The sequence below is a fragment of the Erinaceus europaeus genome, chromosome 3, assembly GCF_950295315.1.
Source record: "Erinaceus europaeus chromosome 3, mEriEur2.1, whole genome shotgun sequence".
Classification (NCBI taxonomy): domain Eukaryota; kingdom Metazoa; phylum Chordata; class Mammalia; order Eulipotyphla; family Erinaceidae; genus Erinaceus; species Erinaceus europaeus.
In genome coordinates this window covers 4,674,842-4,746,367 of record NC_080164.1, presented here as the reverse complement: position 1 = coordinate 4,746,367, position 71,526 = coordinate 4,674,842, and the positions used below count along the sequence as shown (strand labels likewise).

At 50.4% G+C, this 71,526-nt stretch overlaps 1 protein-coding gene across 1 annotated transcript; it reads right to left on the bottom strand.

The window, feature by feature from the left end:
- Positions 1 to 25,109: 25,109 nt before the first annotated feature.
- On the bottom strand, positions 25,110 to 59,654 carry DDX1 (DEAD-box helicase 1). The gene is made up of 26 exons (XM_060186580.1): positions 59,624 to 59,654; positions 52,865 to 52,916; positions 52,488 to 52,551; positions 50,871 to 50,900; positions 49,751 to 49,847; positions 49,552 to 49,599; positions 48,705 to 48,788; positions 48,297 to 48,380; positions 47,383 to 47,459; positions 46,757 to 46,829; positions 44,820 to 44,896; positions 44,592 to 44,706; positions 42,206 to 42,344; positions 39,940 to 40,000; positions 37,348 to 37,446; positions 35,863 to 35,952; positions 33,860 to 34,048; positions 33,176 to 33,227; positions 31,754 to 31,900; positions 29,718 to 29,809; positions 28,774 to 28,846; positions 28,535 to 28,607; positions 28,402 to 28,444; positions 27,086 to 27,181; positions 26,814 to 26,934; positions 25,110 to 25,382 (listed from the first exon to the last, which is right to left on the bottom strand). Exons 1-26 carry the CDS (start codon positions 59,637 to 59,639, stop codon positions 25,252 to 25,254), a joined length of 2,223 nt encoding a protein of 740 aa, XP_060042563.1. The 5' UTR covers positions 59,640 to 59,654; the 3' UTR covers positions 25,110 to 25,251.
- Positions 59,655 to 71,526: the final 11,872 nt, after the last annotated feature.

Below are 71,526 nucleotides of genomic sequence, written 5' to 3'. Positions count from 1 at the left end.
GCTCACTGCCTGTCCTGGAGGAGATGAGAAGCAGGCCTGGGGGAGGGACGCAGGCTCCACGGGGACCCCCAGCTTCCTGGGGGCAGAGGCCCAGCTCCGGTTCCCAGAGAGCTCGCTGGGCTGGTGGGAAGGTGTGAAGGGGGGGCTGCTATCTGTGTGTCACCTCAGGACCCCTCAGAAGAGCCAGCGCTCCCTGCAGCCCTGCCAGGAGCTCCTCACACAGCATCTGGCTTCTCAGCCTAGTGGCTGTTGGCTGAGGGGGGCACCAGTGCTCTTGAAGGGGTCCCCTCACCGAGGCTCAGGGTGTCCAGAGCCATTTGGTCTGCAGTCTCTCAGAGCCTCATGGGGGTCTGGGGTGTTAGATAACACCGCTACTGAAGGGACTGCTGGGGTGGGGGCACTGCTCCCGGTTTCTGAGCAGTTTGGAGCGGGGTTTTTTTGGGTTTTTTTTTTTTTGATCCCTCAGAGCCAAGACCTGAGAGTCGGTACAGCGGCTGAAACACTGGACTCTCAAGCGTGAGGGCCTGAGTTCCATCCCCAGCCATGCTGGTGTCACTACTTCCTCTCCCTCACCATAAATAAATAAAGCTTTTTTTTTTCCTCCAGGGTTATTGCTGGGGCTCGGTGCCTGCACCATGAATCCACTGCTCCTGGAGGCCATTTTTTCCCCTTTTGTTGCCCTTGTTGTTGTAGCCTTGTTACGGTTATTATTGTTGCTGTTGATGTCGTCGTTGTTGGATAGGACAGAGAGAAATGGAGAGAGGAGGGGAAGACAGAGAGGGGGAGAGAAAGACGGACACCTGCAGATCTGCTTTACCGCTTGTGAAGTGACTCCCCTGCAAGTGGGGAGCCGGGAGCTCGAACCAGGATCCTTACACCGGTCCTTGCACTTTGCACCACGTGCACTTAACCCATTGCGCTACCGCCCGACCCCCATAAATAAAGCTTTTTTAAAAGAAAAAAAAGTAAGATACGTGATGAACCCACTCATAGACAGAAGCTGAAAGCAGAATGTGGACTGCACCAAAATCAAGGCCTCTGGGGTGGGGGGAGGGTTCAGGTGCTGGAACACGATGGCAGAGGAGGACCTAGTGGGGGTCAGAGTGTGATGTGGGGAGCTGAGAAGTGTCACACGTGGACCGACGACTGTCAACTGTAAACCATTCACCTCCCCCCCCCCAATAAAGAAACAAAAAGTAAAATAAGCATCTCCTAGTCAAGATAGCCATGAAGCAGGAAGAGGAGAAGTCAGAGGTCAGGAAGTGCCAGGTTTGAATCCCCAAGCGGGTGCGTCCCCTCCCCGTGACCTCTGTTTAACCAGAGGGCTTTGGCAGTGCCCCTTAGGACGGTGACCTTCAGGCTCTTTGTCAGGTCCCCATGAGACTGGTTGGCATAGGTGGCAACTGGAGCTGGGAAGGACACCCTCCGAGTGCCTAGCCACCCAGCAGTGACTTCTGGACAGACATGCCAGAGAAGCTCCCACCAGCAGCAGCCACACACACACACACTCACACTCACAAACACACACATTCACACCCTAACAAACCCACACACTCACACACCCACACTCACCCACACATTCACACACACTCTCACACACACACACACTCACACACACAATCACATACTCACACTCACTCACAAACACACACTCACTCACAGTCACACTCACTCATACACACACACACACTCTCACACACACTCACACACACTCTCACACACACTCTCACACACACACTCACACACACATTCACACACACATTCATGAACACTTACACACTCACTCACACACATTCACACACACACTCACACAGACACACACACACACTCACAGTCACACACACACTCGTACACTCACTCATACACACATTCACACACTCTCACACACACACATTCACACACACATACACTCACAAACACACATACATTCACACACACAGTCACACTCACACACACATTCACACTCATACACTCACATGCACACACACTCACATGCACATACACACTCACACACTCACAGTCACACACACACGCTCACACACACACCCTCACACACTCATTCACACACACACTCACAAACACTCACAGGCACACACTCACACACAGTCACACACACACAGTCACTCACACACTCACACACACACACACTCTCACACACACACTCACACACTCTCACATACACTCACACACACATTCATGAACACTTACACACTCACTCACACACATACACACACTCACAAACACATGTGCACACACACTCACACACACATTCATACACACACACAGACACACACACACTCACAGTCACACACACTCATACACTCATACACACATTCACACACTCTCACACACACATTCACACACACATACACTCACAAACACACACGCATTCACACTCACAGTCACACTCACACACACATTCACACTCACACACACACTCACACAGACACACACTCACACACACGCACACACTCACATGCACACACACATGCACACACACACTCACATACACATTCAGACACACACACGCTCACACACACACACACACTCATACACACTCACACACACTCACATACACTCATACACATACTCACACTCACAGGTACACACTCACACTCACACACACTCTCACACACACATTCACACTCACACACTCACATGCACACACACACTCACATGCACACACACACAGTCACACACACATTCACACTCACACACACACTCACACAGACACACACTCACACACTCACTTGCACACACTCACTCACACTCACACACACATTCACACACACACACTCACACACTCATACACACTCACACACACACTCACACTCACAGGCACATACTCTCACACACAGTCACACACACTCACTCACACACTCACACACACACACTCACACACTCGCACACACACACACACTCGCACACACTCACACACACACACTCACACACACTCTCACACACACACTTTCACACACTCACACACAGTCACTCACACACTCACACACAGTCACTCACACACTCACACACACTCACAAACACACTCACACACACTTACACACACAGTCACACACACTCACACACAGTCACTCACACACACTCACAGACACACTCACTCACACACACACTCACACACACACACTCTCACACACACACACTCTCACACACTCACACACAGTCACTCACACACATACGTCCCTCTCGGCAGTGAGCGCACAGCTGCCATCACCCACCAGCTCCAAGGGAAACCCAGGAGAAGCCAGTCCTCCCGTGTCGGTGTTGGCCGCAGCCGCTGTCCCCCCCCCCCCCAACACCACCCTTGTCATCACAGGACGGCAGGGCCCAAGGCCGTTACCAGATGATGATTTTGCTGCTTGTCAACTGAGGAAGCGGCTCCCAGGGGCAATCTTCAGTCCTGTCACACCCTCAGGCCAGGAAGGCTGTTACTCCGCCACGGCTGTCTACAGACAGTGCGTGTTTGTGGCCGCTGTGTGGGAGGGGGCACAGTGGATACGGCCCTGAGTTCAGTTCCTGGCACTTCACATGCCACAGTGAGGATTCTGTTGGCCTCCTCCTCCTCCTCCTCTTCTCCTTCACCTCTTTCCCTCCCCCATCTTTCTTTCTCTCATAAATAAATATATCTTTGAGAGGGGGGAGGCGGGCAGTGGTGAAACCACTTGAGTGCACACATTACAATATGCCAGGACCCAGGTTCGAGTCTGTAGTTCTGACTTGCAGGAAGAAAGGTTTGCAAGTGGTGAAGCAGTGATGCGGGTGTCTCTCCTTCTCGCTCCCTATTTCCTCTTTCCTTCTCTTTCTCTGTTTCTATCACATAAAGAAAATGTCAGAGAGAGAGAGAGGAGGGAGAGAGCCCCTGTGACGGCCTGGTGTCCGGGTGCTGTTGGGTGTCCTGGAGTTCCCTGGCCCCTTGAACGTTTGTCTAGGGGAGTGATTTCCCCAGACTCAGCCCTGCTGCGGGCCCTTTGATCGCAAGCAAGTCTGAGGGCCGAGAGCAGTGGTGCAGCCACCCACCCCATCCACCCCCTGGGCTCCCACTCCCAGCCTGGCCTGGAGAGAGGGGGACGTGGTGGGCAGAGGAGGGGACAATGCTAGAGGCCGACAGAATAAGAGCTTCCGATTCTGAGACCAAGCTTCCAGCCCCACGTCCCTACTTTCCAGCTGTTGTAACTCCTCTGGGTCTCCACTTCCTGTGAAAAGGTGTCGGCTTCCTAGAGAGAGAGTCCCGAGCCACACAAATAGAGGGTGAGCAGTTAGAGAAGACACTCACTACAGGTCCCTGTCACTTGCTCACCGTACAGTCAGGGAAGCTGACACGACCACACTTAGCTGAGCGCACATGTTACAGGGCACAAGGACCGGGGTTCAAGCCCACAGTCCCCACCTGCAGGGGGGAAGAAGCTTCAGGAGTGGTGAAGCAGGGCTGCAGGTGTCTCTCTGTCTCTCTCTCTATCTGTCTATCTCCCCATTTCCTCTCAAGAGAAAGCTCTTTCTCGGAGGAAGCTCTGTCTCTATGCAAAATAAATTAAATAATTTAAAAAGGAGGAGGAGCAGGAGAAAGAGAGAAAGAAGAAGAAGAAGAAGAAGGAGGAGGAGGAGGAGGAGGAGGAGGAGAAGGAGAAGAAGAAATAGCCTAAAACATGGACAGAAGATTCTAGTTTGCATGCGTTAAAGGGAGACAGAGATTCAAGGGCTTTTCTTCAAAGGGAAAGGCAGCACAGAAGCCCCCAAAGCCCAGACTGGTAACTGAGTATTGGCTCTGTCCTTCTGCCTGTTTGTTTGTTTGTTTGTTTGTTTGGTTTGGTTTGGTTGGCACTAGGGTAATTGCTGGAGCTCAGTGCTGGCATGACACATCCACTGATCCTGGTAGCCATTTTTCCCTTCTTTTTCTATTTTATTTGACAGAGAGAAGGCAAGAAGTGAAGAGAGAGAAAGAAGGGGAGAGAAAGAGAGACACCTGCAGACCTGCTTCACCGCTCATGAAGATCCCCCTCAGTACATGGGGAGGCCTTTCCTTCTCTCGCCTAAAGTTTATGGGCTGCATACACAGTGTAGCGGTTCGGCAAAATGACTTTTACATTTTTGAGGTTTTTTTTTTTTTAATTTATTAAGGGATAGAAACAGAGAAACACTGAGAGGGAAGGGAGAGACAGAGAGACACCTGCAGCCCTGCATCACTGCTTGTGAAGTCTTCCCCTGCAGGTGGGGACTGGAGCCTTGAACCCAGGTCCTTGCTCACTGCAATATAGGCATTAAACCAGGTGCACCACCTGGCTTGCAAAATGACTTTTATGCCAGAGGCTATGAGTTCCCAGGTTCAACCCCCGCCCCCCCCCCCAGGATCACCCTAAGCTAAAGCTGAGTAGTGCTCTGGTTAAAATTTAAAAGAAAATAATAATAATATTTGGGGCCAGGCAGTGGCACACCTGGTTAAGTGCACAAGGAACCAGGTTCAAGCCCCCAGCTCCTCGATACAGGGAGAAAGCTTCACAAGTGGTGAAGCAGGGCTGGAGGTGTGTGTCTCTCTGTCTCTCTCCATCTTTATCTCTCCCTCCCCTTAATTTCTCTCTGTCTCTATCCAAAAATAATTATTAAAAAATAAAAGATCTAATTTATTTATTACTGAATAAGAGGGAGGAGAGAGAGAAAGAGAGAGAACACCAGGACTTCACCCTGGCACATGCAATGCTCGGGATCAAACTCAGGACTTCATGCGGGAGAGCTCAGTGCTTCATCCACTGGGCCAGGTCCCGGGCTGTGAAGGGTGTTGTTAAAATTCGGTGGCCTCTAGCTGGCCGGGCTGGCTTCACGGGCGGGTAACAGAGACGCGGAGACAACGGCTGGGCAGGGAAGCTGTATTTCTTTATTCAGGAACAACGATTCATAAACTAAACCAAACTAATCACCAAACAGAACTCTGCTGTCTCTTTGCGGCGGCGCAAGCACTCTCTCTTACTCTGCAACTCTGGAACTCAGGAACCCTCTCACTCCCCAACTCTTGAACTCTGAAACTCTGGCACTCAGGAACGCTGGAACTCTGGCGGGGTTCCTAGGGGCGGGGCCAAGCGGGCCCGCGAAAACTAACTGGACTGATCCAATTCTCTTGGTGGGGGAGAACTAGAACAACCCAATGTAAAGCATACAACAGAAGGGCTCTGTGAGGCACAGCGATGCATCTGGGGTGGGGAGGCGATGAGAGACTGCAGAGTAGTGGGGAGGGTTTCAGGAGGCCACACTTGAGCCAGTGGCACGGCCCAGCTGGGAAAGCCTGGCCCCACAAGGGATGGCCGTCCCAGCCGTGGAGCATGTTACAGAGATGAACTGAGGCTACGTAGAACGCTAGAAGTTTCGTGCTCACCGGGCTGTTGGGGCCTCAGTCTCTCTCTCTCTCTCTCTCTCTCTCTCTCTCTCTCTCGGTCTTCATCAGAGACCAGAGACAAGAGACAAGCGTCATGGGCCACCTGGCTTCCTCCAGCAGAGAAGCCCAGGGACCACACTATCCAGATGCAGAAATGCAGTAGGCTCCGGGTCTGAGGTCCCTACGGGAGAAATGCCAGACCCCTGCCCACAGCTTGCCAGGTCACTGAGCTGTCCCTGCAGCAGGAAGAAGCATTTCCTGGTCTCCTGTCAGGGTCCCCGCCTGGCCGGGTTTCCTGCTTCTGGTCCCGCAGGCCATCCTGTGATGGGTCAGGGAGCCTCACCGGGTGGAGGGTGGGGCCAGCAAAGCCTTGATGCTAGACACACACATCACATCCTGAGTCCTCCAGAAATCTGAGGACGATCCCACCTGGAGGAAGCTGGGCCTGGGACCCAGAAAGGGCCCCTCTGCCATTCTGTCACGGCCCTCCTACTCTGACAGAAACCCTTTCCCAGCATTTCTGTGTGGCCCAGCCTCACAAAGGCTGCCCACAGCTGCCTGCAGAGAGCTTGGGGGAGGCAGGTGGATGGGCCGACCTCACAGGACCCTGCTCTGGGGGCTGGGGGCTGGAGGATGGAGGATGGGGACTGGGGGCTGGGGACTGGGGACTGGAGGCTGGGGACTGGGGATTCAGGGCTGGGGGCTGGGGACTGGAGGCTGGACACTGGAGACTGGGGGCTGGAGGCTGAGGACTGGGGACTAGGGACTGGAGGCTGGGGGCTGGGGACTGGGGACTGGAGGCTAGGGACTGGGGGCTGGGGACTGGACACTGGGCCTGGGAACTGGGGACTGGAGGCTGAGGATGGACACTGGACACTGAACACTGGGGGCTGGGGACTGGGGACTGGATGCTGGAGGCTAGGGACTGGGGGCTGGGGGCTAGAGACTGGAGGCTGGGGACTGGGGACTGGGGGCTGGGGACTGGGGACTGGACACTGGGGACTGGGGGCTGGGGGCTGGGGGCTGGGGACTGGGGACTGGGGGCAGGGGGCTGGGGACTGGACACTGGAGGCTGGAGGCTGGGGACTGGACACTGGGGACTGGGGGCTGGGGACTAGGGACTGGGGACTGGACACTGGGGGCTGGAGGCTGGGGACTAGGGACTGGAGGATAGGGACTGGGGACTGGACATTGGGGACTGAGGGCTGGGGACTGGAGGCTGGGGACTGGGGACTTAAGATGGGGTCTGGGGGTTGGGGGCTTAAGGATGGGGCTTGGGGGCTGAAGGATTGTGTCTGGGGCTGGAGGGTGGGGACTGTGGTCTGGGGCCTGAAGGATGGGGTCTGGGGTCTGGGGACTGAAGGATGGGGCCTGGGGGCTGAAGGATGGGGGCTGTGGGCTGGGGACTGAAGGATGGGGTCTGGGGGCTGAAGGATGGGGGCTGGGGGCTGAAGGATGGGGGCTGGGGGCTGAAGGATGGGGGCTGGGGGCTGGGGACTGAAGGATGGGGGCTGGAGACTGAAGGATGGGGTCTGGGGACAGAAGGATTGTATCTGGGGCTGGAGGCTGGAGGATGCGGGCTGGGGACTGGAGGATGGGGTCTGGGGCTAAAGGATGGATTCTGAGGGCTGGGGACTGGAGGATGGGGTCTGGGGCTAAAGGATGGAGGATTCTGAGGGCTGGGGACTGGAGGATGGGGTCTGGGGCTAAAGGATGGATTCTGAGGGCTGGGGACTGGAGGATGGGGTCTGGGGCTAAAGGATGGATTCTGAGGGCTGGGGACTGGAGGATGGGGTCTGGGGCTAAAGGATGGATTCTGAGGGCTGGGGACTGGAGGATGGGGTCTGGGGCTAAAGGATGGATTCTGAGGGCTGGGGACTGGAGGATGGGGTCTGGGGCTAAAGGATGGATTCTGAGGGCTGGGGACTGGAGGATGGGGTCTGGGGGCTAAAGGATGGATTCTGAGGGCTGGGGACTGGAGGATGGGGTCTGGGGGCTAAAGGATGGATTCTGAGGGCTGGGGACTGGAGGATGGGGTCTGGGGCTAAAGGATGGATTCTGAGGGCTGGGGACTGGAGGATGGGGTCTGGGGCTAAAGGATGGATTCTGAGGGCTGGGGACTGGAGGATGGGGTCTGGGGGCTAAAGGATGGATTCTGAGGGCTGGGGACTGGAGGATGGGGTCTGGGGGCTGGGGACTGGAAGATGGGGTCTGGGGGCTGGGGGCTGAAGGATGGGGGCTGGGGGTTGGGGGCTGAAGGATGGGGGCTGGGGGCTGAAGGATGGGGCCTGGGGGACTGAAGGATGGGGGCTGGGGGCTGGAGGCTGGAGGATGGGGGCTGGGGACTGAAAAATGGGGTCTGGGGGCTGAAGGATGGGGGCTGAAGGATGGGGTCTGGGGCTGGGGGCTGGGGACTGAAGGATGGAGGCTGGAGACTGCGGACTGAAGGATTGGGGGCTTGGGGCTAGGGGCTGGGGACTGGAGGCTGGGGGCTGGGGATTGGGGAGCCGAGCCTGGGGCTGCCAGGGGCCTCTGTGTGCAGGCCCAGCAAGAAGCCAGCCCGGAGGACAGGGCAGAGGGGAGCAGAGAAACCAGTGCCCAGTGCCCAGTGCTGACTCCTCCTCAGATCAGTTTCCACGGGGAAGGGGGGTGCTGGCAGCAGGGGGCTTATTCTCGGAGACGCAACTGGTTCGTCCCCTTTCTTGCTGAAGGCAATATCACTACGATTTTCTTTTTTTCTTTTCTTTTCTTTCTTTTTTCCTGATTTCCTTTCTTCCCCTTCTTTGTTTTTATTTTCTTTCTTTGTTAAGATTTCCTTATTTTCAGATTAAGATTAAAAGAGAAACTGGGAAGGGCGGTAGAGAGACAGCTGCAGCCCTGCTGCCCTGCTCATGAAGCTTCCCCTGCAGGTGGGGACCAGGGGCTTGAACTGGGTCCTTGTGCCTGGTGACATGTGAGCACAGTGGGACGTGTCACCCATCAGCCCATCTTTTCTTTCTTTCTTTCTTCTTTTCCTCTCTGTGGAGCTGGGGCCTGGCACATGAGTGAGGTCACAGCTCAAGATCACTTTTTCACTCAGGTTGAGAGAGAGAGAGGGAGAAACCACAGCACCAGAGCTTCCTCTAGTTCCGTGGGGCCTCTCACATGGTGTTGGGGCTGGAGCCTAGGCTGTGCATGAGACAAGGCAGACTTCTTTCTCCTCAGTGAGTGTTCTCTCGGGCTCTTTTTTCCGTCACCTGCAATCTGAGAGACCCTGAGAGTGCAAAGTTAAGCCTCTCGTTTCTCTCCAAATCATCTTAGTCGAGCAGGGATTACCCAGAGAGCAATTCCAAGGACTGTGGTGGTGGTGATGGTGATGGTGGTGATGGTGGTGGTGGTGGTGGTGATGGTGGTGGTGGTAGTGGTGGTGGTGGTGGTGGTGATGGTGGTGGTGGTGGTGGTGATGGTGGTGGTGGTGGTGGTGGTGGTGGTGGTGGTGGTGGTGGTGGTGGTGATGGTGGTGATGGTGGTGGTGATGGTGGTGGCGGTGGTGGTGGTGGTGGTGGTGGTGATGGTGGTAGTGATGGTGATGGTGGTTGTGGTGGTGGTGATGGTGGTGGTGGTGGTGGTGGTGGTGGTGGTGGTGATGGTGGTGATGGTGGTGGTGGTGGTGATGGTGGTGGTGATGGTGGTGGTGGTGGTGGTGATGGTGGTGGTGGTAGTGGTGGTGGTGGTGGTGGTGGTGGTGGTGGTGGTGGTGGTGGTGATGGTGGTGATGGTGGTGGTGATGGTGGTGATGGTGGTGGCGGTGGTGGCGGTGGTGGTGGTGGTGGTGGTGGTGGTGATGGTGGTGATGGTGGTGGTGATGGTGGTGATGGTGATGGTGGTGATGGTGGTGGCGGTGGTGGTGGTGGTGGTGGTGGTGGTGGTGATGGTGGTAGTGATGGTGATGGTGGTTGTGGTGGTGGTGATGGTGGTGGTGGTGGTGGTGGTGGCGGTGGTGATGGTGGTGATGGTGGTGGTGATGGTGGTGGTGGTGGTGATGGTGGTGATGATGGTGGTGGTGGTGATGGTGGTGATGATGGTGGTGGTGATGGTGGTGGTGATGGTGGTGGTGGTGGTGATGGTGGTGGTGATGGTGGTGGTGGTGATGATGGTGGTGTTGATGGTGGTGGTGGTGATGATGGTGGTGATGGTGGTGGTGGTGATGGTGGTGATGATGGTGGTGGTGATGGTGGTGGTGATGGTGGTGGTGGTGGTGATGGTGGTGGTGGTGGTGGTGATGGTGGTGATGGTGGTGGTGATGGTGGTGGTGGTGGTGATGGTGGTGATGGTGGTGGTGGTGGTGATGATGGTGATGGTGGTGGTGGTGTGCGTGCACATTGGCAAGGCAGACGAGGTGACAAAAGCCCGTTTCCAAGTCAAATCCCATGTGAAAACACCAGCTCCTACTCAACCTTCAAAACTCACCAGGGGAGCTGGGTGGTGGCGCACCTGGTTGAGCGACATGTTACAGTGTGAAAGGACCTGGGTTCGAGCCCCTGGCCCCCACCTGTAGGGGGAAAGCTTTGCGAGTGGTGAAGCAGGGCTGCAGGTGTCTATCTGTCTCTCTCCTTCCCTCTTGATTTCTGACTGTTTCTATCCAATAAATAAAGATAATTTAAAATTTTTTTTAATTTAAAAAAAACTCACCAGGGTCCCTCTACCTAGAAGCCTTCCCTGATCGCCCCACCCCAGGCTGAGCCTGGCACTCTGTGCCCCCTGCAGCTGGTGTCACTCTTGTCTCCCACACTCGAGGAGGAGGTCTGGGCAATATTTATGTGCGTAATATCCAGTCCACTGCCAGTGAGCAAAGTCTCTATGATTGATGAACAAGCCAGACTGAGAAAAATCCACAGGTGAGTGTTGTTAAAATTCGGAGGCTCCAGCTGGCCGGGCTAGCTTCACGGGTGGGTAACAGAGACAACCAGAGACATACAGCTGGGCAGGGAAGCTGTATTTCTTTATTCAGGAACAGCGATTCATAAACTAAACCAAACTAATCACCAAACAGAACTCTGCTGCCTCTTTCCCCCGCGGCGGCACCAAGAACTCTCGAACTCTGGAACTCTGGAACCCTCTCGGGGTTCCTAGGGGCGGGGCCAAGCGGGCTGGCAAAACTAGCAGGACTGATCCAATTTTCTTGGCGGGGGAGAGCTAGAACAACCCAACGTAAAGCATACAACAGGTGAGGACCGGGTGGGCGCAGAGGCTGTTAGTCACCTCCTCAGCATCTGACTTTCCATTCTGACTTAGACACAGACCCCAATATGTCCAGATCTAAGGAAGGAAGGAGAGGAGGGAGAGAGGGAAGGAGAGAAGAAGCGAGGGGAGGGAAAAAGCTGTGTGTTCTGGCTCCCTAAAACCTCTACACGCGTAGGTGAGCCAAATGCTAACTGACGCAAGACATCACCACGTTTGTACTGCAGGATCCGTTGATAACAGGCACTTCCTTTATTCTGAGTGTGCCGGGCTAGCTTCACAGGCGGGAGACAGAGACGACCAGGGACTCATGGCTGAGTGGTATGCAGTTCAGTCTTTATTCATGTGGAAAGCAGTGCAATCTAAGCTATCTCTAATAATAATCCTGTCCTTATATATACTCACCAAGTAGGGTGGAAACAGGATGTGACATAGAGAGGGTGGAGCAAAAAGAAATTGGTGGAAATCAGGGTGTAACTAGGAGAGGGGGCAGAGAGTATGAAACAGTGGGATTAAACCAATGCCCTGCAGGCAGGGTGGTGCTTAGTTAACTGGTTATGTAAATAGAATACAGTGTTAAGCAGGGGGATTAAACCAATGAAACAGAAGGGGTTTTAGAAGCAGAATTAGAAGCATACCAACATGAGTGTGTGTGTGTGTGTGTGTGTGTGTGTGTGTGTGTGTGTGTGTGTGTGTGTGTGTGTGTGTGTGCGCGCGCGCACGCGCGCACGCGTGGTGTTGGGCTTCACTGCTCCAGGTCAATTTCTCAGAAAAACAGAGAAGAGAAAGACAGAGGACACGAAAGCTTTTTTTTCTTTCTTTCTTTTTATTTATTTATTTTTTTTTTATTTTGCCTCAGGGTTATTGCTGGGGCTTAGTGCCTGCACTATGAATCCACTGCTCCTGGAGGCCATTTTTTCCATTTGATTGGATAGGACAGAAAGAAATTGAGAGAGGATAGGAAGATAGGGGGGAAAGAGAGAGGGGGGGGCACCTGCAGACCTGCTTCATCACTTGTGAAGCTTCACTCCTGAATGTGGGCAGCCGGGGAGCTCGAACCCAGATCTTTGCACGGGTCCTTGTGCTTAGTACTGTGTGCACTTGACCAGGTGCACCACTACCAGGCCTCTGAGGACCAAAGCTTTCTCTCCTGTGTAGTGGAGGCCATGCTTGAACCTGAGTTGTGCTCAGTAAAATGATTTTTTTTAGATCCATGCCCCAAATTCTGGAGCTAGCGTGATGCAGTGTGTCAGGCGGTGATCTGGTAGCATGAGAATAGGGGAAACAGAAAGGAGGCAGGAAAGGGGCTGGTTACCACTGACCGGAATGAGGGTGCTGGATCAGCCGTGCCTGGGAAGAGGCAGCCACGCACTCTGCTAATTTTGTGGTGTGGAAATGTGAGGTTGCGAATGTTAAAATTAGAACGAGATCTTTTGCATTCTTAAGTTGAATTCTCATCCTGTTCCACACACACACACACACACACACACTTATGCACACACACACTCACACACAGGCACACATACACACATGCAAGCACACACAGAGAGACACACACAGACACAGACACACACACAGAGACACACACAAGCACACACACACATGCAAACACAAGCACACACACACAAGCACACACACACAAGCACACACACACACAGAGGCACACACACAAGCACACACAGAGGCACACACACAAGCGCACACACAAGCACACACACAGGCACACACACACAAGCACACACACAGACACACAGAGAGGCACACACAAGCGCACACACAATCACACACAAGCACACACACAGGCGCACACACAAGCACACAGGCACACGCAAGTACACACAGCACACACAAGCACACACAGGCACACACACTCAAGCACACACACAGGCACACACACACAGGCACACATACACAGGCACACACACAGGCACACACACAAAGGCAAACACACAGGCACACACACACAGGCACACACACACAGGCACACACACAGGCACACACACAGGCACACACACACACAGGCACACCGCAAGCAGGTCCAGTCCACAGCAGGCAGGAGGGCAGCTCCTCCTCCTCGTCTTCCTGCCCCAGCCTGAGTAGATCAAGAGGCTAAAAGGATGAAGGGTCTTCTCTCCTCCAGAGCGGCTCCTTGGCCCTTGAAATGAAAGAGCAGCTTCTCTCACGGGCTGCCCCAGCCCAGCGGACATTCCCCATGGCTGGTGAGGCAGAAAATTCACAAGAACAAAGCTCGCGCCCTAAAAAGACCCTCCTTTTAACTCAGGGTCAGTTCCACATTGGGGACTCCCAGAGAAGTCACCTTTAAGGAAAGGGGCGAAAGGGGGGACGGGGCGGGGAGGCCTCGTCTCTAAGCCGGGAGCTCACACACATGAATGGGCACACACCCGCCCGCCTCCAGCCGCCACACACAGACGCCTCGTGGGAAACTCCTGGCAGAGTCCTCCTGGCAGGCTCCCGGGAGGAGGAGGAAGATCCCGGGGCCTGGATCCACTTCCCGGCCGCACTCCAAGGCCAGGGAGCTTCTAGGGGCCTCCTCTGACCCTTGGACAAACAGGGGCCGAGAGTCAGCATTTCTTACGGCGTCTGCGGCCGGCAGAATAGCTCACTGGGATAGTTCGCTGCTGGCCCTGTGAGCAGCTCAGGTTCAAGCCCTGCTCCCTCCCTGTCTCTACCTAAATAACAATAATAATGAAGGCATCTTGGGGGCCAGGCGATGGGGCACCTGGTTAAGCTCTCACACTACATTGTGCAAGGACCTAGGTTCAAGCCCCTGGTCTACATCTGCAGGGGGGAAGCTTCACGAGTGGTGAAGGAGGGCTGCAGGTGTCTCTCTGTCTCCCTTTACTCTCTCAATTTTCCTCTGTCTCTACCCAATAAAAAATAAAATAAACACACACACTTAAGAAAGAAGAACAAGGGAGACTGGGGGTAGCACAGTGGGTTAAGCGCACATGGCACAAAGCGCAAGGACTGGCGTCAGGATCCCGGTTCGAGCCCCCACCTCCCCACCTGCAGGGGAGTCGCTTCACAGGTGGTGAAGCAGGTCTGCAGGTGTCTGTCTTTCTCTCCCCCTCTCTGTCTTCCCTTCCTTCTCTCTGTCCTATCCAACAATGACAACATCAACAACAACAATAATAGCTACAACAATTAAAAAGCAAGGGCAACAAAAGGGAATAAATAAATGTTTAAAAGAACAAGAAGAACAAAAAGGCATTCTGTCTGCAGGGCAGGTAGACTTGTGACTGCAGTCAGCTGACCACCTGGGTCCTTGGGTGGGTTCATCTTCTCACCCAAGGCTCTCAGGACACACTGACTCAAGCCAGCCTGCTCTCCACGTGGCCCCCTGGAAGATGTCAGGGGGCTGGACTCTCCGTAGAGCCTTGGAGGCCTCAGCCAAGGTGCCGGGGGACAAGATCTACCCACCTGGGGACAAGACTCAGGCTCTCTGGGGCCAGCTGCTCCCCTGCCCAGGGTCTGAAGCAGGGGGAAGGCCCAGAAACTCCTCCTTCCAGGGACCAGGTCAAGACGATAGAGTTTCCCACTCTGGGTCAGAAACTCTGTCCTTCCACCACCCCCACCCCCACCCTCAGGTAATAAACTCGGTCTTGGGGCTTGAGCTGTTAACACGGTTCATTTCTGGGCCAACTCCCTGAAGCTGAAGGGTTTATTTTTAAGGACAAGCAGTTTGCTGTTTTCAGCGTTTCTCATCAGAAATAGTGCAATTCAGCCCGAGCTGCACTGGAAGCATAATTTATCATCTCACATCTCACACAGATGGTTGGGTAAGGGCGGGGAGGAGGGTTCATTTCCTTGTGAATTCAGCAAACATTTCCCCAGCCCTCACATGTGCCAGGCCCCGAGCAAAGCACTGAGGGGGTGGGGGTCTGCATGCATGTGAATGAGACAAGCTCCTGATCTCTGGGCCCCTCGCAACCTGGGAGGAGACCCCCAAACCCAGCTCTGGCATCAGGCAGCCCTGGCACAGAATGCTGGCTAGGCCTCTCACTGCTGGGATCATGCTGGGAAGCGACTTTATTTCACCTCTTCTAAGCTAACGTTCTTCAACTTGGTCTTCAAAAAAGAAAAGACAGTTCTAGCTTCTTCTAGACTTCCTCTCCAGTTTCTCTGCTTCTCTGATTTCCACTCTAATGGTGATTGCTTCCTCTTTCCCTCTGGTCTTGGGTTCGATTTGCCCACTGGTAGCCCAATACCATAAAGCAGGGGGTGAAGTTATTGGTCTGTGAGCTTTCTTTTTTTTATTTGTTTACTTATTTATTTTTAAGATTTTTTTTAATATTTATTTTTTCCCTTTTGTTGTCCTCATTTTTTTATTGTTGTAGTTTTATTATTGTTGTTGATGTCATCGTTGTTGGATAGGACAGAGAGAAATGGAGAGAGGAGGGGAAGACAGAGAGGGGGAGAGAAAGACAGACACCTGCAGACCTGCTTCACCACCTGTGAAGCAACTATCCCTGCAGATGGGGAGTCGGGGGCTCGAACCAGGATCCTGATGCCGGTCCTTGTGCTTTGCACCACGTGCACTTAACCCGCTGTGCTGCAGCCCGACTCCCTGGTCTGTGAGCTTTCTTTTGTGTTCATTTAGCTACTGCTATAGATTTCCCTCCAAGCATGGCTTTACCTAAATTCCATGAGGTTCTTTGATTTCTTTTATTATCTTTATTTTTTTATTGGATAGAGACAGTCAGAAATCTAGAGGGAAAGGGAGAGAGACAGAGAGACACCTGCAGACCTGCTTCACTACTTGCAAAGCTTTCCCCCCTGCAAGTGGGGAGCGGGGGCTCGAACCCGGGTCCTTGAGCAATGCAACGTGCGCTCAACCAGGTGCGCCACCTCCCGGCCCCAGTTCCGTGAGATTTCTCTCTGCTGTGTTTCCACTTCCGTTCATCTCAAAGCACTTTCTAATTTCCCTTTTGATTTCTTCGTGTGTTCATGGCGCAACGCACTGCTCAGTTCCCATGTATTTGTGAATGCCTCGACGCTTGTTGTTGGTTCGCTTTGGTTCCCTTGTGGTTGAAGAGCGTTCTGTCCTGAGGCTGGTTCTGTGGCCGAGCCTGCGGCGTGTTCTTGGAGATGTGTGTATCCCACTGCTGTTGAGTTCTGGAGCTGCCCGTGTGGTCTGGCCAGCTTATCACGTCGCTCACATCTTAGTGAACTTCCCGGTCCATCTCCTCTCTCCTTACTCTCTTGTGGAAAGTGGGTTGTTGAAGCTGCCAACCATGGTGGCTATCTCACCGCTCTGAAGCTGTTCCCTGAGAAGCACGTAATTGTCTCTGTCCTCCTCGGAGACCTCGAGATAAAGAGGCCAGAGCAGGGCGCACAGCCCACCAGAGTGGGAGCCAAGCAGGGCGGGCATCTGAGCAAACGCTGAGGTGGGGGAGGGTCTTCCCCCAGTGGGACCAGGTGTCGGTGGACTAAGCGCAACACCTGTCTGAAAAGCACCAGCCCTTCGTAAAGAGAAAGAGAGAGGGAGAAAGTGAGGGGGAGAGAGAGGGAGAGGGAGAGGAGGGGGAGAGGGAGGGGGAGGGGAGGGGGAGAGGGAGCGGGGGAGCAGCAAGAGGGAGAGGGAGGGGGAGGGGGAGGGGGAGGGGGAGGGGGAGGGAGGGGAGGGGGAGAGGGAGAAAGTGAGGGGGAGAGAGAGGGGGAGGGAGGGGGAGGGGAGGGGGAGGGAGGGGGAGGGGGAGGGAGGGGGAGGGAGGGGAGGGGGAGAAAGTGAGGGGGAGAGAGAGGAAGAGGGAGAGAGAGAGAGGGAGAGGGAGAGGAAGAAAGTGAGGGAGAGAGAGAGGGGAGAGGGAGAGGAAGAAAGTGAGGGGGAGAGAGAGGGAGAGGGAGGGGGAGAGAGAGGGAGAGGGAGAGGGAGGGGGAGGGGGAGGGGGAGGGGAGAGGGAGAGGGAGAGGGAGAGGGAGAGAGAAAGAGGAGGCTCAGGGTATAGATTTCACCTGTCCAAAAAGTAGACATTAAGGAACTATAGCAAATCCCAGCTTCTCACCCTCATTGTCCTAGTAAATAGCTAAAACTCCTTTATAGAAGTTTTCTGTAATCTGTCCTTTCCTTCCTTCCTTCCTTCCTTCCTTCCTTCCTTCCTTTGTCCCTCTCTTTCTCCTTCTTTCCAACTCGACATTTACCAAGTCACCTTCTCTAGACCAGACCTGCCCTGGAGCCCAAAGGTACTGAAATCAGCCCCACACCTTTGGGAAAGAGAGACCAGGGACAAGCAAAGGAAATGGTGTAGGCATACAGATGTCACAGGTTCAGGGTTCAGGTCCTGGAACGTGATGGCAGAGGAGGACCTAGTGGGGGCTGAATTGTTATGAGGAAAACTAGGACATGTTACGTACATACAGGCTATTGTATTTTACCGTCGACTGTAAACCATTGATCCCCCAATAAAGAAATTTTTTTTAAGTGGGGGCATAGGGAGGTTCCTGGGAGACATGAAGGCAACTTCCAAACACATGTCAGCACATCCAGAAAGGGGCCTGAGGTCCCTCTGCGCCCAGCCAGGCTCTCAGGGGAGGCCCCCTGGGAGGGAAGCCAGAAAAACAAGAGGATGTCACACCAAGTGAGTCACCGGCCTCACATAACCCAGCACCGCACAGGCAAAGCCAGGGGCCTGGCAGCCTGCCGGCTTCAGCGCCGCAGAAGTAACCGTGATGAATTCACAGATTTCTCAGCCAGCGTAGGTCCACCCCGGCGCTGGAGTCTCAGCCGTCGGAAATTGCAGCTTTGGGGCCCCATATGTTCAGAATCATACTCACCTCTTGGTCAAGAATTTCTTGGAGAGGCTGAAAGTTCTCTTTGCTTTGGGAGGGCGGGCTTGGTTTCTCCACCCTGTCTGGGCGGAGGTCACAGGTTCAGATGATAGACTCTCCCCCCTCACATCGTGAACGCTGAGCTAATGGGTATTTGTGTGCGTGCCTACTGTGTGCCCTGCAGAGAAAGAACCAGTGTTGCAAGCCAGGAGCCCTTCCCTGGAAGACTGCTGGGCCCACCTGAATTCAGAGTTCCAAGTAATCAAGAGTTGTCTAAGCCATAAGAGCAGGCAGGACAAGTGATAAGTCTGGAAGGCTTCCTGGAGGAGGAGCACAGCTTGGAAAAACATGGGACCTGACAGACTCCACCTACAGGGCTTGGACTTAACCTGTCTAGACCTTGGATTTTTTTATCTATGGGGAAAAAAAAAGAAAAAGAAAAAGAAAAAAAGAAATGACTGGCTCTTCTGTGAGGCAGAATAGAAAGCATTTGGCTCGTAGCTGGCATTTTAAAACACGGTGTTCACCTGCCCCCACCAAGCAGACAGAAGTGACCAGGCTCCCAGGATGGGAGGACTCGGGGGGAGAGCCAGCTGCCGTGGACACCACAATCCCAAGGACGAGAACCAACACGCAGGGCGGCCACACGTCTGGCTCAGTGGCTTACTGGCCACGGCATCTCCTGCCCACTGCCACCATCCCTGTGCCTCAGTTTCCTCCTCTGTAAGACGCTGAGCCAGCCAGCACCTGTCTTCCTCGGCTGTTTGAGGATTCAGTCACTGTCACCTGAGGTTCTTGGGGGGGCAGGGGGGGCGGGCAGGGTAGCCACAGGCAGAGGAGGGGATGCAGGGCCAATGTGGTTTGAGGAACAGAGAGACCAAAAACAGGAAAACTCTGCCCAGATCCCCAGTGGGTCCTGTGTCCCCAGGTCATTCTGGACATAAGGCAGCCAAGGCCCACTGAAGGGTTCGGAATGGAGGCTGGTCTACAGCCATACCACCCTGAACACGCCCGATCTCGTCTGGAATGGAGGCTGGCATGTGGTAACCACCGACTAAAAACAACAGAACGTGAGTTTTATTTGTTTTTTCCCAGAGCCCTGCTCAGCTCGGGCTTATGGTGGGGCTTCGGAGCCTCAGGCATGAGAGTCTGTTCGCAGAACCATGATGCTGTCCACACCCCCCTCTTCCCCTGTGAGGTTTTTGATGGTTTGTTTGTTTGTTTTTTGTTTTTATCTCCAGGGTTATTGCTGGGGCTCGGTGCCCACACTACGAATTCACTGCTCCTGGGGGCCATTTTTCCATTTTATTGGACAGGACAGAGAGAAATTAAGAGGGGAGAGGAAGGAAGAGAGACAGAGACACCTGCAGCCCTGCTTCACCACTTGGGAAGCATCCCCCCTGCAGGTGGGGAGCCGGGGACTCGAACCCAGATACTAGCACAGGTCTTTGCACTTAGTGCACTTAACAGGGTGACCGCCGCCCAGCCCCCTGGATGTGAGTTTCTATCCTAGCTTCACCCCACAGCAGGGAAAGCTGTTCTTTATTTTTTAATGTTTTATTTATTTATTTATTTATTTATTAATGAGAAAGATCGAAGGAGAGAGAGAAAGAACCAGACATCACTCTGGTACATGTGCTGCCGGGAATCAAACTCAGGACCTCGTGCTTGAGAGTCCAATGCCCTATCCACTGCGCCACCTCCCCGACCACAGGAAAGCTGTTCTGGAACAAGGACTCCTACGCTTTGCTACTTCCACCCTTCAAAAATAACCTTTTTGTTGGGGGGGGGGGGCGGGGAGTAATGAGCAAAGGAGAGTTCAGGTACTTGGCCATTTTGTTTTTTCCAGTCAGACGCCTCTCAGCTGTTGACCCCAAAAAACCACTTGGTCCTCAGGGAATCCAGTAGGACTGTCGTCACCTGGGCGTTGGGTCATTTTGATTCCTTCAGATGAGTAGCCCTGAGGACTGCCAGAGCCGTGAGCACCCACCCAGCCACCCACGGGCCGCCGGGATGACTCTGCAGGTCTCCGCCCTGGGCAGCCCCCACACCCCCTACAGCAATGCCTCCACTCCAGGACACCCCAGCTCCTTCCCCGTTCAGATCTGGCGTTTGGAGACCGGCCGGGAACGAAGGACACGACTGGAGGAGAAGCCCCTCACGTTCTGGGGATCTCAGATCAACACAAACGCCAAGGCTGGCTGGCGTGCAGAGACACAAGACCCGGGAGCAAGGGGCTGCAGCTGTCCCCTGGGGCTGGGAGACACGGAAAGAGACCACAGCCTGCGCAGAGGTAATGGGAAAGAATTTCTCTGACTCTGTGATTTGCCTAGCAGAAAAAGGGAAGTCAGTTAATCCTTAAGTGACCCCGAGTGGTAAAAAGACACCAGCCTGAGCACTCCCACCTGCCCTCTTAGTCACGAGCGTGACGTGGGCGCCCCCTCGTGCCCTCAGCTAGGAAGTGACGGCCCCAAACCTGCCTGCGTGGGTGCGGCTGGGATTCCATGCTCCCTAGAGAAGTTTCGTCTTGAGCCCCTGACGGACAAATGCAAAAAGGGATTTATGGACGGGAGCATATGAGAGGCCTTGTTGCTACAACTGAGAAATTAGCTTGCGTGTTCTGCGTGAGCGGTGCTGAATGACAGGGTGTGCCAGCCTCCTCCCGCCAAAGCCCCTCAAGCTTCCAGCCCTGAGACTGTTTGCTGAGCCTGATCCTGCCTGACCCTCACTGTCTCCTCTCTCAGCTTTCAGCTTTGGCCTGAGTGAGTGTTCAGAGGTCTTTTACTATGTTACAAGTAGGCAGGGATCTGACTCCCCTGGGCAGACGCCCTCACCCATGTGTCCTGGAACCTCCCCTCCCCAGAGCCCTGCCCCACTAGGGAAAGAGAGACACAGGCTGGGGGTGTGGATCCACCTGCCAACACCCTCGTCCAGAGGAGAAGCAGTGACAGAAACCAGAACTCCCACCTTCTGCACCCCAAAAAGAATTTTGGTCCATCCTCCCAGAGCAGGAGAAATGTCAGGGGAAGATGCCCAGAGGGCTCTGAACTCCAACTCCACCAGGACCCCAAAGAGAAGAGCAAAAAGGGAGGGACATTTGGGAGTCGTAACAGGTGTAGGTGTGACTTGGGAAGGAAGAGATGGGACCTTTAAAAAAAAAAAGAGCAAATAAGGGGTCAGGTGGTGGCGCACTTGGTTGAGCGTACGTTACAATGCACAAGGACCCAGGTTCAAGCCCCCAACCCCCACCTGCCAGGGGAAAGCTTTGCAAATGGTGAAGCTGGGCTGCAGGTGTCTCTCTGTCTCTCTCCCTATCACCCTTTTCCTCAGACAGTTTCTGGCTGTCTCTATTCAGTAAATGAATAAAAATAAATTTAAAAATCTTTAAAAAGAACAAATACATACAAACAGAGACAGACAGTTGTAGAAATTATACTTAACCCATATCTGCTGCCTTGGGAGAACTGCTGTCGATTTTTTTGATGTATTTATTTATTTATTATTAGATAGAGACAAAATGAGTGGGGAAGGGGAGATAGAGAGGGAGCGAGACAGAGACACTCACAGCCCTGCTTCACCACTCCTGAAACTTTCCCCCTGCAGGTGGGGGCTGGGGGCTTGAACCCGGGTCCTTGCGCACTCTAATGTGTGTGCTCAAGCAGGTGCGCCACCACCTGGCCTCAAACTGCTGTAGATTTCAGTGGAGGGGATGGGGATCCAGAACTCTGGCGGTGAGAACGGTGCGGAGTTGTGCCGCTGTTGACATGTCACTCTGCAAATCAGTATTAAATCACTAGTGTATATATGACAAGTAACTGGGGTTCTAAGCAACACTCAGACCCTCAGGCGCCCTTCCATCATTCACTGAACCCTCCTTTCCTCCTAGGTCCCACCAGCACATTGAGCTGTGGACACCAGGTGGCAGGCACTTGAAGGTTTCCAGGGAATTACAACAGAGCGAGGAGAACTGAAACACTTTTTTTGAAATAAAAAACTGCTCCTCTTTTTCAATTTCTTTTGATTTGTCAGAGAAGGGAGGGGAAGATAGATATGGAGAGAGACAGAGAGACACCTGCAGCCCTGCTTCACCACTCCTGAAGCTTGCCCCCTGCAGGTGGGGACCGGGGGCTTGAACCTGGGTCCCCAGGCACTGTAATGTGAGCACTTCACCAGGTGCGCCACCACCTGGCCCCCTGAACCTCCCGCTCATTCAGGAAGCCTGGCTTCCTCCTTCAGCTGAACCCAGCCTTGCTGACCGCCTCCGACTTCCATGGCTGCCTCAGCAGTTCCTAGTCCAATCAGAGTGGTCCACGCTAGACCCACCTCCAAGGCCCGCAGCCCACAGCACATGGATGGCCCTGCAGTGACCGTCCGTCTGCGGCCACTTCTTCCAAGTCCTCCTGGACCAGAAGCAAGTAATTCCCCCACTGGCTGGGAGTTGACTCAGGGAAACAGAGCGGGACCTTTCCCAGTGACAGGACAAGACTGCCACGCTGGAGAACGAGACGTGACATGCCACAGGGCCAGGCTGGACCCGGCACTTATTTCCATGGGTTCAGTCTAAAGCAGCGGGATGGCTTTCTGTTGAGGGCCTCAATTCTCACTTCCCATACACATCAAAAACCCTGCTCCCTTAGAAGGTGGACTTGGTTAAGACATTTCCTCAAAAAAAGTATGTATATAGGGCCAGGGCCATAGCATAATGGTTATGTAAAAGCCGTTCATGCCTGAGACGCTGGGGTCCCAGGTTCAACCCCCAGCAGCGCCATCAGCCAGAGCTGAGCAGGGCTCTGGGCTCTCTCTGTCCTGCCCATTAAAAATAATTTTCTTTAAAAAAAAATACTTAAATAACGATACTGAAGCGGCAATGATTACAATGAAAAGGCAGAAGGGGTTTGGAAAAGTTGAAATATCAGGGGCCCAGGTGGTGATTCAGCACATGCATTACAGGGCACAAGGACGCAGGTTCAAGCCCTTGGTCCCCACCTGCAGGAGGAAAGCTTCCCGAGTGGTGAGGCGGGGCTGCAGGTGTCTGTCTCTCTCCTTCTTTATCTCCTCCCCTCAATTTCTGTCTCTATCCAATAATATAAATATCAATAAGCCAAGTTGAAACCTCTTTAGATGTCTGAATCCCAAAGTGATTACTTTGAATGCAAGTAAACATATCTATTAAACAATAACCTTCCTAGTTTCTCAAAAGTGACACCATTTTTTAAATCCGTTTGTCTACAATAACCTCCAGCGCCTAAGCTGACAGGAGGCCAAACTGGAGCCACCCGGGACAGAAGGCTCACACTGAGGCCGGGGTGCAGAGAACATGGACGGAGGGGCGTCAGGCCAGCAGAAGGCGCTTTGACTCGGATGCACACAAGCATCACAATCGGGGGCACCCAGGCCCACCCAGGGCGGCAAGGCTGGGGCATCCGGGGGAGAGGAGGGGCTGGCACGCTCTCGGGGCTACCCAGAGGATGCTCCCACCCGCTTCAGGGGTGGGAACAAAAGAAGGTGCAGAAAGAGCCACTCCCTTGCGTGCACGAGTCTCCTTTTCCTTCTGGGCATTTCCGGCAAGTGAGTTCCAGGAGGCAGGGCGCAGAGCACCGGCCCAGAGCACCGCCCCGCACCTGAAGACCTCAGCCAGTGGTTTGATTGTGAAGGGCCTCGCACCACCTGGAAACAAAGGTGGTTCAAAAGGCAAACTCCTAAAAACGCCTTTTTAAACTTTTTTTTAATCTTTCTTTATAGAAACAGCCGGAAATATCGAGGAGATGGGAGACAGAGGAAGAGAGATGGAGACACCTGCAACCCTGCTTCCCCGCTCACGAAGCCTCCTCCCTGGCTCGTGAAGTGACGTGTGTGTGTGTGTTTGTGTGTGTGTGTGTGTGTGTGTGTGTGTGTGTGTGCAGTGACACGTGTGTGTGCAGTGACGTGTGTGTGCAGTGACACGTGTGTGTGTGTGTGCAGTGACACGTGTGTGCAGTGACGTGTGTGTGCAGTGACACGTGTGTGTGTGTGTGTGTGTGTGTGTGTGTGCGCGCGCGTGTGCCGCTCCCTGAAACACAGCTTCACTATCAGCTGCAAACCAGTCAGGAATCCACGGCTAAGGAAGCTCTGCGAACTTCCTTAAAAGGGAAGGGGATGCAGGGGAGGGAGGGGAGGGAAGAGCAGAGGATGGCAGGGGAGGGGAAGGGATGGTAGGGGAGGGGAAGGGATGGCAGGGGAGGGGAAGGGATGGCAGGGGAGGGGATGGAAGGGGTGGGGAGGGAAGAGGATGGCAGGGGAGGGGGATGGCAGAGGAGGGGTGGGGAGAGGATGGCAGAGGAGGGGAGGGGAGGGCCAAGGCAGGGCTGGTGTCTAGCCCACCTGGACAGGGCACTGCTTTGCCAGGTGCACAGCCCCTCTGGGCACAGTCCCACCAAACTGAGGAAGCTGCAGTGCTGAGGTTTTTACTCTCATAAAAAAAACCTAATAATCAAGTTTTTTTAAGTCTAGACTTCCAAAGTAACCTGAGCTGTCACGTCTCCTCCGGCTTCAACATGCCCTTGAGCGGCTGTGACCCTGAGAACCGGTGGGAAGACTCCCGGGAAACGCTGGCCTCTTGGCATGCTGGGGGGGTTGGGGGGGGGGGCCTCTGCCAGCCGTGCGCCCACCCGCCGGCCCCAGAGCCAGTAGCTCTCTGGGAACAGAGACCACCCCAGGTTTCAAAAGAAGAGACAGGCCTCCAGGCAAGTGTCGTCATCACGTTTATTGGTTTATTGTGCCCTCTGGGTCGCCACCTTACGCAGAGGCCCCAGCATGAGGCTCCTGGACAGACGGCAGGGTGGGCGCTCCAGAGCCCTGAGGCTCCTCCTACTCGGCGCCAGGCAGAATCAGAAGGTTCGGAAGAGCTGGTTCGGCAGGTAGCCAAGATGCAGGAACGACGTCTGTGCCTCCTTCTCGAGGGCCGCCAGCTCCTGGACGGTGGGCGCCAGGACGTCCACGTGGCCTTTGTAGTTTCCACCTGCACCACACACAAGTCACAAGTAGCAAGTGACAGCGCTGGGGATGACTGGGCCCTGGGGTGGGGCTCAACTGACTCAGCCCTCCCTTCCGGCTGAACAGATGCAAGCTCTCTCCAAGACACTGAGCTCTGGAAACAGTCAGCCAATTCGAAATGATTCCATTCCAGTGTCAGCCGTCCCGACATCCCGCCCAAGCCCTTCCTGTCCCCTTCCTTGGTTTGGAAATCGTGTAATTTAGTTTAAATCTTTACCTGCCCCCCAAAAAAAAACCTCGAAATGAACTGTTCTACTCAAATGGAATTACCTGCTACCACTGGGTAGCGACTGAAGTAAGCCAAAGGCTTGTGGTTCTCTGTGCAAAATCATCACTATTTCTTTCCCAAGGATTCTGTAAATGGTCCACCACTCTTGTAAGAAACTGCTAAACTTTTCTCACTGCCTCTATCCAATAAATAAAATAATGGTAATAAAAAAATTTTTTTAAAAAAACTAGTATAGCCACAGGCCCTTTGGAATCTAACTAAAATATGGCTACTAGCTATCTACAAAATGGAGGAAACCCCCCCCCCCCACTCTTCATCTGCACCATTCCAGCCTTTAGGTCCATGATTGCTCAACAATTTGTTTGGCTTTGTATGTTAACTCGCTTGTCAACCACCAGGTCCCAGATGCCAGCATGATGCCGATCAGACTTCCCTGGCCAGACAACCCCACCGATGTGCCCTGGAGCTCCACTTCCCCAGAGCCCTGCCCCACTAGGGAAAGACAGAGACAGGCTGGGAGTATGGATCCACCTGTCAACACCCATAATTCAGCGGGGAAGCAATTACAGAAGCCAGACCTTCCACCTTCTGCATCCCACAATGACCCTGGGTCCACACTCCCAGAGGGATAAAGAATAGGAAAGCTGTCAGGGGAGGGGGTGGGATACGGAGTTCTGGTGGTGGGAACTGTGTGGAGTTGTACCCCTCTTATCCTACAGTTTAGTCAATGTTTCCCTTTTATAAATAAAAATTTTTTAAAAAAATGTTAAACTACTGAGTTGTAGGAAAAGTCGAGACTTTTTCTTTTTCTTTTTTTTTTTTTTTAACCAGAGCCCTGCTCAGTTCTGCCTTATGGTGGTGTGGGGGACTGAACCTGGAGCTTTGGAGCCTCAGGCTTGACAGTCCCTTTGCAGAACCATCACGCTATCACCCCCCACCCAGCATGTATTTGCTACACCTTCCTCTGCGAGAAGGGTGCCGTGACTGCTCCTTCATTCTATCTCCTGTCACAGAAGGAAGCCCTTGCAGGACAGGAAGGGCAAACTCTTATGAGAGTAACGGGACAGGCCGGTGAGTACACTAAAAACATATTTAGCAATGCAAGAAAGTTCTTCCTCTTGAACTGAAACCCTGAGAGGGGCAGAGGGGCCCCCGAGGAAGGCTTACCCCCAGCCGCCCTTTTCTGGCCGTAGGTGACCTTGCCGTCAAACTCGTCCACCGGAACCTTGATATCCGGCTCCACCTGAGAGATGGTGCAATTCAGGTGTTCTTCTATCTCGGAGAGCAGCTGGCAGAGGGAGCGAGAGGGGCGGAAGCGTTTCAAACCAGGTAAGGCCAGCAAGGCTGTACTAGCTGGTACTTAGTGCTGCGACTTTCCAAGTTACAAACTCCCGCTCCCGTCCCGTCCCGAGTGCTGGGTGCTTGTGCCCGCGAGTTACCTGCATCTCGTTGTACCAGATGGTGCATCCCCCCTCCTCTTTGAGCCTGGTGTTGTAGCAGCCCTTGCCGCGGCTGCTGCACACGTGGTACCAGACCTGAGGGGAGGGGGAGATGTCAGCACGTTGCTCACTCACGTCTGGCACTTCCTGTCCCCCTGGACCCCAGGAGACTGGACGTCGAGTATGGCGTGAACCCCAGTCACTGCCGAACACTGAGCAGTCCATTCACCAGGCTGACAGAGCGCATTCCGGAGACGGTCCCAAGTTTCTCCACAAAGGAATTCTCATAGGAAGGGGGGAAACCCCCTGACCAACCCCACCTGTGGGGGGGGACTTCACAGGGGTGAGGGGTGAGGCAGGGCTGCAGGCTGTCTCTCTGTCTCTCTCCATCTCCCCCTTCCATACCAATTTCTGTCTCTAGCCAATAACTGAATAAAAACAAAGAAAAGAAGGTAAAAAAACATCAGAGAACATTCTATCACGTCAGCACCAGGATTACATGTTTTCTATGAGCAAATAATAAATCAAAAAGCAGTTTGGGAAGTGAGCATGGAGGGGTCTCTTTTTTAAATTTTGTTTATATTTATTTTCCCTTTTGTTGCCCTTATTTACTGTTATTGTAGTTATTATTTTTGTTGTTGTTGATGCCATCAATGCTGGACAGGACAGAGAGAAATGACGAGAGGGGGGGAAGACAGAGAGGGGAAGAGAAGGACAGACACCTGCAGACCTGCTTCACCGCCTGTGAAGCGACTCCCCTGCAGGTGGGGAGCCGGGGGCTCAAACTGGGATCCTTACGCCGGTCCTTGCGCTTTTGCCATGTGTGATTAACCCGCTGCGCTACTGCCTGTCCGACTCCTGGAGGGGTTTCTTATTATCACAACATTTCCATAAATTCGCAATGATAGCAAAATAATCAGTGACACCCCCCAGCCCCCACCTCCATCCAGCAAGGTAAAGCCAGAAGGGAGACTGCATTCCCTGGTTCTCCCTTCGGAACTCCACCCTCCTTGCCCATTCAATAGCGAGAGAAGGGGGCCAGGAAACAATTACTCAGACCCCGTAAGAAACCAGACTCCACATCAATGAGAAAAATCAAGCCACTGTTACTTCCGACCTTGGAAACACCAGCACTGGGCAGGGAGCACGCCTGTGCAAGGATGCCGTGCAAGGATCCCCGCGGGGCCCCTGGGGTCTCTGAGTGACAAACAGCCCAGAGTGATGAGATCACATCTACACAAGGCTCAGGCTCAGGGAAGAAATTTTAAAATGAGGGTTCAAACAATGAATACAACACAGCACTGAAAAAGGATTACCTTCTCTTTTTCTGTGGCCACCAGGGAAATGGCGAGGCCCATCCTGAAAGATGCAAAACTCTTGTTAGACCACGTTCACTCCGGCAGCAGAGGAGGCCAAAGAAGGGGAGGACAGACCAGACCACAAAAGTACCTTTCAGCCCTTCCCACTCGGCCGATGCGATGGACATAATTCTGCTTTTCATCCGGCAGGGTGACGTTTATAACTGCAAGAGAGGTGGCGGTCAGCGTCGGCTGCCGGCTGCTGGGCCTTTCTGACATGCTAGCAGTTTGCTGTTTGAAATATCTCAGGCACGTTAGCTGGTTTACTTAGAATCTAGAAAGCTCATACTGGAGGAGTCAAAGTTTCGGGCTCTGTTTTTGTTGCTTTACCGTAAGGAACTCCATGGATATCAATGCCTCTGGCCGCAACGTCGGTGCAGATCAAGAACCGCACCTCTCCTTTCTGACAGAAACAGAAGAAAAGCAACGGTGAGCGTCTAATAAAAGGGAGCATGAAAGCCGCGCCCCTCTAGATGAACGGGCAGCAGCTGACAGGTATCCAACACAGCAGAAACCCAGGTGCTGTGAACTCAACGGACCAAGTCTTGCTTTTACTTCAGTTTATAGTCTGCTGAAATCTTTTAGGCACATAAATCAGTGATTGGATTCACTTCTCTTCTTCTGACAGCAGCAGTGTTAAAAAGCCTTGTCAGCAAGCTCACTATCACGCTACAGTAAAGCCAGACTACAACCAGCAGGGAATGCCGTGGGGAGCTGGGGGCTCGAACTGGGATCCTCATGCAGGTCCCTGTGCTTTGCACCACGTGCGCTTAACCTGCTGTGTTACCGCCCAACCCCCAGCAGGCAAAATCTTAACAGCGCAGGGAACAGAGGACAGGTCCCTGGCATTTATCAGGGAAATAATAAGTAGACTTCGGTGCCAGTTTGGTGCCCAGGAACTGCAAAGGTGCAGGTGGGAAGGACAGATGGACTCTGGCTCAGCGCAGTGCCCAGGCTGGAGGGCGGTGGCATCCGGGAGTGTACCGGGCCCTGGGACGCACTGAAGACCCACATCAACTGTGCTTGTCATGGGCCATGAGCCAATGCATCTACACCTCCGCCCCCAAAAAAAAAAAAAAAAAGTACAGTAGCACTAGGCTGACACCCGACTGAAGGTGACTGAAGCTCCCTGTGCTGGGGGCGTAGCTGAGGGGCGAGACCTTTTGAAGCTTCAAGGACTAAAACCTGCTTTAACAATACTAGCTGAAACTGACTGAGAATAGCAACGATTCTTTTCAAGTACTGAGGAGACACTGTCGACTAAGCGTCAGTACCTTAAATCTTTCCAAGTTCTGCTTCCTCTCATGCGGCTTCCTGTCACCATGAAGACAAACACAGGAGAACTGGTGTCCCTTCTTATCCGGTCCTAGCGAGGGACACAAAGCCATTACCTTGAGGAAATAGGAACTTCAGACGACGGAAAAAAGGCAAACACACACACAGCGCACAATAGCACTAAAAATCCTACTGAAATCTACCTCCCGACTTGCCACTAGCGCCAGTCAACACCATTTTTCACAGGTTACAGCCATTAAAATGGACACCCCGGGCATCTTTCCAGTTCGTAAGGAGAAAAAAAAGCATGTCAAGTGAAACACAAGAGATCAAAAGGAACTGCAACTTAAATCAGGACGCTCATGGGGCTCATTTTCAAGAAGAGCCACGAGTGGGGCAAGAGCTCGCAGCAGGAGGTTGCGGTGGCGCGTCCGAGGCCACAGCCCGGCCTGCTCAGCCCAGCGCGCCCTGGGCCACTGGACTCGCTGTCGCGGGCCCGGTCAGAGCAGAGCCCAGGCGCAGGCGGGAGGCTGCATGGACGGCGCAGTGGGCCAGTGCACAGCGCACGACCTCTCGAGCAGGCACCGCTCCAGTGCAGACCAGGGAGGAGGCGAAGAGCCTCCCAGATCTGCACGCACCCCAGATGACAGCCACGCTGGGACGTCGACCAACGTGGCTGTTGGGTCTGTTCAAAGAGACTCGGGGCCGCGAGGAGACGTCACGTCGTGAAAGAGGGCCAGCAACACGGCGACACCACCATGAACCGTGCACGGTGGCAACGACTCTCACGCCTGAGGCTCTCAAGCTCGCGAGTTCAATCCCCAGCACCACCATAACCCAGAATTAAGTAGTGCACCGGGGAAAAGAAGACAGGCAGGAAGCAAAACAGAACGGCACAAAGAAACGCCAACAGCCTGCTTGTGCGGAAGTGGAGTGGCAGGTGGACTTGCAGAACGTCAGCCACAAAGAGTTGAGGCCTCGGCGTCTTGGGGGCTCCAGTGGCTCTGGGAAATGCACATCCCCACGGCCACTCCCCAGCCAGTGGGTGTGGGAAGGAGGGGAGGGCCCAGTGCTGCCACCTTGGCTCCAGTCTCAGATCTTGCAAGACGTGACCCGAACGTGACTGAGGCGTGCGCTCTGCCCTGCTCTCACCAAGTGGTCTGTGCCGCGTCTCCATCCCCACCCACGACGTGTGGGCAAGGACTCAAGGCGCTCTGTACCCCAGCCAAAACTCCAATCGTGAATATTTGTGATCCAATGATTTTGATCGATAAACAGTAAAACCACACTGCGGTTTTGTTCTTCATTTCCCCGGCAATACTGCTGAGCAGATTTTCCCACGCTGGCTTATATATTTGACTTCACAAGGAATAAAAAAGTATCGGCATTTGATCTTAGACTGGATTTTACTATTTAACGAGCCTCTTTATTTCTATTGATATTTTTGTCCTAAGACTCTATTGCATCTTTTATTCTGGATGTTAAGTATTACTCATCCTTTTCAAGCCTTTGGCCTTCAGATTTCAGGTATGTATCTTGTAAACCTAGATTTTACCCAGTGTAAGAATCTCTGTCTTTTGAACAAGAGTCTTCCTTTCTCTGGTTTACTGCTATCAGATTTTGCCACCTGAATTTTTTTTCCCAACCTTCCTCTATAATTTCTAAACGACTTCCTTTTTGCCCTCATTTGCATTAGTTTTCTCTTCCTTTACGAGTTTATATCTATAGTCTATAACTTCATCTTTATACCTGAAATTTTAACAAGAAAAATCAATCAATGTCACCCCTTCCCTCAAATCTCCTACATCCTAAAATACTGTGAGGCCCAGTCACGTTGGAATGCTGCACCTATGTGGAAAATTATCTCGTCGTTTCTCCTAGAGCTCGGTATTTGCTAGCGCACGGATAAACAGATATTTACAAAGTCCCAACACCACTCCAGTCTGTGCCTGAATCCCAGGCTGCAGCAATACGAAGTCACTACTCTGTTAAGTGAGGAAAGAAAGCCGCTTTAGTTCAGGTGAGGGAACGTTACCTCCTCCTTGCTGCATGAAATACTGTTCCAAGTTGTCACAGTCGATCTTGGTTCTACAGAAAATAATTGCTTGATCCATCTTGTGCTCCTTGATTGCCCGCACAGCATACTCTCCCTTCAGGATTTTGATGGCTTCAGACCACATCTCTTGAATATCATGGGGGAGGGAAAGAGAGAGAGAGCTTCAATCTCAAAACATCAGACATACATAATTAGACATAAACGTACTGCTGAGCTCACCTAAAAAAAAAAAACCCTGCTTTTGAAGAAGTAAGATACAGAGGATGGCAAGGAAAGTGACAGTAAAACGGTGAGGTAGCCCATTCGCCCATTAATTTCTGTTTCTTTCTTTTCAAACAGCCTATGAAGTACAGAAACCTCTATACTTCTTCTACAGGTAAACACACCGAGATAAACAGAAATCTCCATCTACCCATCATCTTTTATCTTGTATTCAGTCTCCCAAATGTTTACTCGTTATTTTAATCCCCATAAAAAGGACCAGCACACTTTTCAAGTCAATCTGGACACTCGGAGGTCTACAGTTCACTCTGCGGAAGTCTTAACCAAAACAAACAAAAAAAGTCCTAGTTAGCACTTTCTTGGACACCACTCCCAGTGTGAAGCTGGGCTAGTCAGTTACTTCAACTATCTACTGCAAAATTTTGATTTTATAATCTCATGTATCTGTCGCGTCTTTTTAGCCATCTCTGATTGCAGTATTTAAAAAAGAAACTGTTATAAGGAAATTTATAAGAGACAGGCAAACTCTTATTTTATAAACTGCAAGCCCAAACAGCGCTGTGGCTCAGTATCTGAAACTGCAAGTCTCGGGTTCTATTCAACAGCCGGGCAAGCCGAGTACCCCTGCAGCAAGACCTCAGACCCGGCTCCAAGGCTCTCGAGTCAGGGTTTCAGAGACCTGCCCAAAGCCATAAAAGGATTCCGCCATGAGCCAGACGCACGGCCAGTGACCTCAGAGGGCGCTGTGAGACACAGCCCAGTGCTCACATCTAGTCGAGGCTGGGAAGGCCCCGGCCTGACAGCATGGCAGGTCTTCCCAGTATCTTGAGAGACACTGTGTGCCAGGGATGAACTGCCTTCGCGCTTGAGGCAGTACACCTTCACTGACTGGGATGGTGTGGAGTTTGAGCTGAGTGAAAAGTCCAGAAGACCGGTGGTGGTGGAGGCTGCAGGACACGGGGCACGGAACGGCCCTGCACTCAGCACTGAGGCGGTCACGATGCTGGACCGTCTGAAGGGGGCATATACTGCGGCAAGAAACACCCTCCAGACCCCTCGGCGTGCTCTGCAGAGCTGCGCGTGAAGACGCTTTCCGGTCGTGTAGTTTGTCGCCTTCCTCTTGAAACTCAGGGACAGCACTTCAACGCCTGTCAACACATCGCATCCACTCTGACTCACCTGAGCTGTTGGCACCAGGTCGCGTGTTATCTTTCGCATGTACTTCATCAGTCTGTTAGAAGGATTAAAGACTCACGATTAGAAAGTGACGGAGACTCGGTGAGCAATGACTGAGAACGGGCAGCACTTCACAGAGACAGAAACCACATGACACGTGTGACTGACTCGCAAGCAGCGTTTCAGTCATGTCTTTACATCTCGTGGTCAGAACCAATCTTCAAATTCAGAATCTGACTGCAGACCTGAAGCTATTACACTTCAAATATAATAATACAAATGTGGTGTCTAAGACACTGAGTCTTTTCTAAAAAAAAATACCAGTACAGGTAATAAAAGGGACAAACATGACAAGACAGAGACGTCAAGCCGGCTTTTAGGGAACTAAGGCACAGACAGGGAACCCTAGGTACTGCTACAGCTGAAAACTGCTGTGTGAAGGGTGCGCGCATGGCTCCTGTTTATTTACCAAATATATATATATATGTATGTATGTATGTGTTTATGTATATTTCCAAGGAAGGCGATCAAAAGAACAACCGAGAACAGAGCGGCCTCTCTCGGACCCCACGCTGAGGCCAAAGCCCCCCCTCAGGCGCCCAGCACCCGCTGCTCAGGTAACCACCTGAGCAGAGGCGAGTGAATCAGCTCACCACGAACGCCGGCCGGACCGGACCAGGGACTTACTCGAATGTGGTTTTTCCCCAGTCTCTCCCAGAGCCTGTCTGCCTTGGGGTTCACTGGGACGACGACATGGTGCACGGTGTCTGGGACGGAATCCTCCCCCTTCAAGTCCACCCAGGTGGGGAAGTGCATTATCTTCTCAGACAGCTTCTTCACGTCAAAAGAATGCAAAGTCGCTGAGCAAACAATCACCTGTGGATTTAAAAAAACAACAACAGTGACAACCAAGACTTAAAGAAACATGCTTCATCAGGACAGCTGTGCCCGCTGACCCCGGGCCGCTCACGTGCGCTGTGCTGGAGCGGGAACCAGCCGTCTGGCCAGTCTATGCCTGAGGTCCTGAAATACAGAGACCAAGTAACACAGGAGGCTGCTGAGGATCTGAAAATCATTCTTCTGAAGAACTCAAAGTGTGAGCAACGAGTTTTCCCCTCCTTCTCTTATGGGCCCTACCCCTAAAATACTTCCTGAAAAGAAAGATAAAAATAGTCTAAGTCGTATTTTAAGAAATAATTACTAAGGAAACAGCTGCTTTTCATCAGCTCAAGATGTTTTTTTTTTTTTCCTTCAAACAGGAAGCAGCGCTCATAGTGGTATATACACTTTAAAAGGTCTGCAGAAAAAAAAAAGAGGGATTCTTTAAATTCCTTTCTCCTGTACTCCTAAAAACAGCTTTCAGGAATGTCTCCTTTGTCTATGCTGTTCAGTCAGGTAAGAGCTATTTTATGCGTTATCTAACCTCATCAAAAAGCACTGAGATAAAACGTAAATGTAAAAAAGAACAAGGGCTAATGTGTACGATTACTTGTCTACACGCATTTTTTAAGATGACTTTGTCATCTCTTACTGTTTTGCATCTTCTGAATTTTCCCCCCACTTTATTGGGGGAAGGTTAATGGTTTACAGGACCTTGGTGAGAGGTGGCTAGACTTTCTCATCTCCCATGCCAGGTGTCTCTCGTGTCCAATTCAAGTCCTTTCCCACCACCACAGCCGACTCATGGGTGAATGCCAGGGCCCTAGGGGCAGGAGCGTCTCAAGGCTGAGAGAACAATCCCATCAGTCCCCGCAGTTTAACTGAAGAGTCTGGAGGGACGGCACCTGACACCTGGAGATGGGAAGTCAGGTGTGCCAACGATCAGAACTCTTCGCAGAGTATTGAAAAAAACAAATCGCATCACATTAAAAGGAGCAGGAAGATCAAAGATGCTTTTAGGTAAAAGCACAATTCAGGAGCAACTGTCAAAGCACGGGGACGTTCAAGGTGTGGGAGACACCAAGAATGTGTCCAACGGGACAACAGTCTGTGTCTGAATGTCCTTAGGTGCAGGTCCCTGAGGCCTCAGAACACTCAGGCCACTCACTGCTGTGCACCAGCCCCAGGCCCTTCAGGGAAGATGCCAGAGGCCAGAGTTACAGAGCTGCATGTTGCTCATCTCAATCCTGCTCTCTGCTCTTTGCACTCTGCTCTCTGCACTCTGCACTCTGCTCTCTGCACTCTGCTCTCTGCACTCTGCTCTCTGCTCTCTGCTCTCTGCACTCTGCACTCTGCACTCTGCTCTCTGCTCTCTGCACTCTGCTCTCTGAACTTGGTCAGGCTTCACAGTTCTGCCTCAAGGGTGTGTGTGTGGGGGGGGGGGGGGAGCTGTGCAGAAAGGAACCGGGAGCCTCACTCTCCGCAGACCTGCAGGTGCTCTTAAAGGAGCTCACCAGCTAACTGTCCACCAGACGTGTTCTGCAAACAGGGAGGCTCAGGAAAAGACCGTAGTTTACTTTCTTTGTTATTTTTTCCCTTTTGTTGCCCTTGTTATTGTTGGATAGGACAGAGAGAAATGGAGAGGACAGGAAGACAAGAGAGGGAGAGAGAAAGACAGACACCTGCAGACCTGCTTCACTGCTTATGAAGCGACCCCCACCCCCACCCCGCCCTCCCCTCGCCCCGGGTCCTTGGCTTTGGCTCAATACCACAACCAGGCAAGTTTCACTTTGTGTTTTCTCTCCTTATACCTGAAGTCGCTTTCCATCCGAGGTGATCTGAGGGATCTGACCGTGCATTCTATTTATAAAGTCAGAGTAACCTTGAGAAAGAAGACCATCCTGCACGGAGAATGGAGAAAAAGAAATGAGTGTCCGGGGCGGAGGGTAGAGAGCATCAGGACATGCACATAGACTCTCATGCCTGAGGCCCCAACATGCCAGGTTCAATCCCCCGCACCACCAGAAGCTAGAACTGAACAGACTTCTGGTAAAAAAATAAAATAGTATCCGTATGTCTTTTGTCCTAAGTCATGTAAAACATAAAATCTAAGGCCTATGCACATATCCCCAATTTCTCCCTTTTTTTTAAATTTTTTTATTATCTATTTATTGGATAGAGACAGAAATCAAGAGGGAAGGGGAAGACAGAGAGGGAGAGAGACAGAGAGACACTTGCAGCCCTGCTTCACCACATGCAAAGCTTCCCCCCTGCGGGTGGAGTCTGGGGGCTTGAACCCAGGTCCTTGTGCACTGTAACATGTGCGCTCAACCAGGTGCGCCACCACCCAGTCCCTCCCCAGTTTTTAAAAATGACTGTTACACCAGATGGTAAACATGAACTACAGATTCACAGCTGAGTATAAAGACGGCCGACCAGCCCCACCAGACCCGGGATCCCTGGATGAGGGAGTCAACAGAGCCAACTGCGTGTCCTCAGTCACATGGTTCAGTACGAAAAAGGTAATAATAAATCATCCTAAATGCTGAAAATAAGTTTAACCCATCACAAAAATGACGTAAAAGAATGTTTTGTGGCCGGGTGGCAGTGCACCTGGTTAAGCGCACATATTATTAAATGCAAGGACCAGGGTTCGAGCCCCCCCCCCAGATCCCCACTAGTAGAGGAGACTGTCCACAAGTGGTGAAGCAGGGCTGCAGGTGTCGGCTTCTCTTTCCCTCCCCACCCTCCCAATTTCTCTCTGTCCCAGCCAATAAAATGGGAGAGGGGAGAGGAAGGGAAAGGCCTCTAGGAGTAGTGGATTCACAGTGCAGACACTGAGCCCCAGCAATAACCCTGGAGGCAAAAAAAAAGAATGTCTCAAGAGGCTCAAATACATTAACATCCTGCAATAAAATGCACATTTTGCTACTTTGAGAAATAGTCTGCAACACGCAAAAACAAGTGTGCACAGAGCACTCCCCCCTTCTAGCTGAGGGGATGTAAGTCAGACACAGGAGCCGCACGCGGGGCCGTGTTAACAAGCTCACACGCGCAGGGTCCCCGACACGAGGTGGGAGGCTGCCCCAGCGTTCTCTGGCCCAAAAGACCAGTGCGGACACGGAGCCGATGGGCGAACGGGAGTTGGACCTGAATGGCGACAGACACCGTCTCTGCAAAGGGGTCGCGGCCAGACGCGGTCTTGTTTTTCAACATTTGATATACTTCTATCTCCAAAGCTACAGACAGAAAGTTGTTTTGCTTTTGTTTTTAAGCACGACTACATTTCAACGTACAGCTTCATCCAGGACCAGGAATCGAACTTGAGAGAGATTCAGCTTCCCTGTCGACACCAAGTCGTCTAATCTTCCGGGCGTGCCGACCACTATATCCACCTGGAAAACACCAAGGGGCAGTCTAAGGAGAACCGGAGGTGGCCACAGTCACCGAGCCACAGAGAGCAGGGCTGCTGGCCGACCTACTCGGCGGCTGGGCACTGCTGTGAGGGCTTCGGGAACTGACTGACACTCGCTCTGGCCTGTTGCGCGTGGTCTAGTGTATATATGTCTAGTCACTCTGAGCTTAAACCAGGATTCCACTCCAGTTCCACCACGACTCAGCTGTGCCATCTCAACTTATCTGATCTGTTCCCGCTTCGTTTTTCTCATTATTCAAGTGGGTGACCCCTTCTGCTCTGCAAGGTGGTTGTAATGAGGAGATGACATGAAATACACCCGGCGCTTGATGCCTGGTGTGCCAGGCAGTCAGTGCACTTGGCCACACTCGGTAGCAATGACAATCTGATCGTCTAGGGAGACGACAGCAACTACTGTGTGCCAAGGAGTCACGATGAACAGTCACTGTGCTGATGCCTAACAAGGACATCTCCCCTCAGCACTCTGGCGAACGCTCCTATCGATTCCACTTTAAGCCGAGAAAGCTGAAGTGCAGAACGCAGAAGCCACAAGGGCTTAGAGGACATAGCTACTGAGCACTCAGACGGAGTCCAGACACAGGGAAAGGCCTCATGCACAGTTCTGCCTTCCTGCTGCCAGGGCACCGCTCAGCTCTGCTTCCGGTGGCTTCTATCTTTATGGTATAAAGCTATTCAAATGCTCACACACAGGCTGCACCATTACCAGCTCGCACCCTGCAGACCATCTGTCTACCCATCTCCTGTTTTAACCAAGTCCACAGGCACGCTGATTAACAACACTGGCTTTGAAAGAAGTGTTATGAGGTCTAAACTCCTGGGCAAATTGGGTGACTGTCTAATCCTCCTCACTTGCACAAGAGAAAGACAGAGAGAGAGAGAGAGAGATCACACACGATGAGTCAGTAAACAAATGGAGTGAGTGCATCCGGAAGCAGACAGTTCATTTCTAGAAAGTAGTCAACAAAGATTTCAATATTTTGAAGGCACATTTATAAGAGGACAAGTGTGAACATAAATAAGGTCTAAAATCAACATACTGAACTACTCATAACGCTTAATAGATGAAAAAAATACTAGCCTTCAACTGTCACCCTCATAAAAATTACTCGGGACGTTGGTACAGTACTGCAGAAAACAGACAAGTCTACAAATAAGTATATAAATACGGGCCTTATTCATTCACTTTGTCTGCCCTAGACTAATAAATGAAACTTATTCCTGATAAGGTCATTCGGGGAAGGGCAGTGGTACACTGAGTTAAGTGCACATAGATCCCGGTTCGAGCCCCCAGGCTCCCCGCCTGCAGTGGGGGGTCGCTTCACAGGCGGTGAAGCTGGTCTGCAGGTGTCTTTCTCCCTCTCTGCCTTCCCCTCCTCTCTCCATTTCTCTCTGTTCTGTCCAATAAAAATGGAAAAAATGGCCACTAGGAGCAGTAGGATTCATAACGCAGGCCCCAAGCCCCAGAGATAACCCTGGAGACAAAGGATATGATATATGATATATATGATATATGATATACTATGATGTGATATATATGATATATATGATATATACCATATATATGATATATATGATATATGTGTGATATGATATGATATATACGATATGTGATATATGATATGATATATAATATATGATATGATATGATATGATATATGATATGGAGGAGAATGGGAGGAAGAGAGAGGAAAGGACAGGGAAAGACACCCCAGCATGAAAGCCTCCAAATACTACTGCCACCTTGGAATAGCATCAACCAAGACAGCACTGTGATTCCCTGTTCTAAAATGTCATTTAAGTCTCCAAACTATCTCATCTGCTAAGGACACGGATGGAGATGGAGCCTCTCTTGCTCATGACTTAGTGTCAGGTGGTTTCAAACGGAGACACGGCAGGGAACGTGGTAGAGGGAGCTAGTTCACACGCAGGAAATGCTTTCTAAAGCTCGACTTGTGTTCCACTTCACAGAACTGAGGAGTCCAGGACTTGCAAAGCTTCTCCACGGCGAGGACCACCAGAGCTCTGCCCTTTCTGGTGACTCGCCTGGGCACAGCTTGACACGCGTCTTGGGTCAACTCCCCTCATGGGGGCCGCGAACGCTGTGTCATCTTTCACCAATGCCTAACTCTATTTCTCTGAAACTCAATTCATGGCGACCTCTATTCTTACCTGCGGTTTCTTTTTCAACTATCCCCAAAGAAATGGCTTTGATTTGTGAGAAAGAGAAGAGAATTCTCAGAGTAAACCAGAAGTGGAGAGAGGAGCCCATGAAAGCCGGAAGCGTCTGAGGGTTTGGAGATTACTGGGGCGGACACTTCCGGCAGGAAAGACAGGCACGCTGGTGAGACATCTTTGAACAGGTACGCGACCACCATCCAACTTCAGCCGTTTGATTTTTTTTTTTCCTTGAAGCACAACAGAACTGTACAACCAAACGAACAGTGCAGCTTACCCCGTTATCCAGAACAGAGAGCTGGTCCCTGGCAGCAACGCCTCCGATGATCAGGAGCTCCCTGGAAGAGACAGCAGGACACAGATGATGATGAAAGCTGGTAGGGCGGCCGCGCCACTTCTTTTGAACAAGACCAGCATAAAGTGACTGAGAGAAAACTCAGAAACACACGTGTGGAAAAGGAGCGGCAAAGCTCTTCACGGCCAGTCACCACAGGGAATGCTGAGGGGCGAGAGGCTGAGGCAGATGCGCCACTGTGGACAGCCCAGGAGCTCCAGGCCGCCTTCCAGCTGCCTGCTTAGACGCAGGCGTTCATGGGTCTACAACGCGTCTGGAAAATGGCGTTTTCAGACATCTGTTTCTGGGCAATATCGATAAGAACTGGGAGATGGGATAGCATCCTATAGTGCTATCTAGGTTTTTTTTTTTTCTCATTTGAATATCTAGATTTCTGTTGCTGTTGTTGTTAAAATTGGCCCTATGCCACAAACGATTCCAAGAGGGGAAAACACATTTCAGCAAATGGCACTAAGATAAATGGCTCTCTTTCTCACACCAAACCAGAATCAAGCTCCAAGAGAAGTCTAGACCTGAACTACAAGGCTCTTAGCAGAGAACACAGGCGCCAACTGCCACTCTTGCTATGAGCAAAGCCTAAGATACCTGATCAAAAGCATCAAATTAAAATCAGATAAATGTGACTTCATCATATTAAATATTTTCATCAACTTAAATACTTTTTATAAAAGAAGGTTTTTAAAAGTCCACAGGGGAGTCGGCGGTAGCGCAGCGGTTTAAGCGCATGTGGTACGGAGTGCAAGGACAGGCACAGGATCCCGGTTCAAGCCCCTGGCTCCCCACCTGCAGCGGAGTCGCTTCACAGGTGATGAGGCAGGTCTGCAGGTGTCTTTCTCTCCCCTGTCTTCCCCTCCTCTCTCCATTTCTCTCTGTCCTACCCAACAACAACATCAATAACAACAACAATAACTACAACAATAAAACAACATGGGTAACAAAAGGGAAAATTTTATATATATATATATCCCCAGAGGGATAAAGAATAGGAAAGCCATCAAGGGAGGGGATTGGATATGGAGCTCTGGGGGTGGGCAATGTGTGGAAATGTACCCCTCTTATCCTATGGTCTTGTCAATGTTCCCATTTTATAAGTAAAAAAAATATATTACTAGTATTTTGTCTCATAATACTGTGATTCTGATTAAAATTCAACTTTACGATTTTGAGCCTATGCATATTCTCAATCTACACACAGTCTCTAGCCACCTAAGAGCCCTTCCATTTTCCAAGTCTCACAAGACTATTCTGTCTCTGAACCCACAATTTTGCAGGTGGTGGGTGAATGATATACATCATCCGGAAGGTAAAATTGGGCATTTTGCCTTAAAAGCTTTGGAAACATAAGTAATTCACCGTGGAGTAGGTTTAATTCATAAGAAAAACTAATCATTAAAAAGACGGATCTAAGTGGTCCGGGGAGGGAGCATCATGGTTATACACGAAAATCTTTCATGCCTGAGGGCCTCAGGTTCAATCCTCAGCACCACTGGAAGCCAGAGCTGTATGGTGCCCTGGTCAAAAAGAAACAGCAAAAAGACCCTGCTTTCTGAAGACAGGGGAGACAGTTACATAGCACAAGCAGTGCTCTGTACTAAGAACCACTCAACTGTGCATTTTGAAATGGAGAGCCTTAAGGCGTGTGGATTTTTCAATTAAAAACAAAAAAGACATCATTTAAAGCAAAAACAATAAAAACCCAGGGGCAAATTTTCAGAGCAGTTTGCCTGTGTGACACCGCCTGCCCCAAATGAAAAGGGACTGCTGTCAGCAAGAAGCCCCACCAGGGCACCTGTGGCTTCCTGTCCACAGCACAGCGCAGCACAAGCGAGCAGGAAGGGACCCAACAGCTTCATGGCCACTGGCTGCTGAGGGGAAGTCCAGGACGACACCCCCAAATCTCGCCCGTCGTGGTAGCAACGGGGATGGATATTCCCATGTAAATGAGTGAAGACTCTAGCACCGAACTAACTGTTTTGTTTTGATTAACCTTTACTCCGATCCTGTCTGGCAAGCCGTGAGTCTTCATTTGAGAGATAGGAGGGAAAGCGGACTGGCTGGATCTACGCCAGATATTTACACACTGACACACGCAGGAAGGCTAACACACACACACATGTCAAGCCCACTCTCCCTCCAAAGCACATCAGACCCAGAGATAATGGCATTTGACCACGCAAGGAAGTTTTACCTTAACTTGGGGTTGTCGACGTATTTCTTAAACTGCTTGACGTTATTCAGAGTCTGTTCGGCCAGCTCCCGTGAAGGCTCTACGATCAGGGCTTTGGGAGCGTTGGGGAGAAATTTTGTCTGAGCCACCTGTGTGCTACCTGAAGAGAATAAGAAAGATTAGGGTGGACAGTAAAACATCTAGGGATAAACCTAACCAAAGGAGTGAAAGACTTATATACTGAAAATTATGAGTCACTACTCAAGAAAATTGAAAAAGACACAAAGAAGTGGAAAGATATTCCACGTTCATGGGTTGGAAGAATTAATATCATCAAAATGAATATATTACCCAGAGCCATCTACACGTTTAATGCTATCCCCATCAAGATCCCAACCACACTTTTTAGAAGAAAAGAACAAATGCTACAAATGTTTATCTGGAACCAGAAAAGACCTAGAATTGCCAAAACAATCTTGAGAAAAAAGAACAGAACGGGAGGCATCACACTCCCAGATCTCAAATTGTATTATAGGGCCATTGTCATCAAAACTGCTTGGTACTGGAACATGAATAGACACACTGACCAGTGGAATAGAATTGAGAGCCCAGAAGTGAGCCCCCACACCTATGGACATCTAATCTTTGACAAAGGGGCCCAGGCTATTAAATGGGGAAAGCAGAGTCTCTTCAAAATGGTGTTTGTTTAGAAAAAACGGGATGAAACATGCAGAAGAATGAAACTGAACCACTGTATTTCACCAAATACAAAAGTAAATTCCAAGTAGAACAAGGACTTGGATGTTAGACCAGAAACTATCAGATACTTAGAGGAAAATATTGACAGAACTCTTTTCCGCATAAACATTAAAGACATCTTCAATGAAGCGAATCCAATTACAAAGACTAAGGCAATTATAAACCTATGGGACTACATCAAATTAAAAAGCTTCTGCACAGCAAAAGATACCACTACCCAAAAAAGGGACCCCTCACAGAATGGGAGAAGATCTTTACATGCCATACATCAGACAAGAGGCTAATAGCCAGAATATATAGAGAGCTTGCCAAACTCATCAACAAGAAAACAAATCACCCCATCCAAAAATGGGGGGAGGACATGGACAGAATATTCACCACAGAAGAGATCCAAAAGGCCGGGAAACGCATGAAAAAACGCTCCCAGTCTCTGACTGTCAGAGAAATGCTGAAATACAGTGGTTCAGTTTCATTCCTCTCCATGTTTCATCCCATTTTTTCCAAACAAACACCATTTTGAAGAGACTCTGCTTTCCCCATAAAGACAACAATGAGATACCACTTCACTCCTGTGAAAATGTCACACATCAGAAAAGGTGGCAGCAGCAAATGATGGAGAGGGTGTGGGGTCAAAGGAACCTCCTGCACTGCTGGTGGGAATGTAAAATGGTCCAACTGTTCTCTGTGGAGAACAGTCTGGAGAACTCTCAGAAGGCTAGAAATGGACCTACCCTATGACCCTGCGATTCCTCTCCTGGGGATAGATCCTAAGGAACCCAACACACCCGTCCAAATAGATCTGTGTGCACATATGTTCCTGGCAGCACAATGTGCAATACCCACAACCTGGAAGCAAGCTAGGTGTCCAACAACAGATGAGTGGCTGAGCAAGCTGTGGTCTATATACACAATGGAATACTACTCAGCTATTACAAATGGTGACTTCACCGTTTTCAGCCAATCTTGGATGGACCTTGAAAAAAATCATGTTAAGTGAAATAAGTCAGAAACAGGAGGATGAATATGGGATGATCTCACTCTCAGGCCGAAGTTGAGAAAGAAGATCAGAAGAGAAAACACATGGACACACGTACTTCCTGACAGAGGACCAGGCCGACGGCGCAGTTACTCCACAGCCCAGAGGGAGGCTCAGGCAGAACAAAGGAGCATGTGGACACTGGGGGTCTTGCTTTTTGACAAATACGGACTCTAGAGCCAGACTGGTGGTGGGCTCAGGTCTCACGCCCACTCGCCTGTGACCGAGAGTCCTCCCTCCTCGGTTCTTCGGGAGACGGGACACGTCATGTGACCCCCGGGAAGCGAGCCCTTACGACGGTGCCCTGGCACGGCACGGGCACACAGCTCACAACGCCAGGCGCCACCGTCACAATCCAGAGACCCGAAGTCCCAACACCGAAACCGGGCGCTTGGGACTTCCTGACCCGGTCAGGACGCTGGGTGTGTCTGGTGTGTCTTTGACTGAGCCACGAAGGTCCACGTGACTGATTCGCCAGCCAAGGAAAGTGAAGCCTCCTCCTGGGCAGAGCAGCCGCCAGTACCCCACTCTCTCCTGACGTTTTGTCCCTGGTGACCCAGTGCCTGCCAACAGTGCCCACGCCGGACGCCCTCGCCCACTGAGGCGCAGTACCTGTGTGCTGAGACTTGACTGTGAAACCCTCCGGTGCCTTGGAGAGGCCGACGTAGCCGTCTTTCGGTGGGAACTTGAACTCTTCCTCGCCGAAGTTAAACTTCAGTTCAGCATTCTAGCAGAATACAAGAGGAGGAACAGATTTTAGCCTGACAGCAAGTCAAAACGATTTGGAAAAAAAAAAAAAAGAATCAGAGCCACACACTTCTAAACGAGACTCTTCGTTACCTTCAAGACGCAGGCCGGAAAGAGGGCTTGGTTCTTCAAATGCGCCGGTATTTCAAACGCCAGGCCGAGGTCTTTCCCTAAGGAACAAAGGGTCTTTCCCAATCTCACGCCTCCCAGGTGCCTGTCCCGCCAGCAGGCTCCCTTCCTCCAGCCTCACGGCAGCAGGGCAGACAGCCGGGGAGGAGCCGCACAGCCCCGCTCCCCAGGCATGAAGACGCGCCAGCCGGAGCCAAGGTGACTCCACAGGGTGTGCCTGGCCTTCAGGGTCCCTCCCTCTCTCTACACTTCCAATCCCCCGCCTCCGGGACGGCTTCCATGACCCGTTTCCTCTTGTGTGAAGCACCTGCTTGGCCTGGACTGCAGACTCGCAAGCTCTGGCTTCCTTCCACACCCACGTCCCATCCCAGCTGCTGAGCTCAAATCACAAGACCCCGGCTGCGACGTCTACTGCTCTCTCCTCTCACTCCCCAGTGGCCGGCTCTAAATACCATCTGCACGTTACTGGCCTGCAACGCTACATCTGGACTCCTGACCTCTCCTCTGAACTACTCCCCCATGTCATCACTTCAGTGTTTAGGAAGCATCCCTAACGCAGCACGCTCCCAACAGAACTGGTCAGTCAGCCACCTCCCCCTCAGCCTGTGAGTGGCACAGAAGCCAGAATGGTTCCGTTAAGCTAAAGACACAGGATAGGGGGCCTGGTGCAGGTGCACCTGGTTGAGCTCACACGTCACAGTGCACAAGGACCCGGGTTCAAGCCCCCAGTCCCACCTGCAGAGGGAAAGCTCTGTGAGTGGTGAAGCAGGGCTGCCGGTGTCTGTCTTTCTCCCTCGCCCCTTCCTCTAAATTTCTGGCTGTCTCTATCCAATGAAGATAATTTCCTTTCAAATATTTATTCGTTTATTCCCTTTTGTTGCCCTTGTTGTTGTTTTTACTGTTGTAGTTATTATTGTTGTTGTTTGAAGGTCATTTTTTAAAAATGAAAAAAAGACATGATGGGGGCCAGGCAGTGGTGCACCAGATTGAGCACACAAGTTTCCATGTGCAAAGACCCAGGTCTGAGCCCTGCTCCCCACCTGCAGGACTACAGCTAACTCTGTCTCATTCTCCTATCTCCCTCTCCCCTCTCAAATTCTCTCTGTCCTAACAAATAAAAAACAGAAAGAAAGGAAAAAATGGCCACCAGAGAGGTGGACTCATAGGGGTGGTACTGAGCCCCAGCGACAGCCCTGAGACAATAAAAAAAAAAATTCTCTTTAACTGAAAAGACACATGAACTTCAGTGGTGGGTGTGGAACTCGACGTCGTGATCTTACAATCTTGTAACAAGTTCTGAATAACAAATAAAAGTCATGCAATGCAGTCGTCTGCCAGAGCTCCGATGCCATGGGATCCCACGGCTCCCCGAGCCTGGCCCTACTGACCTTCCTGACGTCACGATTCTGCCACCACGCCCCCACCCCCAGGGTCCCTCGGCTCCTTGGCCCTCACTCACACACCCCACGCAAGCTTCCAGGACCTCCACACGGACTCTCCTCGCCACCTGCAGTACTCTGCCAGTATCTGCGTGGCCCACCGCCCACGGATTCTGGTTTCTTTCCAAATGTCACTCTGTCAGAAGCCTCCTCAGACCGCCCCTTATGAAACAGCACCCACACAGGCCGCCGTCACACTCCCTGCGCAGCCTGCCTGCCGCGCTCTGCAGTGGACATGCCCACCTGGCCCATCATGCACTCGCCCACCCGCCTCCCCACCCCACCTCAGAAAGCGAGAGCCACAAACTGGGCGATTTCCGCTATGGCCCCAGCACTGACGAGGTGGCCAGACACACAGCAAATCAGCGTTCAAAAGAGGGGAGATTAAAGATGGTAACGACTAAAAGCTCAGAGAAGTTGAGTCTGTCTGTACTGTAATGAGGAGATTACTAGGAGACGCACCGTTTTTGGAGAATTTCACGTGCCCTTTGTCTACATCTAGGTAGCAGCCAATGGTGTCGTGCATAGTGAATTCCTAGGAAACAGAGAGTCAGACACTGGTCACAAAAATCAAAACCTCGAAAGGTAAAAATTTACATAAAAATGACTTGTCAGCATTTCAAATGACCCCTGAAGGTGTGTGCTTAGAACAGTTATTTCAGCCGATCACGGAGGACCATCACAGCGTCAGATACACTTTGTGCAATCAGGATTAGTAGTCAGTGTCAGACACCTTACTCTAGAATTAGGCTCATGTAACTCAATTTGAGATTTAGCATGGTCAAAAAGAAAGGAGAATGAAATAACCTAATTCAAGAAATCTAAGCTAAAATCAAAATGGGGTGGAAAGAAGACAAAATATACTTATAGGGGCTAGAAGTGGCTGAAACGGGCAATTACGACCATCGCATATTTACCCAGCTTTCTAACACTTCCCCGAGATCTGCGGCTGAGCCTTCTGTGGGAAACCTCCAGGAAGTCTGCTTATCTGGGAGACGCATTCCTAGATCTCTAGTTATGTCATGGGTGATCCAGGAGGTAGACAAGGAGAGGAAGCCATGCAAAGATGAAAGCAGCAATGTACTTACCTCTCCGTAATTATCAAACTGCTTGTTATGGGATTTCTTTCCTGTTCCACCAAAGCCAAAGCCAAACTTGTCAGTACCTAGATTTTCAAAGGTATTTTAATGCATGGCGCCAAGAGAACACAGGAAATCACAAGTCCTGTTTGTAAACGCCTCGAACCCCATCGTAAGCCGAAGCATCTGTGCAGCGCCTCTGAGGTGTTCCGTGCACGAGCTGCCCTCTGATTTGACTCACATCCCCCTTTTATTGTATTTTGTATTTATTGATTCCCTTTTGTTGCCCTTGTTGTTTTACTGTTATAGTTATTACTGCTGTTGTTGTTGGATAGGACAGAGAGAAATGGAGAGAGGACGGGAAGACAGAGAGGGGGGAAAGACAGACACCTGCAGACCTGCTTCACCACCTGTGAAGCGACTCCCCTGCAGGTGGGGAGCCGGGGGCTCGAACCGGGATCCTTATGCCGGTCCTCGTGCTTTGTGCCACACGCGCTTAATCTGCTGTGCTACTGCCCGACTTCCCCTTTATTTTATTTTTATTTATTTTAAGGAGAGCGATAGAGAGAGAGAGACCTGAGCCCCGCTCAGCCCTGGCTGATGGTGGGGCCGGGGACTGGTCCCGAGAGCTCAGAGCCTCCAGCATCAAAGCCTTCCGCAGACCCACTGCGCGGTCTCCCCAGCCCTAGACTCACATTCTTCACCCCATTCCTCTTCACTGAATACTGTCAGATTTGTCTTTCGTAAGTTCCTTCAAGTCTCCTCTTTTTATCAATGCCAAGTACGGATAAATACTATTATTTCCATATCTTTAACATGCAAGGGTTGTCTGGTTACTTATTTTGATTCCCGTTACAATAAGCCGTCAGTAATCCGCACACGGGGATCAGCAGAGCCGACACTGTTACTGTGCAAACACTCACCCAGGTCCAAGGAAGCCTGCGTGGAAGACCACCCAACTCGGCACAGTCCTTGGTCGTGGCAGGAGACTTCGTAGTAATGTTTCCCTGCAAGGGGAAAACCCCTGTGAGACGAGGATACAGCACACGTGACAGGGTGGCAGAGGACCTGGTGGGAGGCTGAACTCTCGTGAGCAACACTGAGGAGTGTTCTGCATGTACAGACCACTGTATTTCCTGTGGGCTGTAAACCATTAATCCCCCAATAAAGAAATTAAAAGAAAAAAAAAAACGCGACACACTTATCAAGCGGCCACTTGTATACTGCCTGGGTTACAATTTCTATGCGCCACATAAAAACTGAAGGTCTTTTATCTTTTTGGGATCTCTGCCTGCAGAGTTTACAGGAGAGCAAACACGCCGCCCCAGTACCTTTCGCCAGTCCTTTCGTGGCTCTGCATCCGTGCCATTCCTTGGCTTCTCGGCTTTGACAGCAAAGCCCATCTGACCCAATGGCTAGATGTGAAAAAGCAACACAGAGAAGCACGTCAGTATCGACCACAGAGAGCATGCTTCCTGAAGCAGGCAGGCACCTTCGGTCTTCCTCAAGATTCCTTCACCTGCTAGAGAGCCCCAGAGGCTGACTCCCAGGATAGCACGTCGCTGATGTGGAAGGAAAGGCTGATGCCCCCCCCCCACCCCAGACAGGGAAGCAGAGAGAGCCCCCCACCCCAGATGGAGACAGGGAAGCAGAGAGAGCCCCCCCACCCCAGATGGAGACAGGGAAGCAGAGAGCCCCCCCACCCAGATGGAGACAGGGAAGCAGAGAGCCCCCCACCCCAGATGGAGACAGGGAAGCAGAGAGTCCCCCACCCCAGATGGAGACAGGGAAGCAGAGAGTCCCCACCCCAGATGGAGACAGGGAAGCAGAGACAAGGAAGTCTCAGCTCCCAAGTACTGAAGCTTCAGAACCTCCCCCAGGACAGGGCTTGAACCCGGGTCACGCAAATGGTGAAGCAGCACACTTCCCAACGAGCTGCTCTGCCAGCGGGGAGTGTTGCCCACAGCAACAGTCTCTTCAGCTCGGTCCCTCTTGGTTCCCGTCAGGTCTCACTGCCACATCTGCTCCTGCACTTACATTAAACTGGCCGACCGGAGCGACCACATTTCTTATTCTGTCGCACGCTCCCCCGGGTATCCTCCCCCGGGTATCCTCCCCCGTCACTCAGGACAAGCTTCTCAAGGGTCACCAGGAAGCCGGCCCACTGCGCCTACTTACCAAAAGCAGATCCTCTATCGTAAGGGTTCATCTGCCATCTGTTGAGCACTGGACAAATTCAAGTGGGAAGGTTAGCTCTGGACATAGGACGTTGAAAGCACTCTACACAAAGAAGGCACTTAAACTGCGTACTAAACTTTAATACCCCTAGAGGCACTACGGCTTTGTAAAGCGTTTTCAACGGGGGTGCAGATGTTACCTGAGGCGCCAGTTTTGATGGTCGCTTTGCCTTTTTTGCCTTCCTGTTGGTCTTTTAGTGTCTCGTAGACTATTTGAATAACTGGGATACTGAAAGCCTATCAAAGAAACAAGTTATGTTAGTACCCAGATACTGGTAATAAAATCATGTAATGTACTTTAATGAGGAATAATTCCACAAAATCCACATTGTTGCTCTCATTCATCCAAACCCAGACTACTAGAAAGAGCTTCTGTGTCAAAGAAATAAAAGAGGGGGTGGGCCAGGCAGTGGAGCGCCAGACCGAGCACACATGCTGCCAGGCACAAGGGCCTGGGGTACAAATCCCCCAGTCCTCAACTGCAGAGAGAATCTTTTACGAGTGGTGAGCCAAATGCTGCGGGTGTCTCTCTTCTCCTCTTTTTTAATTTTTTTTTTAATCTTTGTATTTATTTTATTATTAGAAACAGAGAGAAACTGAGAGGGGAGGGAGAGGTAAAGAGGGGAAGAGATAGAGACACCCGCAGCCCTGCTTTGCCACTTGTGAAGCTTTCCCCTTGCAGCTGGGGAGCGGGGGCTTGGACCCAGGGCCTCGCGCATATAATGTGTGCACTTAGACAGACAGGTGCGCCACCACCTGGCCCTCTCTTGTTTCTATCTATCCTATCAAATGAAGAAGAAAAGGAAAAACATGGTTGCTGGGAGTGCAGGTACACAGCCCCAGTGATAAACAGCCCTGGTGGCAGCAAAGAAACAGAAAACAAAAGAAAATAATTACATCAATCGAAGAGAAAACTGACAGTCCAAAACAACAAACTTGAGAACTCTAAGGACAGACAGACAGACCTAAACCAGGGAGGAAACACGGCGCCCAGCAGCCGGTGAGCGGCTCAGACCACCCCGAGCGCGAGCCCCCCCAGCCACTGTATCAGACTCCAGATGCCGCCGCTGCTTCTCCGAGGCCAGCTGCGAACCCCAGTCCTCAAGGTCTACTCTTGAGCATCCTACCGCAGAGTCGGCTGCGTGGCGAACGACCGACTCCCTACGTTTCGGAAGAGCTTGCTTTGTCCCGTGAAAAACGACTATGCCCGACAGCGCTGAAAATCAACTCTCAGGAAGTGGAGTGAACGGTCTTACTTACGCCAGTCTTTCCACTTCCTGTCTCTGCAGCCTGAACGGAAAGAGAAAGGTTGGTTTTAGTGGAGACTGTTAAATCAAATGAAAAGAAAAAACAAAAAAACCCGAACGACAGCGTGTAGGAAGCGTCCCCGTGTAACAAGCGGCCTCAGTGTCCACAGGCCGACAGACCACTGCCATCTCCGTCCCCCTTAGGGACCCGCTCGGCTGCAGACCCTCGGGTCTCAGCCCACTGGCACTGCGGCCAGGGCCGGGCACTCTGGTGCGGGCACCCGCCGCCGGCCTCTCCCGCCACCCTGCGGGTCAGGACCCCCAGGCGGGGCTTCTCGTCACACGGCCTGCACCTCCTGGTGCCCCTCTGCCTTCCCATCCGGCGCCATCGCGACCCCCGTGCGACACCGCCGGGCACTTAGACGGCAAACTGCAGCCGGCTCAGCTGATGCCGAGCGGCCGGTGGGCGGCCCAGCGAGTCACTCGCCCTGCTGACACAGCCGCCCACTGACCGGGCTTCAGGGCCGCGGGCTGGGCACTGCGTGAGGGCGACCGCCAGCCTGCCGACCCTCCACTCCCCCCACTCCCTCGGCGTCTGCTCTCCGGCGCTGCAGGCGAAGCCCGGGCGGTGGCAGGAGCTTCTGCCCACACCCCGTCCCTCAGAGCTATCTGCACTCAGCGTTCCCACCCAGTCAGTCTTTTTTCTTTTTAACTATTTTATTTAATATTTATTTTTCCCTTTTGTTGCCCTTGTTTTTTTCTTGTTATTGTAGTTATTGTTGTTACTGCTGTCGTCATTGTTGGACAGAACAGAGAGAGATGGAGAGAGGAAGGGAAGACAGGGGGAGAGAAAGACAGACACCTGCAGACATGCTTCACCGCCTGTGAAGCGACTCCCCTGCAGGTGGGGAGCCAGGGGCTCGAACCGGGATCCTCATGCCGGTCCTTGCGCCTGGCGCCACGTGTGCTTAACCCGCTGGCTACCGCCCGACTCCCCCAGTCAACCCTAGTGAGACCAAACAAAACCTTTTTCTTCTGGTGTCACCGGGGATCTGGCATGCACAGCCTCACTGCTCCAGGCCAGCTTTTCCATCCCGACAGACAGAGAGGAGGCGGCCCCTCAGCCCCCCGTCACCCAGCGAGGCCAGGGGCACCCCGTGCACTGCGCAGACGGCAAGGCGGGCACGTCCAGCCCCGGGACCCCAGGAGCTACTCGTGCGTCTCCGCTGCGGCCAAGGCCCCAGGGCACACGGCGCGGGAGACAAAGCCCCAGTCCTGTGCCCCGGCCGCCCCAGCTGGCACACACACCCGATGCCACCTCGCCCGCCAACCTCTCGGCCTCTGCTTCTGCTTGTGCGGTGCCCCCGGGGCACGGGCGCTCGTCCCCCGCCCCAGTCCAGAGCAGACACCCCCCAGACACGCTGCCCACGGGATGCCAGGTGCCACGTGGTCTCGCCGGCCTGGCCTCGGGATCGCTGTGCGTGGGACCGCTGTGTGTCCTGCCGCCACTGGCGGGAGCCTCTACGGGAACAAGTCGACCCAGTTCGGGCTACGCATCCTCGGCGCGTGTGACCGGTGCAGGGCCTGACCCCCCGCCCCCCGCCCCAGGACGGCACCCACGGAGACCCACCATGAGCACGTCGCCTCCTCCCAGGATCAGCGGGATGGACTCGGCCTGGATGTCGGTGGGGAGGCTGGAACAGACACAGCGTCCGTGGTTAGTCAGTGAGAACACAATGCCCATGCTAAGGGAGCCCCCGCTAAAACACGTGTCGAAGACTGGGTTTGACGAACACTGCCAATTTTTTTTTTTTTTGCCTAATTCAAACTACGTCGAGGTGTTAAAAGGAAGCTCTGGAGTGGTTTCAGGATTGAGTGGATCACAAGGAAAAGTGGAGCTCAGCTACCCACTCAATCTAAAAGCTGCCTCATGCAGCCAGATGCGTAAGCAACTGCTGGATGTGGGAAACACGGGGAGGGTGCGGCGGTGAGGCTTCACAGACTTACAGCCAATCCATCTCTTCCACGGCTTGCGCAATCTCGGGCATGACACCCATCTCTGGAAATAAGGAATAGCTGCAGTCAGAATCAACTGAAAGCACAACTCTTAAGGAAACTGAAATCATACTGCTCTAAAAACTACCATGCAGGGAGTCGGGCGGTAACCCGGTGGGTTAAGCACACGTGGCGGCATGAGGCAACAAACTGGGAAAAATGGCCTCCGGGAGCAGTGGATTTGCAGTGCAGGCACCAAGCCCCAGCAATAACCCTGGAGGCAAAAAAAAAAAAAAAAAAAAAAAGGAGTATTTGGAGAAAGACGAGTTCAAACCCAGACACCCAAAGGCTCGCTCTGCGATCTCTGGCAAGGGCTGACCCTGTTTTCTCCATGTCAGACAGCGCTGACAAACCTACCTTCTAAGGTGACAGAATGGCCACACACCACACTGACAAGATGTGTCAGGCACACGGATGGCACTCAGCACGTACACAGTAGCCACCAGTGTGTCTCTTTCCCCAAACTAGCAAATGATCTTCCGGAATCAGACAGAGGTTTCTAGAGTTCTAGAGTAGCAGTGTGGAGGTAGTCCTGTGTCCTGGCTACTGGAGGACCATGGCAATAAACATCCTCAATGATCTTAGAAAAAATAACCAGGAAGGGGTGGGGGCAGATAGCATAACGGCTATGCCAAGAGACTCTCAGCGCTCGGGTCTGAAGTCCCAGGTTCAATCCCCTACACCACATAAGCCGGGGCTGAGCCCTGCCCTGGTAAAAAATAATAATAATAATAATAAATAAATAAATAAAACCAGGAAGCAGAGAGTGACATTGATTGGTGGCCATAATATAAACTCTGCTTCACTGAAACGGTGAGATTTAAATCTATCAATCAGCCAGTGGTGAAAACACAGGCGACCGAACAGCCACTGGCGAGTGCTCTGCTCCTGTGTTTTGCTCTGGTCCTCCTGGGGCTTCACCACTACAGGTCGGTCACCTGTTTTCATCAGAGGGAAAGGAGCAGAGGGAGGGAGGGAGGGAGGGAGGGAGGGAGGGACCGAGCATCAAAACGGCCCCCAAGCTAACGCGTACGCCCACCACAGCGGCAGTCCAGGGGCTGGAAGCCGAGTTGTGGCAAGGCAAAGCAAGCACCTTGCCACGAAACAAGCTACCTATCCCCCCCCCCTTTTAAAAGATGAGCTGACTTTGATGAAAAGGGAAGGGAAGAAGAGAGAGACAGAGAGAGAGAGAGACGCCAGAGCACTGAGGGTGAAGCAGGGACCCTGGGCCTGCAAGTCCTATGCTCTAGCAAGGAGGCATTCCCGGGCTTCTCTGAGTTGTTCACATTCTTCAATAAAACAAGTCTGCTTCGGGAGTCCGGCCGTAGCGCAGCGGGTTAAGCGCAGGTGGTGCAAAGCACAAGGACCGGTGGCATCAGGATCCCGGTTTGAGCCCCCAGCTCCCCACTGTCTTTATCTCCCTGTCGTCCCCTCCTCTCTCCATTTCTCTCTGTCCTATCCAACAACGACAAACAAGGGCAAAAGGGAATAAATAACTATTTATAAAAAAAACAAACAACAACACAAGTCTGCTTCAAAGCCGGTTGCAAAGCTCAAGTTATCCCTCCTTAGATTCATTTTCCTCAGACGAATTGTACAGTTAGATTTTAGGCCTTCCCAAGAGATCATTTTTAGTCTAGATTTATTAAAAAGTCTAAAAACAAGAAAAGAGCTTTTCTTGCTGGTGTTACAAAATTAGGTATGCCTACTAAAAAATTAATAATTTTCAAATAATTTCAAGACCTAGAGGTAACCTGTTGGTATGCATGAGACCCCTTCTGTTTCATTTGGTTTAAATCCCCCCTGCTTAACACTATTCTATTTACATAACCACTTCATTCTATTTATATAACCGCTGTTAACAAGTACCTCCCTCCAGGGCATTGGTTCAATCCCCACTGTTTCATGATATGTTTTTGCTCCACCCCCCCTCCTTGTCACACCCTGATCCTCTCCTTGTCACACTCTGATTGTCACCAGTCACTTTTCTCTCCACCCTCTCTATGTCACACCCTGTTTCCACCCTACTTGGCAAGTATATATAAAGACAGCATTGTGAGTTTTAGAGTACTGTACCTTGAGTTTAGCTTAGCTCGGCTTAGATTGTGCTGCGTCCTGCATGAATAAAGAGATACTGCCTACAGCTCAACCATGAGTCCCTGGTCTTCTGTTACCCGCCCGTGAAGCCAGCCCGGAGAAAACAACATAACCCGTCGAAAACGACAGTAACCAATTCTGAAATTGTGTCATTTCTTGTCACTGTTTAGAAAGGGCATACAGGGGCCAGGTGGTGGTGCAGCTGGTACAATGTAAACACCCAGGTTCCAGCCCCCGCCCCACGCCCATCCCCACCTGCAGGGAGAGCTTTGCCACTGGTGAAACAGGGCTGCAGGTGTCTATCATCCCCTCCCCTCTTGATTTCTGGTTGTCTCTATTCAATAAACAAAGAAATTAAAAAAAAATTTTTTTTTGCCTCCAGAGCTATTGCTGGGGCTCAGTGCCTGCACCATGAATCCACTGTTCCTGGAGGCCATTTTCCCCCCCTTTTGTTGCCCTTGTTGCAGCCTTGTTGTGGTTATTATTGTTATTGTTGATGCCGTTCACTGTTTGGATAGAACTGAGAGAAATGGAGAGAGGAGGGGAAGATAAAGAGGAAAGACAGACACCTGCAGACCTGCTTCACCACCTGTGAAGCGACTCCCCTGAAGGTGGGGAGTCAGGGGCTCGAACCGGGATTCTTATGCTGGTCCTTGTGCTTTGCGCCACCTGAGCTTAATCCACTGAGCTACCCCCACACACACACTAAAGCTATATCTTTCCGTTAAGAAACTGCTTGAGGGAGTCGGGTGGTTAACCACCTGTGAAGCAACTCCCCTGCAGGTGGGGAGCCGGGGGCTCCAACCAGGATCCTTACGCCGGTCCTTGCGCTTTGTGCCACGTGCACTTAACCCACTGCACCACCGCCCAACCCCCTAAAAAATGTTTTTAAAGGGCATACAACTAATCTGCAAATTGAACACCACCAGCCACTGCAAAGTAGCTTTTTCTTTGCCTCAGGTGAGGAGAATCACACCAGCCATTAAGACACTAAAACGATATATGGCTAGTTGGTTCCTAACAACATTAGTGACATAGGAAGGAAAACAAACCATTTTCTTTTAAAATAAGACGATGTTCCTGGAGACCAGACGGTGGTGCACCTGGTTAAGTGCACACATCACAGTGCACAAGGACCCAGGTTCAAGCCCCTGGTCCCCACCTGCAGGGGGAAAGCTTCACGAGTGAAGCAGGGCTGCCTGTGTTTCTCTATCTTCCTCTCCCATCTTAAATCCTGTTTCTATCCAATAATAAATGAAAATATTCAACAACAACAAAAGACGCTTCTAACTCAAAATCTCCCACATGGAAATTCCACGGGTGGAAGATAGAAACTTCTCCAGGATCTAGAGTTGCAGCCAAGCAGAGAGGAGCCCCCGGGGTCCCACTAGAAGCTAACGTCCTCTCCTCCCACAAGGCCAGGTGTCTCTCCTGTGACACTCAACCACGGCCGGCTCTCAGCCGACTGCAGACCCCTCTCAGTCAGAGCTGCGCGTCCTCTCTGCTTTGAAGTTGTGTTTTCTCTGAGTTTAACAAAGTTGACAGTGAAGAGAGGAGATGAAAGACGAGTGTCGGCTCTTTGACTCTAGAATTGTCTTTGCAGCCTATCCCCGACTTCTCCAGTCTTTACTCCTGACGTGCCTGAAATCTCAGAGCTCTCAGTGCTGTGAAGGGGTGGATTGTGAACCACAACTGCTGTGTGCAGCTGGGCTCTAAACTCTTGTCTCAGGAGCGAGCGAGGGAAAAGAAAAAAGAAAGAAAAAAAAAAAAAAAATATATATATATATATATATATATATATATATATATATATATATATATATATCACTCTTCAGCAGAGCTTCCCTTTGATTACAAGACAGGCCTCAAACCATCAGAAATCCTCCCTCCTTCTGAAGAGCAGGGATCCCGGCGTTCTTACAGCAGGGAGCCCGAGAAAGGACAACAGGTGAAGTTCTGCACATGAAATCATCTTAGCAGATGCCGGAGCCATAAAGGGAAGGACGCCCGACCTCATGCATGCTTTGCTAGAAGAGGAAATGTCACCGTCGGGGAGACACAAAGCCGTGGCTGCCGGCAGGAGGGCAGGTGGCAGCTGCCTGGACGCAGGCACGTCAGGCCAGGCTGCTGCGGGCACTTGGCGTTTTCTGAAAGGGCTCAAACAATAAACTACATAAACAAAATACGATCAGCACAAGGGCGGGACGGTAAGCGACCTTTCCCCTACGTGGCCGTGAGGCGCTAGCAGAGGAGGAAAAAGAAAACTGGATGAGGGGCCCGGTGGTGGCGCACGTGGCTGAGTGCACCCATTACCGTGTGCCAGGACCCGGGTTCGAGCCCCTGGTCCCCACCTGCAGGGGGAAAGCTTCACCAGGGCCGTAGCAGGGCTGAGGGGGGTCTCTCTGTCTGTCTCCCCGCCTCTTGATTTCTGGCTGTCTCTATCCAATTAATAAAGATAATGATACATTAAAAATAATAAATAGGGAGCCGGGTGGTGGCGCAGCAGGTTAAGCGCAGGTGGCGCAAAGTGCAGGGGCCGGCATGAGGATCCCAAGCCCCCGGCTCCCCACCTGCAGGGGAGTCGCTTCACAGGTGGTGAAGCAGGTCTGCAGGTGTCTGTCTTTCTCTCCCCCTCTGTCTTCTCCTCCTCTCTCCATGTCTCTCTGTCCTATCCAACAACGACAGCAACAATAATAACTACAACAATAAAAAAAAACAAGGCAACAAAAGGGAAAATAAATAAATAAATATTAAAAATAAAAATAATAAAATACAGAACAAGGAGCAGGATGGCCATGCCCCTAACTGATCTCTCTCCCAAGTGTTTATTAGGCACTGACAGAGAAGAAAAAGAAAATAACATAACATAACATAACATAACATAACATAACATAACATAACATAACATAACATAACATAAGAACATGAAGCAGTGTAGTCCTGTCCCTAACTGATATTTCTCCCAAGTGTCTATTAGGTGCTGGCAGAGGAGGAAAAAATAAAATAAAAAAATAAAATAAAATAAAATAAAATAAATACAGAACAAGGGGCAGGATGGTCATGTTTCTAACTGGCCTCTCCCCCCCAAGTGTCTACTAGGTGCTGGCAGAGGAGGAAAAATCAAATAAATTAGAACAAAAGTAAATAAAATAAAATAAAGTGAGAACAAGGGTCAGGGTGGTCATGTCCCTAACTGATTTCTCTCCCAAGTGTCTATTAGATGCTGACAGAAGAGGAAAAAATAAAATAAAATAAAACAAAATAAAACAAAATAAAATAAAATAAAAACAAGGGGCAGGGTGGTCATGTCTCTAACTGGCCTCTCCCCCAAAATGCTGGCAGAGGAGGAAAAATCAAATCAAACAGAATAGAATAAATACAGAACAAGGGGCAGGGTGGTCATGTCCCTAACTGATTTCTCTCCCAACTGTCTATTAGATGCTGGCAGAAGAGGAAAAAAATAAAATAAGATAAAATAAAATAAGATAAAATAAAATAAAATAAAATAGAACAAGGGGCAGCGTGGTCATGTTTCTAACTGATTTCTCTCCCAAGTGTCTATTAGATGCTGGCAGAAGAGCAAAAAAATAAAATAAAATAAAATAGTAAAATAAAAATAAATAAATACAGAACAAGGGGCAGGATGGTCATGTCCCCAACTGGCCTCTCCCCCCATATGTCTATTAGATGCTGGCAGAAAAGGAAAAAATAAAATAAAATAAAATAAAATAAAATAAAAAAACAGAACAAGGGGCAGGATATATCCTGGTCATGTTTCTAACTGATTTCTCTCCCAAGTGTCTATTAGATGCTGGCAGTGGAGAAAAAAATAAAATAAAATAACATAAAATAAAATAAAAATAAGGGGCAGGATGGTCATATCCCCAGCTGATTTCTCTCCCAAGTGTCTATTAGATGCTGGCAGTGGAGAAGAGAAAAAAACAAAATAAAGTAAAATAAAATAAAATAAAATAAAATAAAAACGGGGCAGGATGGTCATGTCCAGCTGATTTCTCTCCCAGTGTCTATTAGATGCTGGCAGTGGAGAAAAAAACAAAATAAAATAAAATAAAAACAGGGGGCAGGATGGTCATATCCCCAGCTGATTTCTCTCCCAGTGTCTATTAGATGCTGGCAGTGGAGAAAAAAACAAAATAAAATAAAATAAAAACAGGGGGCAGGATGGTCATATCCCCAGCTGATTTCTCTCCCAGTGTCTATTAGATGCTGGCAGTGGAGAAAAAAATAAAATAAAATAACATAAAATAAAATAAAAACAGGGGGCAGGATGGTCATATCCCCAGCTGATGTCTCTCCCAGTGTCTATTAGATGCTGGCAGTGGAGAAGAGAAAAAATAACATAACACAAAATAACATCAAAGCAGGGGCGGCGGTCCTGCCCCGGCCTCCCCGGCACCGGGCGCGGCGGCGGCGGACGGAAAGCACAGCCGCACCGGCAGACCCCGCACGGGCACAGGCCCAGGTCGGGCGGCGCCGCACAGCCCGCAGCCGGGAGGTCGCCGGCCCCGCAGCACCCGCCCCGCTGCCCCCGCCCCGCAGCACCCGCCCCCGCCCCGCAGCACCCGCCCCGGCCCCGGCCCCGCGCGGACGCACCCGAGAAGGCCGCCATCTTCGCCCGCCGACACCGCCGCCCTCCGCGCCGACACGTTGAGCGCTGGCCACGCGCGCTTCCGGCTGGAGCCCCGAGCGGAAAGGTCCGGGCGGGAACGCGGCCGGGCGCGACAGAAAGGTTCCGGGCGGAGGGCGAGAGCCGCCGGGCAGGGCTGGGGGCACAGCGTGGCAGGGGCCGCGGGAAGGGGGCTCTGGCGGGGACGGGTGGTGCAGTGGGTAGAGCACTGGACGCTTAAGCTTGGGGGCTGACTTCAATCCCCGACAACACATGTACCACACTGATGGCGCTCTCCCTCTCCCCCCTCCCCTTCTCCCCTTCTCCCTCTCTCCCTCCCCCTCCCTCCACCCCTCCCCCTCCCCTCTCTCCCTTCTCCCCCTCCCCCTCCCTTCCTCTCCCCCTCTCCCTTCTCCCCCTCCCCGTCTCCCCCTCCCCTCTCTTCCCCTCTCCTTCCCCCTCTCCCTCCCCTCCCTCTCCCCCTCCCCTCCCTCCCCCTCCCCCTCTCCTCTCCCTCTCCCTCTCTCCCTCCTCCCCTCTCTCTCCCTCCTCTCCTCTCTCTCTCTCTTTCCCTCTCCCTTTCCTCTTAGTAAATAAAGAAAAGAAAATACAGGCTATCTTGTCTGAGATCCCAAGTGCAAACTCCAGTACTACCATCAGCCAGAGCTGAGTAGGACTCTGGTCTTTCTTTGTATCGTGTGTGTGTGTGTGTGTGTGTGTGTGTGTGTGTGTGTGTGTGTGTGTGTGTGGTCATATTAATTATATTTTCTCTCTCTCTCTCTCTTTTTTTTTTTTTTTTTACCAAAGCCCTGCACAGCTCTGGTTTATTGTGGTGTGAGGGACTGAACCTGCGACCTTGAAGCCTCAGTGATGAGAGTCTCTTTTTGTATAACCATTATACTATCTACACCTGCCCAGAATTAAATATCTTTTTTAAATTTATTTATTTTCCCTTTTGTTGCCCTTGTTATTTTGTTGTGGTGGTGGTTATTATTATTGTTGTTGTTACTGATGTCGTCGTTGTTAGATAGGACAGAGAGAAATGGAGTGAGGAGGGGAAGACAGAGAGGGGGCGAGAAAGACACCTACAGACCTGCTTCACCGCTTGTGAAGCGACTCCCCTGCAAGTGGGGAGCGGGGACTCGAACGGGGATCCTTATGCTGGTCCTTGTGCTTTAAACCACGTGCACTTAACCCGCTGCTCTACCAACTCCCTAAATAACTTTGTAAAAAAAAAAAAATCCACCTGGACCCCGCTTGGTGGGTCTTTGTTGGCTGGAGCTTTGGTTCAGTATATAGTAAGCTCAGGTCATCAGAAGCGTTTTTTTTTTTCTTCAACCTATCTGAAATTAAAATAATAGTATTGTCTACCAAGGGCCAGTAGAATCATGTATGCTTTCAGCCTCCAATGCCAGAAATAAAGACAATAAAAACTGTATATTTTCCAGTCTTGTGAGTACTCTATATTTGTGGTTAATAAACTAGTATGAAATATTTCAAAAGAAGCCGTGTGGGACCAGGTGGTGATTCGCCCAGCTGAGTGCACCTGTTACCATGCACAAGGACCCCACCCTCCTCCTTCCACAAGTAATGAAGCAGGGCTGCAGGTGTCTCTCTGCCTCCCTGCCTGTCTCTCCTTTCCCTCTTAATTTCTCTCTGTCTCTATTCTAAATAAATAAAATATTAAAACAAGCAAAAACCAAAAGGAGACAGGTGCTAAACATCTTGAATATGGGATTAACCTAATTGCATTTTTAGCAAAATTGCTCTTTTAATTTAAAAACATTAATTTATGTAATTTAGCCTGAGAGAGAGCAGAAGTGATGTTAAAAGAATCTATGCGAGCTTACGAAACACTTGCAGGACTACTCTTCCACTGGAAGGAATCAGGCTTTTAAGTGATAAAGACCAATGAGCCCAGGCTGTTGTAACAACGAATTTGTACCCCCAGTGTTCCCCAGCTTGGCCCCAAACTTCATAAAAATGGGCTGGGCTGGTGAGAAAGCATAATTGCTCTGCATAAGACTCTCCTGCCTGAGGCTCTGAGGCCCCAGGTTCCATTCCCAGCACCACCATCACCCAGAGCTGAGCAGGGCTCCAGGCTCTCACTTCCTCTCTCACTATCTTGCTCTGCCTCTCTCTATATATCACTTTCTCATTAAAATGAAATATTTCAAAAGAGAAAAGAAAATACCAAAGCTTTAAAAAATAATAAAGGGGTCAGACACAGTGTGTTCAGCATACATGGCACAAAGCGCAAGGACCGGTGTAAGGATCCTGGTTCAAACCCCCAGCTCCCCACCTGCAGGGGAGTCCCTTCACAGGCGGTGAAGTAGGTCTGCAGGTGTCTATCTTTCTCTCCCCCTCTCTGTCTTCCCCTCCTCTCTCCATTTCTCTCTGTCCTATCCAGCAACAACAATAGCAGTGACAACAATAATCATGACAACAACAAGGGTAACAACAGAGCAACAAAATGGCCTCCAGGAGCAGTGGATTTGTAGTGCAGGCACTAAGCCCCAGCGATAACCCTGGAGGTAATAATAATAATAATAAAACAATAATAGTAATAATAGGCCTGGTGGGGGAGATAGCATAATGGTTACACAAAGAGACTCTCATCTCATGCCTGAGGCTTTGAGATCCCAGATTCAGTCCCCCACACGAACATCAGCCAGAGCTAGGCAGTGCTCTGGTAAATATAAAAAAAAAATTTTTAATTTAAAAAAGAAGCAGATCTTTATTGCAAAAACAGACAAAAACAAGCAAGAATTAGTGAGGCCCTGCCTGCCAAGAGGCCCTGACCTAATATGTGTAGCTATAGCAATGACACAGTTTTTCCAGCCTCCCTTTCCTTGTGGTTTGATGTGTAGAGATATTCAAGTTGATTTAACTTCTTTTTTTCATTTATTTATAAAAAGGAGACACTGACAAAACCATAGGATAAGAGGGATACATTTACACACAATTCCCACCACCTGAACTCCATATCCCATCCCCTGCCCTGAGAGCTTTCCTATTCTTTATCCCTCTGGGAGTATGGACCCAGGGTTATTGTGGGGTGCAGAAGGTGGAAGGTCTGATTTCTGTAATTGCTTCCCCGCTGAACATGGGCGTTGACAGGTCGATCCATACTCCCAGTCTGCCTCTCTCTTTCCCTAGTGGGGTAGGGCTGTGGAGAAGGGAAGTCTGGTCGGCATCATGGTAGCATCTGGAACCTGGTGGCTGAAAAGAGAGTTAACATACAAAGCCAAACAAATTGTTGACCAATCATGGGCCTAAAGGCTGGAATAGTGCAGATGAAGAGTTGGAGGGGAGGGGGGGTCTCTGTTCTGTAGGTAGCTAGTAGGCATATTTTAGTTATATTCCAGAGGGCCTGTGGCTTTTAACTCCAGTCTTTCTTTGTAGAGCTTGAATTCTGGTTCTGTCGTGAGCAAGTCTGAGTTTCCGATTATTCATGTGTGAAATACCCGTGAAGGAATCCATGAGGCAGAACCTAGCACCTGGGAACAGGGCAGGAGAGCAGACTCGATCACGACTGTTACATGTTGCAAGATTTACCTGGGGTGCTAGAGCCCAAGGACAGTGTGTTCAGGTCTTCAGTTCCAAACCTGCAGGGGGCGCCACTCACTTTAGATTCTATAATCTCACTTAATGTTCTGGGTCACTGATTCCCCGGAGACTTACACAGTTTGCTGCTTCTGAATAGTTAGCATATACCGCACATGCGGGCTGTCCCACGTGACGTCCAAATTGCAAGATCTGCATATCTGATTCCTGTGCCTTTAAGTGAGTCCGCGCCTTAAAAGTAGGAGAGGAGGGAGAGTTCAAATTAAGAGAAAATATTTCTCTAGCAGAGCTGTTGAAGCACTTGGGCAGTGCCCCTCTGTCAGAGGTGAAGGCATTTTCCAAGGCTGTTCAGAGGAGGATTGGTCTCTGGAATTCGGAAAGTGGAAAGTTCTAACTCGGAAGGCCAGAGCTCTGTGATGAGACAGAGGTGAGAGGAGGGACATTCCCACAACTGGAGGAGAAATACAAAGATATTTTTCCCCCTGGGGCTCTGGACTTTTGGAGAGTGGACTTAAAACTATCAACAAAGGGAAAGTGCATGAGACAGGTGCTAACACTAGGAATGGGCCTACACTCTGACCCAGCAATTCGTCTCCTGGGGATTTACCCAAAGGAAACAGACACACCTATCAGAAGAGATCTGTGTGCACCTATGTTCACAGCAGCAGAATCTGTAATTGCCAGAACCTGGAAACAGCCCAGATTTTCAACCTCAGATAAGTAGCTAAAAAATCTGTGGCATATACACAAGATGGAATACTACTCAGCTGTTAAAAACAGGAAGTTGGAGGCCCCACACCTATGGACATCTAATCTTTGACAAAGGGGCCCAGACTATTCAATTGGGAAAGCAGAGTCTCTTCAACAAATGGTGTTGGAAACAATGGGTTGAAACATGCAGAAGAATGAAACTGAATCACTGTATTTCACCAAATACAAAAGTAAATTCCAAGTGGATCAAGGACTTGGATGTTAGACCACAAACTATCAGATACTTAGAGGAAAATATTGGCAGAACTCTTTTCCACATAAATTTTAAAGACATTTTCAATGAAACAAATCCAATTACAAAGAAGACTAAGGCAAGTATAAAGCTATGGGACTACATCAAATTGAAAAGCTTCTTCACAGCAAAAGAAACCACTACCCAAACCAAGAGACCCCTCACAGAATGGGAGAAGATCTTTACATGCCATACATCAGACAAGAGTTTAATAACCAACATATATAAAGAGATTGCCAGACTCAACAACAAGACAACAAATAACCCCATCCAAAAATGGGGGGGAGGACTTGGACAGAATATTCACCACAAAAGAGATCCAAAAGGCTGAGAAACACATGAAAAAATGCTCCAAGTCTCTGATTGTCAGAGAAATGCAAATAAAGACAATAATGAGATACAACTACACTCCTGTGAGAATGTCATATATCAGAAAAGGTAACAGCAGCAAATGCTGGAGAGGGTGTGGGGTCAAAGGAACCCTCCTACACTGCTGATAGGAATGTCAATTGGTCCATCCTCTGTGGAGAACAGTCTGGAGAACTCTCAGAAGGCTAGAAATGGACCTACCCTATGACCTTGCAATTCCTCTCCTGGGGATATCTCCTAAGGACCCCAACACACCCATCCAAAAAGATCTGTGTACACATATGTTCTTGGCAGCACAATTTGTAATAGCCAAAACCTGGAAGCAACCTAGGTGTCCAACAACAGATGAGTGGCTAAGCAAGTTGTGGTCTATATACACAATGGAATACTACTCAGCTGTAAAAAATGGTGACTTCACCGTTTTCAGCCGATCTTGGATGGACCTTGAAAAAATCATGTTGAGTGAAATAAGTCAGAAACTGAAGGATGAATATGAGATGATCTCACTCTCAGGCAGAAGTTGAAAATCAAGATTAGAAAAGAAAACACAAGTAGAACCTGAAATGGAATTGGCGTATTGCCCCCAAGTAAAAGACTCTGGGGTGAGTGGGTGGGGAGAATACAGGTCCATGAAGGATGATAAATGACATAGTGGGGGTTGTATTGTTAAATGGGAAACTGGGGAATGTTATGCATGTATAAACTATTGTATTTATTGTTGAATGTAAAACATTAATTCCCCAATAAAGAAATAAATTTTAAAAAAAAGGAAGTTGGGGCCAGGTGGTAGCACAGTGGATTAAGCGCATATGGCACAAAGCACAAGGACCAGTGTAAAAATCCTGGTTCGAGCCCCGGCTCCCCACCTGCAGGGAAGTCGCTTCACAGGTGGTGAAGCAGGTCTGCAGGTGTCTGTCTTTCTCTCCCCCTCTCTGTCTTCCCCTCCTCTCTCCATTTCTCTCTGTCCTATCCAACAACAACATCAACAACAATAATAACCGCAACAATAAACAAGGGCAACAAAACGAAAAAAACAGCCTCCAGGAACAGTGAATTTGTAGTGCAGGCACCGAGCCCCAGCAATAACCCTGGAGTACAAAAAAAAAAAAAAAAAAAATGAAGTTATGTCCTTTGCATCAGCTTGGATGAAACTTAAGATGTCACGTTAACAGAGATAACCCAAAAGGAGAAGGATGAATACCGAATGATCTCACTTATAAGCAGGATTAAATATTTGCGGAAAGGAAGGGAAGGGACAAAGTGAATCGTGGACTAGATAATGTGCATTGGATCAGAGCAAGAAACTCTGGGTGGAGGGGATGAATTCTTCACTGTAAACTAAATTTGAAAAAGTAAAAAAAAAAAAAATCAATCTTTAGGGTAGATAGCATAATGGTTATGCAAAGAGACTCACATACCTTAGGCTCCAAAGTCCCAGGTTCAAGTCCCCACATCACCATAATCCAGAGCTGGTTAAAAAAAAAAAAATCGGGAGTCGGGCGGTAGTGCAGTGGGTTAAGCGCACGTGACACAAAGGACCGTGTAAGGAACCTGGTTCGAGCCCCTACCTGCAGGGGAGTCACTTCACAGGCGGTGAAGCAGGTCTGCAGGTGTCTGTCTTTCTCTCCCCCTCTCTGTCTTCCCCTCCTCTCTCCATTTCTCTCTGTCCTATCCAACAATGATGGCATTAATAACAACAACAATAAAACAAAAAGGGCAACAAAAGGGAAAAAAAAAAATATATATATATATATATATATATATCAAAAAAATAATCTTATACCAATGTAATACCGCTACGTTGCTTTAGCAAGTCACCTGCCATCAATTCTTGTTGTATTAGAATGTATCATTTTAAAATATTTTTTAAATCATATTTTTAACAAAGAGGTGTCTAAGGGCCAGGTGGTGGTGCACCTGGTTGAGTGCACATGTTACAATGTGCAAGGACCTGGGTTCAAGGCCCTGGTCCCCACCTGCAGGGGGAAAGCTTCACAAGTGGTGAAGCAGGGCTGTAGATGTCTCTCTGTCTCTCTCCCTCTCTATCTCCTCCTTCCTCTCTATTTTTTTTTAAATTTTTTATATGTATTTATTTTCCCTTTTGTTGCCTTTGTTGTTTTTCATTGTTGTTGTAGTTATTATTGTTGTTGTTACTGATGTCGCTGTTGTTGGATAGGACAGAGAGAAATGGAGAGAGGAAGGGAAGACAGAAAGTGCTGGGGCTCATGTGGGGTGACTCTCAGCCAGGAAGGTAAGCTTACCGAGGCTCTTATCACTAGCTCAAGAGACTATATGATAAAGAAAGAGACTCAGGGAGGACTCTGATACGAACACTCTCCTTTATTTGGGGGTGGGCTTGTGTTTATTAGAGATTTAAACAAAGAACATTTTTCAAATACGTCAGAAATTACAGGTTTCTTAAAGGTCAGTTTGCCCCTTTGGTAGGGGGCTGGTATGACAAGAATTGATGCGGATACATAAAGGTCAAGACAATTAGTCTCCTGATGCAGGCAAGTTAATTATCCAGAGGCATTTGAGAGAAGCATAGGGGTTAAACCAGTAGGGTGAGATAGAGAGAAGATAAACAAACTTGATGTAAATCATAGATATCAAAGCTCATACGGAAATAGCGTTTTGGGGCTTCACTGTCTGGTGTCGAGGAGGGGTTTGATGGAGTGTTTTCTCCTTTGTGATCAAAAGTGAGGTGGTTGTGTGAACTCTGGGTGACTGTGAACTTTGAATGAACCTTAAAGCAGGCAGCCATGTGCTCTGTTGCTAACAGGGAGAAACTGTGAGATTTCTGTGGGCTTGAGAGTCTTACAAAGGGAAACTGAGTCTGGGAGACTTTTTTCCCTTGGCTCATCTCTATGAGAGAGGCTAACAAGGGGGTGTCTTTTCCAGACCTCCATCCAAGGATGGGGGGAGTTTTCCCTAAACTCTACCAAACTTTCACATAGTCCCACAAGAAAGAGGGAGAGAAAGGCAGACACCTACAGATCTGCTTCACCGCTTGTGAAGCGACTCCCCTGAGGTGGGGAGCCGGGGGCTCAAGCCAGATCCCTATGCCTGTCCTTGTACTTTGTGCCATGTGCACTTAACCCACTGCACTACCACCCAACTCCCTCCTCTCAATTTCTGTCTGTCTCTATCCAATAAATAAATAAAAGATAATTTAAAAAGAGGTGTCTAAATGATGCAATAATCAGAACCTCCCTCTGGCTCCCTCCAGAAACTGTATTAATAAAACCTTCTAGTGAAATCATCTGCCGTGTGTGAATTGCACATTGCTGGGAGAGCCTGAGGGTGCTTCTTCCCGAGCAAGTACTCTCTGGGTTGGAGAGAACTCAACTGGAGTCAATCTAGGCTGCTGCGTGGGAGAGGGATCAGGAACTTGTGCCGAGCTAACGTCACAGGAGATACACTCTGGAACTCTCAGAGCCGGAAAGCAATTCCAAGTGTTTTAAAACAGAAGAGCAGCTGTTATATATACTTGCCAAGTAGGGTGGAAACAGGATGTGACATAGAGAGGGTGGAGCAAAAAGAGACTGGTGGAAATCAGGGTGTACTAGGAGAGGGGGCGGAGCAAAAAGACATCGTGAACCAGTGGGGATTGAACCAGTGCCCTGCAGGCAGGGCGGTGCTTAGTTAACAGTGGCTATGTAAATAGACTGCAGCTTTAAGTGGGATCAAACCAATGCCCTGCAGGCAGGGCGGTGCTTAGTTAGCAGTGGTTATGTAACTAGAATACAGTGTAAGCAGGGGGGATTAAACCAATGCCCTGCAGGCAGGGTGGTGCTTAGTTAACAGTGGTTATGTAAATAGACTGCAGCTTTAAGTGGGATCAAACCAATGCCCTGCAGGCAGGGCGGTGCTTAGTTAAGCAGGATTAGAGACAGAAGCTTTCAACTGGGGGAGCTGGCATGCTACCCAACAGCATATGGACAGTACAAGCAGAAACCCTGATGTTAGTCCTGCCCAGGGTCAGAACTGGTAGGTAATGAGAACAGAACAAGGAGGCTGACTAGTGAGTGGTGAGCATGTCTTACAAGTCTGAGGCCCCAAGTTCCACCCACCCCCACCCCCCCCACACACACACACACCATATGGAAAAGTGGCCCACTAGCCTCTGCCTCTCATTTAAAAAAAAAAAGTTTTGTGGCCAATCGGTGGTACTACACCTGGTTAAGCGCACACATTGCAGGGCACAAGTTCCCAGGTTCAAGCCTCTGGTCTCCACCTGTAGGAGGAAAAGCTTCACAAGTGGTGAAGCAGGGCTGCAGGTGTCTCTCTGTCTTCCTCTCCCTCTCTGTCTCCCCCACTCCTCTCAAATCCTCTCTGTCTCTATCCAATAATAAATAAGTAAAACTATTTTTAAATTAATAAAAAAAAAATCTTCGGGGGCTGAGTGGTAGTGCAGTGGGTTGAGTGTACATGGCACGAAGCACAAGGTCCTGTGCAAGGATCCTTGTTCGAACCCCGGCTCCCCACCTGCTGGGGAGTCACTTAACAAGTGGTGAAGCAGGTCTGCAGGTGTCTGTCTTTCTCTCCCCCTCTCTGTCTTCTCCTCCTCTCTCTATTTCTCTCTGTCCTATCCAACAATAATGACAGCAATAACAACAACAATAATAACAACAACGATAAACAGCAAGGGCAACAAAAGGGAAGAAATAGCCTCCAGAAGCAGTGGATTTGTAGTGTAGGCACCGAACCTTAGCAATAACTCTGGAGGAAAAAAAAAATCTTCCTTCGAGCCCCCGGCTCCCCACCTGCAGGGGAGTCGCTTCACGGGCAGTGAAGCAGGTCTGCAGGTGTCTTATCTTTCTCTCCCCCTCTCTGTCTTCCCCTCCTCTCTCCATTTCTCTCTGTCCTATCCAACAACAAAGCAACATCAACAATGGCAATAATAACCACAATGAGGCTGCAACAACTAGGGCAACAAAAAGGGGGAAAAATGGCCTCCAGGAGCGGTGGATACATGGTGCAGGCACCGAGTCCAGCAATAACCCTGGAGGAAAAAAAAATCTTCTTTAAGAAAAAAAAAAACCCAAACGGGGGCTGGGTGGTAGTACAGTGGAGGGGGTTAAGCACACATGGCACAAAGCACAAGGATCGTCGAAAAGATCCCAGTTCAAGCCCCCAGCTCCCCATCTGCAGTTGGGTTGCCTCACATCAACAACAACAATAATAATAACTACAACAATAAAACAACAAGGGCAAGAAAAGCAAATAAATAAATAAGTAATTAAATAATTTTTTTAAGTGTTAACTCTCTGGAAGCCAGGAAATGGGATGCCCTGTTAAGCGCACATAGTACAGTGCATGAGGACCTGGGTGAAGCAGGAATGCAGGTGTCTCTCTCTTTCCATCTCTCCCCCACCACCTCAATTTCTCTCTGTCTCTGTCCCACAGTAGAAAAATAAAAAATACTGGGAGTCGGGCGGTAGCAGAGCAGGTTAAGCACACTTGGCACAAAGTGCAAGGACCACCTGCAGGGGAGTCGTTTCACAGGTGGTGAAGCAGGTCTGCAGGTGTCTGTCTTTCTCTCCCCCTCTCTGTCTTCCCCTCCTCTCCATTTCTCTCTGTCCTATCTAACAACAACAACATCAATAAGAATAATAACTACAACAACAATGAAAAACAAGGACAACAAAAGAGAAAATCAATAAATAAAGAAAATATTTTTAATAATAATAATAAAATAAATTTTTTAAAAAAAATAAATCACCTAGGTTCGAGCCCTTGGTCCCCACTTGAAGGAGAAGAGATTTGCGAGAGGTGAAGCAGGGCTGCAGGTGTCTCTCTCTCTCCCCCTCTCCATCTCCGTTTCGCCTCTTGACTCCTGGTTGTCTCTATCCAATAAATAAAGATGATAAAAAAATTAATAAAATTGTTTAAGAGAATTAACCCCTGAGAGGCCCTTAGGGTGACAAATCGTGTCTTCTGCTGATACCCTACGGTTGAGCAGCCTCCACAGAAGTGTCTTGATACAGAGGTGTCCACCAGAGTACAGGTGTGTGTGAACACCGTCAGATGCGGTTGTTCTCCAGTCTTCGTCTTGCAGCCTAAGCCGAGAAACGACAGCAGAGAATGGGTGCCCCTACTTCAGTGCTCCACTCTCCTCAGCAAAGAGTGACACCCACAGTCCCCAAATCGCTTCCTCATCCTAGAGACCCAGCAAGAGACACAGGGGTGGGGAGGCATCTTACCACTAGGTGGCATCAAGCTGTCCTGAGACAGAAAGACAGGCCTTGGTTTGTCTCCCAGCTGCCAGCTCCTGGGACTCATTTCCACTACAACAGCCTCAGGTGGCAGGTGTGTGTCATTTAGCATTGTTTTACAAAGCTAACAGATTTCAGGTGTATTTTAATAAATATTTATTTATTTATTTATTTATTTATTTATTTATTTATTTATTAGTTTGTGTTTTTACCAGAGCACTGTTCCGCTCTGGCTTATGATGGTGCAAGGGATTGAACCTGGGACTTTGAAGCCTCAGGCATGAGAGTCTTTGCATAACCATTATGTTCTCTACCCCTGCCCTCAGGTGTATTTTTTAAAAATACATATTTATGTGGTCCAGGAGTTGGTGCAGTGGATAAAGCACTGGACTCTCAACCATGAGGTCCTGAGTTCGATCCCTGGCAGCACATGTACCAGAGTGATGTCTGGTTCTTACTTTCTCATGAATAAATAAATAGATTCAAAAAAAAAAAAAAGAATAAGAGAGCTAAATGATAAAATCAAACCGGAGTTTTATTTTTTAAAAAGTACATATTTATTTATAGAAACAGAATTTGAAGGACCAGGCAGTGGCACACCTGGATAAGAGCACATGTTACGGTGCACCAGGACCCAGGTTCGAGTCCCTGGTCCACACCTGCAAGGGGAAAACTTCAGGAGTGGTGAGGCAGGGCTGCGGGTGTCTCTCTGCCTTTCTCCTCCTCCCTCTTC

Bases quoted from the DNA above. Each gene is read 5' to 3' on its own strand.
- DDX1 (XM_060186580.1), bottom strand. The intron at 44,707-44,819 runs GTAACGAAGAGT...GTATTCTGCTAG, and splicing joins TTCCGGCCTGCGTCTTGAAG to AATGCTGAACTGAAGTTTAA. The intron at 28,608-28,773 runs GTAAAGCAACAA...CCTCTCTTGCAG, and splicing joins TATCCATGGAGTTCCTTACG to TTATAAACGTCACCCTGCCG.